Consider the following 72,089-nt stretch of genomic DNA (forward strand, 5'->3'; position numbering starts at 1 on the left):
CACATCTTTTTCAAATCAGGAGGAGACAGTGCTATAGTGGATCCCGCTGGTGTACCGCACTTATAAATAAACCCACCAGGAGACACAAAAAAAAAAAGAAAAAGAAGAAAAAACAGATTTAGTGTTTTGATGTAAAGACATATTTTACAACATATTCACAAATGTGGTTTGCTGTCCATTGAGGCATGTTTGTTGTCACTATAAATTACAGGCAATAGCGTGGCAGTCTATTGTAGCAGTTATAGTGACACTTCAGGCCAGGATCCAGAGAAGGACATGCCCTTGATGCGCTGAAGAGCCATGAGGAAAAAAGGGGCTGATAAAAAAGAGGGTGGGTACGGGGGCATGGACAGAGGTTAATGTGGGATGAGCGATTCAGCCGGGGCAGCATAAGAGCTGCACAGTATGTCAGTGACTGAAGGAGGGAAAACATGATATTTAGAGCGGCTAATCCTGAATTGAAGGATATCATTAATTTGTATGAATATTGGCAGGAAATCTCAGAGAATTATGTTGCAGGCATACAGTCATCAGTCTGGCATCGTAATACAAAGCACTCAAGAGCTATGAAAGCCTCAGCATCAGTTTGTTATATTCATAAGACATTTTATCTCGCCTTTCTTCCTGATGTGAAATATCATTCGCACGTTTAGTGTCGAGAGCTATAAAAGGGAGGATGAAGAAGGATTTTGTCACTTTTCTCAGGTTGGTAGTCATAAGCCTGGATCAGCCCTCATAAATATTAGTGTCTATCGCACATACTGTTTTCAGTTGTTGCAAATATACTGGCAAACTTTAGCACATCCTAAATCCAAATCCCCCCACTCTGGGTCTGTAAACACCACTCTGACTGTACCCCAGCAGCATGTAATCTAAAACAATGGAGATTACCACGACATGTGCACATAAGCACACTGGACACAGATAAATGACAGTTTATGTTCAAGATGTAACGCATCAATTATTACTGAAGCCCATTTCTTCACTGGCGGACTGTGTGAAGGTTTATCGAAAGAAAAATGTTGGGAGGACGTAAAGAGAGGATAAAGGTCTTGCTACATTGCTTGGCTGAAGTCCTCGAGGCGAGCATGAATACACTCAGAGTCAATAATTTATGCACTCGAACACACATTCAAGCACATACACACACACACACAAAGTGAGAAAGAGAGGAACGGAGCATTGCTGAACGGAGAAACACAAGAATGAAAAGGCTTCAGGGACAGAAACATAGTTTGAGATATGTTGCCAGATGTGAGCTTCTATTCTGATCTCCAGTATGGAAGAAAGAGAGGCAGCAGAGATATCAAGGGGGTTTGACTCAGTGGTATTTCTCTTGTGTTTGTCTGCCCGATGTAAGCAGATAGTAAAGGTTTTCCCTTTGGTGGATGCTTACAGTCATTTGCTGTCTTCACACTGCCTGACACATCTCTTCGAGCTTACATAATGTAGATGTGCCCTAATTTCCATCTCCCAAGCAAAATTGGGGTTCTTCAAGCAGCTGAGCAACATTACACCATTAATCTGACAAACAGATGAGTCAAAAAGATGATTCACAGCGGTTAGTTGTTTTATTAAAATCGACACGTTTCAGACACAGATCCTGTGTTTGTCACTCGCGCCTAAGAGATGTGATTCCACGCGAGTCATCTTTGGTCTTTCAAATGCAGTGTGTACAATTTAAAGACGTGCACTGTACAGTAATCACATAAATGTCTAAAAAGCTGAGTTACAAATTATAGTTCACTCACTGTGCCGGCGTAGTATCTCTCGCTCTAGAATTGTTTTTTTTTCTGTGTCAGGTAATTGGATGTTTCCATGGTTACTGGGCTTCCAGAAAGCAATGTCTGCTAAGAATATAGTTTCTCTGCGAGTGTCTGCGAGCATGTGTATGCAGATGTGTACGTATTGCAGCTTTACAGTGAGGTCTTATGTCCTTATTCCAGCTTTACACACATCAGCTGACACGAACAAATACACCGTCTTGTTGCCATGAGAGGCTCGAGATCAAACGTTTTGGATTCGAAGTGTACAAGAAACTCCAACTTAATATTTTGTCTTTTTGCCCTCAGCCTGTTCTGCTGTTTGAACACTTTGGGCATCGTTTCATTTATACATGAGAGAATTGGTCATTTAAGTTCATTAGTCAAAATGTCTTTGGGTGATACTGAGTAAAACTAAGGCATCATAAAGTACTAACTATGCCATCTTAATGTTGGTTATGCAACAGAGCCCTTTTCGTTATTTCCCATTTGCTTAATTGAAACCATGACAATGGCTTGATCCAAACATTTGAGATGGATATTGTAATTTTAGTAATGTTCTGAAGAAAGCCAATGGGGTTTTGTGCAACAATTTAAAATCTGTCCTCTCTGTGCACTATGACATTTATTGGACACACCATGCTTTAGAGAGTGAAAGGAACACAGAAGCAAGTATATACCAAATGAATGCATATCTTTTATTCATTAGCTAACAACTAAAGAAACAGCACATTGTAGATATATTTACCCCACATATTCCTAGTCGTACTGTGTTTTTGCTTTTCAGAGCCGCTGCGAGTTCGCATGGAAATGCTGATGAAGTGTTCTATTTACAAATCAGAGGTTGACATATATAGAAAATCACCGTTTCATCTGAAAACCAGAACAAAAGAAAAATAAAAGCAAACATAAAAACTGGGATAAGAATGAGACGCTAACCGGACCTCTTCTTTGCAAATGAAACATTCGCACATATTACACAGGACAGTCACAATTCAATTTAACATTTATACTTGTAGGCTCACATGTGACAAACATCCGCATTTGGTCATCGATTACAAAAAGCAGAAAGAGAAAAAAACATATCATAAATTGTTATATACAGTAAATGTTGTGTTCCATCACACATTGCAGGATTCTTATAAACTGAAAGTGTTTTTTTTCCTCCAAATGCAGACAATTGTTTGTGCTATCTTCTCCCCGGTTGCATTAGTTTGGCTGTACAAACACATTTAAAAAATAATGAGCAACTTGAGAACTGAAAAAAAAAAAAGTTAACTCAACGATGGCTATGACTGTTCACAATAAAGAAAAAAAAAACATTTTTGATTGTGTGCATCCGTCTGTGCATGTTTGCAGGTTTACAGTGTTTTTCACCACTAACTTCACAGCAATATATCGATTAAGAAAATCCTACCCGTAACAAAGTACAAACCTGTGCAGGTTCACATCATGCTTCACTGTGTAGATTTTGTTTGTTCTGTTGAACTTCCAAAGAACAGAAAATAACCATGAAATGCCTCTGAACATGTGAAAGGCAACAAACTAAGACTGTATACTTGATAAACAGCATGACTAATGCTGCAGTGTAATACATGGTGACGTTTAGACAGGGTCCACATACACCATGTCCTCTAATGAGCTGACTTAAGATGACAGGTTCAGTGCATAAAACTGCATATAATGTGAATTTACTCTGTGTGTTAAACTCTTAAGGGGAAAGTCAGATTTAAGGGCTTACACTATTGACCCAAAAATTGGTTAGACTGCATTAAGACTGGATGATGTGCTTATTTTGCTATACAGCACAGGACCTTTTTTTATGCACAAAGACGACCATTCAGAAACGGCATTCGTTTTGTTGTGCCTTTCAGCCTTAATGGCTAAAAGCTCTTGCAGACTTTTGCACATTTGTTACACTACCCATCAATACCTCCTTAAAAGGAGAGCAACAGAGGCTGCTAATTGCAGTCAAATTGCCAGATTTCATACGACCCCGCACCAAAGAGATGAAACAAACAATGCCAAGTAATGAGACAGTGCTTCTCGTTAGAATGCAAAACACACAAATCCACTCAGTATTCCTCTAAAAACACATTAATTAAAAATATATGAAGTTTTAGAAAAACTTAATTATCCAAAATGTGGTACAAAAGTACCTCTGAATATTCATGCCTGTTAAATTTCAAATAACCATTTATGGGATGTGATGATATTAAATATCATAAGTGTTGGTGACCGAGGGGATGAGCTGCATTTTAAACGGATTGTCCAAGTATACTTGATATCTATGCATAGTGCAAGATTTCTTAACATGAGTTTGACCTTTATGTATGCAGTTGTTAAAACCTACTCCTATGGCTATATGCACATGTTACCATTTTGTGCATTTTAGAAAGTGACATCAATGTTGACCTATAGAAGTCAATAGTGCATTTTTTTGTAAAAGAAAAAAAAAAGAAAGAAAAGAAATATTCGTTTCTATAAAAATAGTCATAATATATGTTTTTAAATTGGCCTCGGGCCAACAGATCCGATAGTTGCTTTTCAAACAGAAGTATGAAGAGAAACATTATAGACTCTTACTGTATTGCAAATCTACTCAAATGTATTGCAACTGAAAGACATTTTTTGTCAGTGTATTCACACATATGATTAGGAAAACTAAAAAGGTTGTAAGGGTACAATAAAGCACAGGGCTGTGCTTTGGTGTAGCCCCCCGAATGTAAAACTTTGCATATACGATGAGCTGATTTTTATGGGAAATGCTTTGGTTCTCAAATTATATTCAAATGAATATCTCATTGCAATTCATCTATTTCCAACAAGTGTATTATATGTTCATGTAAATTGCCGGTGACATATGTTACAAACCTGCAGTTAAAGCTCATTTTCTTCCAGTTGCAATACATCTGAATACAGTTGTGATTATAATATTTTAGTTACAACATTTCTGAGTACAGTTACAATACATTAATATTTAACTCAATACAAGTGCAACATGTGACCATAATCCACAAGTGCAGTTGGTTTGGAGACAGGGAGGCTCTGAGGAAACACCACCAACTTTCACAGATTACCCTACAGTACATGTACTACAGTATGTCAGCTCAGTATATTTTTAGGGTACATTAGTTATCCTCTCCCAAATCTGCAAGCTTCTGCAACAAGATGACAGAGATTCACTGGCCTCATATTCTGTGCTTTGCGATATTGCATTTGAATTTGTTTGATGATTGTATGCATTTGATATAATCATCCGAGAGCAGTGCACACTGGAGGTGAAACCACTTCTAAATGTGTCTGACACACTTTTCACTGGAGCACAATTTCCTAAGAAATGCGTAGGCTGTACGACTTTTGTCAACGCTTACAGGCTGATGAAATTCATGTTTATAGATAAATTTGATTTAGTCTAATATATTTTGTTTGAGTTTTGTCTTGAATACATTTAAAAAGACAGAACTGGGAGCCATATACGGTCACAAAAAAAAACTTGTTCATTTTGGGATAAAAACATATCATCCGCACGGTTCATTACCACTCATAAAATGCATCTAATTTTGAGAGCAAAAGCTCAGTCTCACATTATTGTCAATATGAAACACCTCCAGAATGTATTTCATGATGGGATGAGTCATAAGAGCCCTGAATCTCTGGTTGCTTCTTCATATTTACAAATTCAAAACAAAAATGTTAAACACCACAGAGATGACGGGTTAAGTGATATTTTAAAATGAGTAATGTTCCTCTTTCATGTTCGATCCTGTAAAGCATGATTCCCAGAAATGCATACTGTAGCTCACAATGCTCTGCACTAATAAAGGTGATAGTTAAGCATGTTTTTTTTAAACTCATTCCTGATTAAGACGGATACATTGCATTAATCCATCTGTCCAGGGGCCAAGTCTCTTTAAAACTGTGTAAATGTTGTTCGTTTTTCAAGAACCTCAAGGTAATCAGGGTCAACATGAAGCTTTGCTTTCAGTTCCCAGTACTCGCTCCTGTTGGGCTCCACATAGACAGTACTTGGTGCTGTGCAATAGAGTATTGTCTGTTGTATTCTCTCTGGCTGCACATATTGATGCCTTGCATCATAGTCTGAGGTATACTGACTGGATGAATGCGCCGTATGCTTGCATGGTAACGTATTGCTGTAGTGTGCATGCTTGTCGGGCTCAAGCACATCTCTGTAGTAGCACAGATCGTCTCGGTGAGGGGTGGTGGGCTTGTTAAGAGGCTCTGGAGTTGTGGCACTGTATTCCGAGCTTATTACATTACTGGCTGCTTCTTCATCCGAGTTACCCAGAAAAGCACCGCTCAACTCATCAAAGTCTCTAAATCCATCCACTGATTTGCTGTCTGTCGGGGTGTGAGCTGTAGTTCTGCATGTGGGTTCTGTAGGAGGTGGGATGTACTCATATACATGCCCAGCAGATGTTCTGACTTTGGGAATGGATCCCTTTTTGTAAAGACCATATTCCATGTTGAGCGAGCTAATGCAAGCATTCATGGAGTTATTTTGCTTGTTTTGACTCTTTTGGCGTCTCTTTTTCATTGCCACGAACAATCCTGCAGCCACAAACACAGACACAATGAATATAAGGAGAAGGGCAAGAATCATCACAGATAAAGGAATGGCGCTGTATTCTGTGTCAGAGTCCAGGGATGTTTCTATGGTGATGGTGCTGCCAGGAAAAGATTCTTCAGAGGGTGGGATCATGGAGGCTAGTATATCAGAGTTATTAGGGCAGAAATTAGATGTCTTAATGTATCTCATATCTTCCCCAGCTAGCCTTTTAGGCGAGCCACAGATGACATTGTTTACAACTGTGCCTGTGCTAAGCTGCTCCAGCCACATCTTCAGCTCCAGTATGCTACAAGAGCAATCCCAGGGATTCTCGAACAAATCAACTTGCACCAGTGCTGTAAGCTGATCCAGCACCCCGCTGACCGGCAGATATCGCAGATGGTTGTTGCGAAGATTCAGTCTGGCTAAATTCAGGCCTTTAAATGTTCCCACTGGTAACGTTTTTAAGAGGTTATTGTTCAGGAAAAGAAGCTGAAGTTTGGGTACATGCTGAAAGGTGTCGAAGGCAACCTCTTTAATGACATTGTATTCTAAATATAAGAACTGTAGGGTCTCCAATCCATAAAACATATTAGCTGTAAGATGGTCAATCAGATTTCCATTAAGGTATAGTCTTCTTAGATGTGTCAAATCGCCAAAGGCTCTGTCATGTATGCGAGCTATTCGATTGTTACCAAGATGAAGCAAATCTAAACCAGTCGCCTCGATAAAATCTGATCGACGCACCACAGGAATATAATTCCCTGTTAGATACATCTTTTTGGGATTATAAGGTTTGGGATTTAAGTCAGAGATATGCTCAATCTTTCGCTCCTGACAGTTCACGTTCAGGCCAAGGTCTGAAATCTGAAGATTGCAGGTGCAGGCGGTTGGGCAATCTAAAGGCACAGGGGATTTGGTTTGATATGAAACAATTTGGCCATAATTTTGTGGTTTATTGGACGGGGTGCGAGAAGTAGGTCTTGATTTCAATTTGCCTGACTGGCGAGGTCCCTTAGTGGGTCTAGATGAGGATCGTGCAATTCCAGATGAGGTGAAGGAGGATGTCACTGGAGCTGGCGTGGTCCTATAGTATGCATCGGTGCTCAGATGTGGCAGGGGTGGCATCTCATATTCAGCGATGGCTCTCCTCGGGCATAACTCTTGTTTGGAAACCTCATCAAGATCTCTCCCGTGAAGTCGAAAAGGGAACTCGCAAACAACATCGCCGACTAAAGCTGTGTATGAAATGCTCTCCAGCCAGGTTTTAAGGGCAATCAACTCACAGGAACAGTTCCACGGATTCTCCTCCAGCTGTAACTCCACGACGTTATTCATGTGCTCCAGCAGACCTGAGTAGGGGAGCACTTTGAGCTGATTCCCCCTTAAGTCCAAATGAGTCAGTGGTACATACTGGAAAATGTTCACAGGCAAAGAAGATATTAAGTTGTCATTTAGAATCAGGACCTCCAGATGTCGAAGTCTGCTGAAGGCATTTGGCGCCACATGAGTGATATAATTGTAATCAATTTGTAGATACTCCAAACTTTCAAGGCCAAAGAAAAACTCTTCCTTCAAGGCATCAATTTTGTTATTGTTGAGATGTAATCGTTTTAATCCCTGAAGTCCATTAAAAGCTCCCGATTCAACCTCGGATATGTCATTATTTCCCAGGTGTAAGATTGTAAGTCCGTTGTACTCAACAAAATCATTGGCAGATAGCTTTTTCAAAAGGTTCCCTGTGAGCAGCAGATGATACTGGGAGAAGTACACTGGGTTTATGTCTGAGACACTTTCAATTCCTCTGCTTTCACAGCTCACTGTAAGTATCCCCTCTCTCTCCTCGCAGGCACACAGTCTTTGACATATTTCTCCATAAGTGCCAAACATCTCAGCAGTGCATACTGATGTTGCACTTAGGAAAACATACAAAATCCAAAAATGCATTTTCCTGCGAATGACGGCCGAGCTCACAGTCCTCAATGTCATCTAGAAAACAAAACACACACACAACAGGGTGATGTGAAAACAGACTTGCAAAGACATGAAAGCAACTTTCACACACAACAAGCTGTAGCCTGCATGAGCCAAAGCTTCATTTGCTGTGAACCCAGAGGTAACTTCTGGCTGCTGATTTTAAAATGGCTTGAACAGAAAGCAACTCCTTCAAGCTATGAAAATAACACAACACACACACAACAACAACAAAAAAAAGAAAGCAAGGTCAAAGCAAAGCATGAGCACAAAACAATGGACTAAATCCGCTGTAAGGGGAGTAAGCCATATCGCATTCGCTTGTTAAGACAATGAAAAATGCAATCAAATAGTGGTTTTGAATTGAAAGCCATGCAAATCACAAGAGGAATCCCTCCATCACAGTGCACGCCTTGTCAGACAGAAGACATTTCTTGTCTAACTCCATGCTTAGAAATACATACCTCACGCACATTGATGAAGATGTGGGCTCGTCATGTGTTTCAGCGCATCTTTTTTTTTTTTTTTTATTATTATTTTTAATCCGTCAGAAATGAAACAGAGGGATCTATTTAACGGGAGCGCGTTCGTCGTCTTTAATGCACCGGAGAGGATGAAAGAAACGCTGATCAACCATAACTGCCAAATGCTCTCTCTCTCTCTCTCTTTTTTTTTTTTTACCAAGCTGTGCCGGAGGAGACACAGCTATGCCTGGTAACAAAGTTGCTTACTCTCTCTCTCTCTCTCTCTCTCTCTCTCTCTCTCTCTCTCTCACGCACGCACGCACGCACGCACGCAGGCGCATGCACGCACACTCGGTGGTCGGGAGCATGTCAAGTCATTTCATGCACAAAGAATCAGCTCACTGGAGCATCATACTGAGATACATCCACCCCCTCTACCAAAATAAAAAAAAATTAAAAAAAGAAAATGTTGACCTACCTACGCAAAAGATGTCCCCCCAAAAATATATCAATAATTCACCGCCTGTTAAACCGCTTATCGTGTTATACATCCTGAGAAGAAAAAAAACTAGACAAACCTTCACCAGGATGTCATCAGCTTGTGTTGTCCCCAGCCTGTAGGGTTGGGATAGCTCGAGGTGCGCCTATAACACTGGTGACAGTGATTGGTGACAGTCTTTCCAGCATCACATTGGTGTGCAGTGTTTACATGCCAGCTGTTATTTTTGGACATCTCACCTGAAGGAAGCTGAAGTCACAGTGCATAAGGTTCCTGACTTATCCGGCTGGCTGAGCAGACTTTCTGTTCATGTCACTTCTGCCAGTCAGAGGTCAGAGGTTGTTGAATTTGCGAGACTTTTGTCCAGTCTAAGAAACCAACTGATCTCATATCAGCTCCTCAAAAGCAGCACTAAAGTGCTTACATGTACACTGTGCAGAACAGCCTTAATAATCACCCACTGCATAATGCATGAACACACTAGGACTTTGTCATGGTTGGATGTGTATTGATCAACCTGTGACCGGCAGAAGACTTTAAAAAAATGTTTTAAAAAGAACTGAAATGTGGTGCTTTATCAAAATGAAATAGTAAACTCTGAGTCACACTCCTGAGTATGACTCATCTGCCTCGCTGAGTGTGTTTTCACCTGGTCTTGATGAAAACCAAACAGATCTGGCACGACTTCTCGCCGTGATAGAAAAAATTAAAGTGAATTATTCAGTCCTCCCGTTTTAATTTATCAGACACGGCCTCTTAGCTGGTGGCACGGGCTTGCATACCAAATGTGTGTTTAGAGTTTAGTGACAGGGCAAAAGGTAAAAGAAAAAGGACCCGTCGTGCTCCTCTCAACCAGATGTGGCGGCACTCATGTGGAAACATGTCAAGTATCGTATATCTCTGTATGCTCATGGAGCTATATCCATCATCCCCTCCACTTGGCTCTTGCTCACATGGGAGGAAAGCAGGCACATCGGGGACACTGCCTGTGGCTCATATGAAGAGTATGAAGGCTGCATGCACTTCATTTGTGCTTCTGTTTCCTCAGCCTACAGAGAGTTGCACTGCATACTGGGCTAGACCCTCAGCATTAGTGAACCCCCATCATTCCACCACTATTCCTGCATAAATTAGCATTTATGTTTGTTGCAATATGATAATCAAATTATGCAGTTGGCTTATATGTCTTATTTCACTAAAATAGCCGTCACCACAAATATCTGAATCAGAGGGTTATTATTATTTTTTGAATATTAATGAAATATTCTTTCCTTAACTTTTTTCTGCCTTTGCATTTTTCATGTTCTCGCATATGTTCGAATCTCCCTGCTGTATGATAATTCCTGTTTATCTGCGGTTACAGTGTGCAGGAGGGAACATGAGGCACGCACAGGCGATGCATGATAAGAGCCTCATTTAATATCTCCCTCCAAGTCTTCCATGACACTGAACATAATCTTCTCCAACTGGGAGCAGAAGACGACACTCTCTCCAGCACACACAGACACACACACACACATTCACGCGGAAAAAAAAAAAAAAAAAAAAAAAGGGGAATCAGCATAACAAATGACTGGAAGAAAATGATGATGACTAACAATTATGTGCTCCAAGGTCAGAAATACACAAATGGAGTTGGAGCTGTGCCACAGTGGATGATGGGTAGTGCCTCCGATATACATGTTCCTTACAGATGGCGCATCGCACTTTGTCAACTGTGTCCAGCTGGAGCATACAAGAACACTCTGCATCCTAGTGAACTGTTCTGCTATTGTCTGGCAGGAACATTACTGTCTCTCGCAGGCCTTTGTAGCATTAGAAATGATTTCAAACAGCCAGCAACTAGACGGCGCAGAGCTTTTTAAGGTTATTATGTCATTATGCGGGGTTACTTTTGTAGTATTATTTTAAGCATCTGGCCTTAAGTGATCTACTTATGAGTTAAGGTAATATTGAAAAAAGGGAGAAAATCAACATCACCTGCACCTGAACCTTGCTGGGCAATTAAAACCGTATTTGCAAACCTGTCTAGAAGTATCTGGGTTATCAAGGGGAGGGCATTGCAGACAGCCTGACATATTGCATCATGCATCTTTGAAAAATGTGTCCACCAGGGAGGTGCAGTGTTTTTCCAACAAATCCTGGATCCTAGAACTAAAGGCTTTTTACTGAATGACAAAAAAAAGAAGGGGGGCAAAGAAGACCTGGGTACAGAAGAAGCAGAAGAGGAAGATCAGGAAGGGCAAAAGCTGTTACAAGAGGAAGAAGACAGAGCACAGACCGCAGCCGAAAAATATGAGCGAGTTTGTAGGAGCATGAAAAACATCTTTGGCTACAAGAAATCTAACAGCAGGCAGTCAGAGAACATCCCTCCCAGGGTATCTCCAGTCTCCCTTGAGGAGATGAGGGAGAAAAAGATGATGGCCATATTATGAGCCATCATGGATGACACCTCTCACCCCCCACATGGATCCCTAAGTGCCCAGGGCAGCTTTCTCTCTATGGCACGTAGCTCCAGGGCACAGCTGCAATATGTTTTTCATCTCTGCTGCTATAAGATCTACACTTCGTCTTCGCTGTTCTCAGTAGACCATAATAATCCTCAGAAAATCAGCTGTAATCACATTTTTTTAACTATTAATACATGTCCACTGTTATTATGCTCAAACGTACATGCTGCTTTGCCGTTCTTTCAAATTAGGTTTATTACATATTGTTTATCTAATGTAGTCTGTTATCCATGAACATTTTCCCCCATGAGATGAGTCAGGCAGTGTTGCTGATGTATATTAGCTGATACAAATAAACTTGACGACAATGGATTTCATGCTATATATGCCTATATGACCTATAATATATCTCATTGTCCCCCCACCCACCCCCCTAGACTGCTGTAGCACTGCCGTGTCACTTTAACTTACCCTTCAGGGATCTATAAAGTTTTTCTTATTTTATTGTAGCCATAATTCCACATACTCAAGACCATAACGTTTTTATATCAAGAGCCCGCTGATAGATACTCATCTAACTGTGGATGCCCATTAACGCCTGAGAAGAAGCTTTGTCTTGTGCTGACTGTTGATGATGTGAGTGGCGACGGCGTCATTGAAAGTCCTTCATCCTTCCCAGTCAGTGAAATTAAAGCGATATTAACCTGTAGCTCTCCTCACATTTTGCCTGAGACCTCCTGGAAGTGTTTCAAGTGAACGCTGGTGGTCCCATGAACCCCAGTTTGGACACCACTGCTGTAAACATGGAACATAATCAGAGCCTTTGTTTTGTTTTTGTTTTTTTACTAGCTGCTATGGCACCACCTGTTGGTGAAAATTAAGTAATACAAAAGCAGAAAGTGGAGATAAAAGACAAGTGAGGATTGTATCTGAGTGTAATTGGTGGTTAATCAGATGTATCCATATGTATGAGCACATGAGATCCGGTAGACAATTCATCTCATTACCCTCTCTGCCTGGAAAGAAACACAGTTTCTCCTCACGAAAGTCATGAATACTCCTACAAAAATCAAATGACTGATTTGTTTATATTATAGTTGATCTGTATGACAAAGACAAGGCTGTTTGCAATTAAAAGTCAGCCTTGCCGGTGCTGTGTCTCTGAATAATTGGCTGGAAAGATAAGAATCAGAATCAGAATTTCATCACAGTTGCACTTGGAAGAAACAGGCAAAAGAAAAACCTGATTTCTTTTAACTTGATTCACTTTTATGACCCTAACCATTGAGGTGTGGTATAAAGAATAAAGACTAAGCCTGCTGAAGAGGTAAGAATACATCTCAAGTTCCAGGGTTAAAATTAAATTATGACTAACAATAGGAGAGAAACTGCTGGCGTCCTTGAGTGTGATGATGATGACGGCGATGAAGATAAGGTCAAACTGAAAGAAAATGAAAGTGTCTCACCGCGGTTAAATGTGACCTCTTGCTGAATGACAAAGAGATGGAGCTGTCGTACTGATGAGTGCTTCACTCCAACAGCTGCAAGTGTGTAATGACTCAGAGGGGGAAAATATAGTTAAATATGAAATACATTTTCACAGAAAACACATTGATGCATTTGTTCAAGTGTTATACTGAAGTATAATTTGGAAGAGCTTGAGAGTTTCCATTTTATGCTACTTTATATTTCCGTTGTTTTGAGGCAGATATTGGACTTTTTACAGCTTTAGTTACATTTTTTAGATTTATATTATTAATACCAAATACAAATCATCTAATAAATGTTAATATATTATTTTAGGTTTAGCTACCCAGCTGTATATAAAGTAATAGAGGTACCCTTACCACCAGCTGCAACATTAAAGTGATAAACACATTTATGCATCAGTAACTATAATCCATTAATATATCATTTTGAAATGGGCCATTCCACATGAGTACTTTTGGTACATTAAAATGCTTCGAGGCTAATCATTTCATACATTTACAGTAAGGTTTTGAATGCAGGACTGTGTTTTTACACTGTGGTGTTACTGTTTTCACTCTTCTTTCATCACTAATCAAATGTCTGTTGTTGTTTCTTTTTCATATTTCTTTATTTTCTTACTTTTATATTTAATTCTCATTATTTTTTCCTTACTCTTGTTATTAGAATTATATAAGTATATGATATCACTGGGCAATTTCCTTTTAGTTAACCCGAACCCAGCCCAAGTGATCCAGAAAATGATATGTAATTTTACCTCAAACCTCAAGGGGTCACTGCTGCCTCAGGAAAGAATGTTGTTTACTCCCTCCCATGCTCCTTCTTTTGTTGTTCCTCTCTAGGTGAAGGATAAGGGACATTTAATGAGTCACAGCTGGAATAAACACGAAACTAATTTGGACTGAATATGTCAAACCAGAACTCACTGATTCACTAATTCAGTGCTTTTGGACCAACTCCAAAAACTGTCAAACGACTAAATGTTTAATGCAAATCTTGATGCTCTGATATGAAGCTTAGGGTGGTTTTTTTTATTTATTTGAAGCTCGTGGTGTTTATTGTTCAAAAGGAGCCCATTTTAGATTCTGGCCAGAGTGCATTTCCCCTCAAGTCTGTCATAAACTAGCAGCACATCTCGGGTAAATATTCTCTTTTAATTTGATAATGAATTCTGTCCAATTTATTTCATTTCATTTTTTGAAGTGGCAAAAAAGTTAATTTGGCTGGACTAGGAAAATAACATGACACACATTAATTAGCGTTTAAGCAGGCCTGTTTTAGAAACACTATGCATAAAGTAATGTCACCTCACTTTGCTGAAAAATACCCAAAACCAGAAAATACTACACGCTCTTGTTGTGGAAATCAAAAGGCTGTCTGAGTGTAGCCATTTACTGTCTTCACAACTCCTGCTTGGGGCTGATGGGAGCAAGATAAAGTCTTGACATGATCACTAAGGTCAATTGCCGTGTGCTGCCTGTATGTAGCCAGATACCAGGAGGGCTTCCTACTCTCTTAATTAAATACTACATTCACCTTATCTCAGTTCCTCATGCTGACAAGACTCTCCTGCAAACTAAAGATGTCTTCTTTTTTTTTTTTTTGGCTGACAGATCAAATGCTAATGAACAAAAAAAAATAAACAAAAACAAACAAGCAAAATGCATCATGCAAGTCTAGAATGAACAACTGTGCCCCAGCTCTCTGAGGACTGCAAAAACCACACTGCTAATCTGATGCACAAAAATCTCTGCGGGCTTTATCTCTGACTCCGATGACTCAAGAGCCGAGGTAATTACCTTGGTCAGAGAGGTCGTTGTGGAACATAATGGAAAAGTAACTGTGTGGGGAGTTGAACTTAGTTACGTTTAACCAAGCCAGACCGAGGACATTAAATGAAACGGCAAGAAAAGAAAGAATATGTCAGCTGGGGTGTCGTGTTAAATCAGAAAAGAGAGTGAACAGACTCATAGCCACGTCATGTTGTTGTTCAATTACTGCGACCTACATGTGTCACAATCAAAAAAATTTGACAGTTTTTTGTCATTTTGTCTTTGGAGTAATTGTTTTTAAATTAAATTCTGGCTGACACGGTGCTACTTTGATTGTCGAGTGTTTGTGACTTTGCCTACTTTTCCCCACAGAAACAGGTTGTTACAGAATTCCCTACAGAGAGGAGACAAACAGTTGGATTGTAAAAGTGTGGCAGCAGGGTAGCAAGGCTTTATTTAGCTATGTGCCTTTAATTCTCAGGGGGATTGGGTGCAACGTTGATCGTTCACAACCACATTGTTGAAAAAAAAAAAAAAATGAAGGCCTCTGTGATGTTGCCACGGTAACAAACATTGTGCCTTTAATGACAGCCTCTGCACACATCTTTTCGGGTGATCATTTGCAGCCATCATATTCAACTTACACTGCACTGATTCTGTATTAAATAAGTTATGGGGCCTGCACGTGTTCCACTCATGGTTTTCTAATGGGAGGCATATTGTCACGCGTTTGTTTACATATGATAATTAGCTCACAGTGTGTACATTCACATGCATGCTGTGTCATGTTGACTGTGTGTCACTGTACGCTTAAGAGTTTGTGCATGTTTGCATGCAAGTCCCAACATGTGTTGCTGTTGCTCGGTGTGTTATGTCCCTGTTCCGCACCAGCGATGATCATTCAGCTGACCATCACCTCTCTCCCGGCTCCCGTGTGGATTTTGTTATAAAGCAGTGAAGAGCACAGGCTGAGACAACATAAACAGCTTGAGTATTTCTATCACGTTTATCAAGACCATCCACCATACAAACAGTTGTGGAGTCGCTTTTATTTTCAGCTCATATTTGTATAGCCTTAGGCAGTAACCCAGAGTAATACCTAGTGGCAGGCAGGACTCAGATAGTTGTACATCACTGATGTATTAATGTCTCTACTCAATTAAGGTGAGAGTGCATGTTTGTGAAATGTTATTCCACCTAATAGCGCGGGTTTCTTGCTGCCATTCATAATCAATATTTCATCTGGATATGCATAGAAATAGGATCATATGCCGGTATTCATTTTGCCTGAATTTTCTGTATAAGATGACAGACTGTACTGCATACTTAATTGCAAATTCAAAGGACGAGGGGATAATTACTTGTGTGTGCTTTCACATGTGTGAATGTGTGAGAATCTGCAGCCGGCAATACAACTAAATGTCTCCCTAAAATAGAGACAAATTTTCATTTGTACACATTATCACCCTATTAAGTCATTTAGAAATTGGTAGCGAGCACTCTCTTGAAAGCGTATTCTGTTCGTCTGAGCTCTATACACTTTAGAATTTATGATTACCTCGAGGCATCTGTGTGTGTTTGTGCAGTCTCTTAAAAAAAAGAGTAAGCAATAGTGGCGTTATGAGGATTCAATAAGCCCCCACCGAGTTCAGAGATAATCTTTGGAAGTTGAATTTTGGCCTCAGTACACCTTTGCTCAAAGAAAAAGGTTTGTGTACCGTTTAAGCTCCTGGAAACAACACACTCGTCGCTTTTTTCTTCCCTAAAACAATGTTCTTCGGGGGTTTATTTTGACCCGTTGGAATTTCAAAGAGAGAATATTCCAGCTGTGGGCTACCTCGTAGGACCGCAGATACTTAAAAGGGCCATGTACTCACATGTTTGGGGCCTTGAATTTTGCGAAGACTTCAAAGAATAATGGGATAATTATTGCACTTACCACCAGAAGGAAAGAGGAAGGGAGAGGGGGAGACACACACTGAGACAGACAGACAGAGAGGGAGAGAGGGAGTAATGAGTGTTCCAAATAGACAATAAATCTAATAGCGTGCAAATTGAATGGAAATGTGCTTTCACAGGAACATCAAATCTGTGATTATTATTATCAACTTTGACGCTGGGATCTTGCCTTGTTTTTGTTTTTTTTCGTACCTGTGTTTTTTAATGAGAGTTTCATACTGTTAGAGTTTGAAATTGCTCTTAATGTTGTTTTTTTTCCCCCTTCCACGGAGAGCTCAGCCCAGGTAGCACAAAAAAAAATCAGCTGGTGCGAGCGTGGCTGATAGCAGCATGCTCACACTGATTAAATTGCAATCGATTTCTACCAAATGTCAGGAAACGCCGGGGCCTAGTGCCATTTAATGTGCGTCAGATGAGACCTGAAGGTAAGGGTCTGTGTTATCACTCATATGTCACAGAATGTGGAGAATGACAGGGTGGTGCCAGGAGTTTAATTGGCGTTAACACTTGTGGTGTGGAGCGCGGGGCTGAGCCTCTCAGGCAATGCCCAGTCAATGCGAGTCAAGAGAAGCACTCAACAGGCTTTTGAAGGGAAGCAGTTATATTTACTTACTGAGATGGATTTGGGCAGGGCTTTCTATAAAGCCTTACAATGGTCTGGAGAGTGATAGGAGGCGTGAAGTTCAAAAGAAATAAAAACAGAAAACAATAATGTGAGTACACAGAAATCAGGATCAGCCAACACTCGGGCTCTCCCGAGGAAAAAGGAATCCTTAGCTGATAAAAGATGATTTTTTTTAACTAATAAAGCAGTCTATGATCAATATGCCTTGTAAATTGCTTTTGTTGGATAAGGCACCACTAGAGCTGAATAAATATCATCATGCAAAATAACCCCTCTGGATCTATTGGTTATCTAAGACCTATTCATATGTGGCTATTATCGCAGCAGCAGAGATGCACAAGTTCGTATGAAATAAATCATGCAAATGCAAACAAGAACAAAAAGCAGCAAGACAGAGCAATTGCCTTAAAACATTTCAGATGACAAAAACCATAAATATTAATTAGCACACTAATTGACCAGAAAAGGAGGCCCCAGTCTCCTGGTCAACCTGCTCATTTAAAGGTTTCAAAGACATGAGAATATTATTCTTTTGGATTACCTAAATGGCTTTTGCAAGGAAAAAGCCATTAATCAAAGGCACCCTCTGGTCAGGAAATAGCCCCATAGAAAATACCTACAACCCTTCTCATTTCAGCGCAGAGATTCCTGGCGAAGCTATAAAGCACAGTGTCATGAATGACTGGCCTCACTCCAAGCCCATTAATGATGTGATGATTGAACTCTCATTCACAGAATAACCCCAAACACTCAAGATGTCTCATCGGGTTTGTCAGCAAAGGTTGTTCGGACAAACCAAGGTCACATACTGGAGACGTCTTGTTAACTTTTTGACTTTTGGGGGTAACAGCGGCTTCGTCGTTGAAGCATCAATTTATGGCAAATGATAGATAGCGGTTGCACACACACACCTTACAGACGTGAGCCTTTAATCATCACTTTCATGTGAAATACTTTCTAGAGCGCATAAAGGTGTCCAGGAAACAAAACCTGACAGATACTATGTGTGAGCACATCAACTGAGGTGAAATACAGAATAACATTGGCGTATATAAGGTCTACACCTCCAGGAGACAAATGAATCTATCACCTCTTGAGGATTTGTTGTCATGATATTCATTGTCATATGATAAGTTAGTCTCTCTGTCTCTGCTGGCGTTGCTGTGTGTTTCCTTCATGTAAAACTCTGGAATTTGTCCTCCTTTGAATTGACTGGGGGGGGGTCTCCAAAATTCCCACATGAAGCATGACGGATAAATAAAAATGGAATTCACTTAGAAGTTGCCTCAGACATCAGATAATGTATTCGCCTTTTGCTTCCTTGTTGCTCATCCTCTCCACGAGGGCTGGGGGAAATGCAAACATGTGAGACGCAATGCACAGCCAGAAGGCTATCTGATGGAAATGATGCATAACATAAATGTGCATTGTATGTGAATTATAGCCCGTTACCTCTTGTTGTTTGTGACATTAGAATTCTTTAGGCAAGAGTGATGAGCGAGGTGGTGTGGGAGGATGAGAGGGTGAACCGGACGTGGGGGGGAGGGTGTTTTGTGTAGGCTATTATTTTGCATTTTGCACTCTGAGAGTTGTATAAACGTTCTTGTGCTGGATTGTGTGACTGCATTGAAAAGCCGATAAGTTAAAATTTGCAGCTTTTTTTTTTTTTTTTGCATGACATAATTTGTCATGAGATGCAACATTATTATATTATAATAATGTTCTTCCTCTGAAATGGCCAATTACCCTCTGCACTATGGCGCTTATTCCTATCGGATTTCGGCCTGGGGAGTGTGAGGACAACCACAAGTTTGAGGGATCAGTGTGCTATCAAAGCCTCATGGGAGTGTTAGTTGTTGAATGCTGACAAAATAATTGCTGTTTTATTTCAGTGTTGGAAAGATGAGGTGATAAAGTCTGAGTAGGGAGTACGTGACTAGATCTAGCCAAGAATATTGGACAGAAACAAAACAAAGGAAAAAAAAAAAAACTCCACAGTTATCATATTGCATGCAGCTTCTCGGAAAGGGCTATAAAAGAAACTCTATGTTAGAAAATGTATTGTGGAGTTGAGGCCAGTAGAACAAAGGCAGGCGCTTGGAAAAGGGTTGAGACATCTGCACTCTATGCATAACTGCCTTAAGATAAAGTTCTTAAAGTGGCTGTCAGATGCTGCACTGAAGTCAGCAGTGAATCTACCATGTGCGGTTCTTCACTGTTCCCTTTTATTTCCTTCAGCCTGAGAAAAACAGCACTGTCCTTAAAGGAAGGAGATATTGCTCTCCACACATGTCCTTCCTCTCGCACTATTTTAAAGATGACATTCAATTCAGGTGTCAGTTCCAACCATTCTCACTTCATTATATGTCAACGTTTCTTTTTGGATTATTTCTTTATTTCCTGTTTCTTCACGACTTTCTCTGCTGCACATTTTCTTGACTATGACGTGTTTCCATCAAGGTCGAGGAGAATCTGTTCTGAGAAAGAGAACGGGGAACAAAAAGAAACATTGTACTGTAGAGTGGAAAGATCCAGCTCTAATCTGCTTTCTCAAGATGACGGAGGAAAAGGATCACATATGACGGAAAAGTCTTTGTAATATTGGGGGGGGGGGGGGGTGAAAAAAGATGACGAGAGCCCACGCAATCACTCCACCCTCTGGTGCAAGAACTAAATCCCCAAAGGAAACTCCTCATAAACATTCAATTTGTTCAAGGCTGCCCAAAATGGTTTCAGTTTCTCATTTATTGTACCTTTGGTGCATATCCAGTGGAGCGCTGTGGTAGCATGTCGACCACTCCAATAACCTGAAAACAGGTTTGCTACCTCTGCCATGGCAGTCACACTTTCCGCCCCGGTGACAGGCCATCCAATTAAACTTAATCTAAATAAATAATACATTCAATTAACTGTATATTAATTTTATTTGATTTGGGTGTAATCGGTGAAATGGTTCGTTTGTTTAGATCAGCAGAAAGGTTCATAGAGCTGCTGGATTGTGGGATTTAAACGTCATGCTGGATGGATACGTTTCATATCCCTCACTAAAGGGAGAAAAAATAAGGGATCAAGGGAATGTAAATGCTCCCTCACCTCATCTAAGCCAGAATGAAACTCCACTTTGGCTGCCATTTTCATCCAAACATGTGGAGTTTTCAGGGAAGGGGACAGTGAAAGGAACACATTTGCCTTCGCAAATTGCATGAAATCCTGCCCGGGATTTGGCGATAAGGGTTCAGGGCTCGTAGAGACAGACGCATTCAGTCAGTGAAGCTTTGGGTAGATGCCATTAATATATTTTTAGCATCAGTTAAATAAGTGACCTTCAGGATGTAGCCATCTTACCAAAGTTATAATATTCCAAACTTTTTTTTTGTTTGTTTTGTTTGTTTGTTTGTTTGTTTCTGGGTTACATGGTGTGTCCTTGTTGCAGACAGGCTGCAATGGGAATTGAAATAAGAGTGGATTGGACAGAAAGTATTGCATCACTGTCTAATGCGAGGAGTCCACAGTCGGTGCCAGTTAAAGCATGCATGTGCGAGGCGGGGACACAGTTCATTTTAGTCTTGCTGCCTCTGTTTTTGGGCTTTGTTCTGGGCTTTAGGTAAACAGTAAACAGACCTCATATGATCAGACCTTGGATGTCTGACAATGCAATTATTTTGCAAGCAAACTCAATTGAGAAATGTTACATTTAACTGTGACAATTTCTGGAAGGAGAGCGGGTCCAGATGGACAAGAAGCAGCAACTGTCAACGCCGAATCTCACTGTAGTCGCAGCTCTGGGGTCAATATTGCAAACAGTGTTTCGACTCCAACACAAACAGTTTTGATCCTCGTGCTCCCGCTGATCCAAACATTTACTTATCCAAATCTACTTGCAGTTATTGCCTTAAAAAAAACAAAGTGTGGATGGTGTTAAAAAAAAAAGAAATGTGCCAAATGATTGATGACCTAGCATTTGACATGGTTGTCTGTCAGCTAGTTTGTGTGATTGTTCTTTTATTGGTTCCATCTGGGCACAAATTTGAGATTCAGGTCATTATGTAGACCTTTTAACCTCTAATCAGCATAGATGTAGCACCAAGCAAGCACTGAGCTTTCTGACTTTAATTATGGACTATTATCACTGTGGGATGAACACAGAGGTCACGGAATCTTCTGCAAATCGACCCTTACATTTCGTCTTTTGTTCTCGGCTCAGACGGATGTTCTTCATGAGGTTTTTGGCAGCATAAAGGAAAACGGAGAAGCACGGAGAAAGAGCCAGGCATCTTAAAGGATGGGATAGAAATGAGCTGAAACCCCCTTGACACAAGAGTATGATGTCCATTAATAAATACTTTCAAGGGTGTGTAGGCTTTTGCAGAAAACTAATTTCTTCTTATGGTTCTCAGAAGGTATAGTGACGATGAACAGGATTGAGAAGAAAGATATAATACCATTGCATGCAATTAGATTCAGACACATGCAAGAGCTGAAAATGGATGATTTCCCAGGGGGTTGTACTAATCCACTCAAGTGCCATGGCACCTTGTCATGCACTTCTTTAAACAAATCATATTTTTATCCCGGTGTAAGGCCACACTCTTTACATGCATTTTTTTTCTGGCTGCCAAAATTATTAGAATTGGCATCACTTCTTAAAATATTCTAGACTGTTCTGGGTGGAAATGTAACCTTAACCGGGCATCCATAATGAACACTTCTATGAATGCACAGAGCTTGTGGAACAACAACACCATAGGACATCCATGTCAAGTCGGTGGGATTCAGAAATTGCATTGTGCTCGACGACTGCGTTTTGCAAGACTCCATCATCAAGCAGCTGCTGGTGGAAATGAAAAGACTGGCAGCATGAATCAATACTTCAAGTGTGTATTGTGCGTCACGACTGAATAGGTTACACATAATTATGGACACCGCAATGATCCACTGCGATAACAATGACGCTTGCCATGTGCTAATCTCTGCTGATGAACCTCGTCTGACTGTCATTGCTTCCCCAGTTACTGAGAATTAAACTGGTCAATGTGTAACTGGCCTATAATATCTCATATAGACATATGCACTCGTTATGACTTTAAGAATTTTGGCATGCTGTGATATTTACCCGACTTGCACAGCATTATGGTTAACCTACTTTTGCTCTTTCGAAGAGGGAGGGGGGGTAGCTGGCAGCTGCTTTTCATATTTTTATGCCAACGGACTGATCTGTCTGTGAGTGAAACACCATGATAGTTGGATAAGGATATTCTCTTAAATGCTTTATTTATGATAACAGCGTTTCCCATTTGAGGGGAGTATGAAAATTGCATGAAAACAGTTTAACCTATGCACCCTAACCAGACTAACAGTCAGATTATGTATTAGTGCACCAAAAAGCTGACTGTGTGTGAGACAATCTACCAGCTACCAGTTGCTGCAAGCGTTGAACTTAAAAGTCTTATGCTGTTGGACTGTTTTTGCTGAATTGTAACCAACAGATGACCCAGAAAACTTGATTTTAGTCACAGTGTGACATGTTGAATGTTTTATTGATTGAGCTGTGTCGTGTAATAATAAAAAATGTGGCTTACTCGTCCCTATAAACATTCTTTCCTCGAGCATTATAATGCCCCCCAAAACTGTGGCACATCAGTAGAATAGAAAATCCATATGTACTAACAATAAACAAATCAGAATAGCCAATTACTGCAAACGCTGCACTACAAGCAGAAGGCTGTTTGTTTTGGGGCAGACTGTTGAGGATAGTGGAAGAAAAGGCAACTCAGGAATAATTAGAATTCCAGTGTTAATTTAGGGGTTGAAAACTTAATAAGAAAATAATCATTAAAATGATAAATGTGTTTGTTCATTTACCCATAACAGTGCAGGCACATCTATAATCTGCCCATATTTTACATAAAATATGAAACATGTCTGTGACAGGTAATCCATTCAAGTTCTCTTTCATCTATATTACATGTTTTGTATCTATATTTATATTGGTACATATTTAAAAATGGTGCGTTTACTGATTGCAACTAAGTGTGTTCACTTATTCTGGCATATCAGAGCTTTGCAACTCCATGCACTGATAATCATAAAGGTGTAAATGAGCATAACAGGTGCAATAAAAGAGGAGAGTGAGGGAGATGTCAGTCTAGCACCCTGAACACACCCACACAGTCCTCAGGCGAGGATTAATCAGCCAAAGTAAGTGAAAACACCTGCGTGGACCATGAGTCTATAACGGCTTGAATGTCAGTGGAAAATGCTTTAAACTGCTTCTCATCCACGTTTGCTTGTTTGTTCTGTTTGTTTGCTGTCGTGCTTCGAGTGCACTAAAGAGAGAGGCTTTGTACAGTCACAACTGTAGTGCAACACAATGATTAGTGACCCTGGAATAAAAAATCATCGTGACCCTGTAGATCTGTAAGATGTTTCGTTTGCAATTGATAACGAACTGAAGTAGGTTGAAAGCAGGCTGCATGTAAGTACGCATTCAAAATACTTAAGCATTTAATGTGCTAATGTATGCAAACTAATGCAAACTTTAAAAAGGACCAACTAACTCACACTAAAGCCAAAAGCAGCCAAGGTGGCTGCATTGTTATCTGCAGAGCCAAGTCACAGTAAATCCTAATGAGAACTCCTCTTGGTAACAGCCATAAGAGCTATACAAGATGTAAAGCTGGACATTCAATGCGTCACGCAGAAGCTGTGCTGTTGCCTTCACTGAGTTAAATAGCTAAATAGTACTGAAGCCCATACTCTGTGTGAAAAGCCCAAGGTTGTTGCCTGTATACTCTATGACACTTAATTGATGCCATTCAACATCTACCATTTTTGTCAGACATGTTTCTCACTATACCAAACTGTATTGATTCAATAAACTGTCTATTGATTCTAAAAAGGCTGGAAATGTTTCTATTCTATCTGTCTCTCCTCCTTCCTCTTCCTTTCCGTCTTATTTGTGACGGCAGACAAAGCACTTAAAGGGTGAAGCTTTTTAGACTCAAGACCTTTGAGCGTATGACAGAGCGCGTTAGCTTTTTCCACTTTATGCAGATATTGGCCCACTTTGTCACTAAAAAGGCGTGTAGAGGACTATTTTTGCCCAATTCAAAGTGAGGAAAGTGTGTCATGACCCAGTAACACATACCGAAAACCTGTGTGAAGTCCTGCCGGATCGTTCCCTCATGCTATATCCTTTTTTTGGCGTTAAACATTAATCATGATTGACAGATTGGTGTGTATTTGAACTCCTCCCAGAGGAGAATGCCATAAGTAACACCTTTTTTTTTTTTTTTTTTTTTTTTTAACAAGCACTCAAAATGAAATGGCTGTGTAGTCAGGATTTTTCTTTGTCAAACGGGGTCAATGAAAGGGGTGTTAATTCCCGTGGGTCTGAATGAAACTAAACACAGTCAACAGTGTCATACTCCACTAAGAACACGAGCAAAACAATGTTTTAAGGACAGTATTTTTGCAAAAGCCTCCCAGACTGCCCTGTCAAGTCTGTCTACGGTCACAAAGGGAAAATAAATTGTGAAAGTGCAGTTTGCTTCAACACTGTGCTACTTTGAATCTAAATTAAGGAAATCATTACTGAATAGTGAAAGTTGGCATTTACATTTATTTCCATGTCACTGTGCTCGGTGGAAACTCAACAACACATTAATCAATTTGGTTAACCGCTTTTTCTCTGTGTGTTTTCAGGAGCTTTTCACAATCATCTCCTTTGACCGGCGTATTTTTGCTTTAGTCATTATAACAGCTCTATTTTCGAAGAAGATTTGTGCTTTTGGCTTCCACCAGCGCTACAAGCTATATTGGATTATCGCTGAATAACACAATGCTCAATGTTTCTCTAGATTTTTTCCCAAGGTAACGTCAACAAGGTCTGGTAAAATCCTGCCTGGTTTTATGTGTATACTTTTCTCTTCCGAATTTAGAATTTCTTTTTAATAAAAAAACTGCTCATAAACCAAAGTATAAGATATCAGGGGAGGAAATGTGAAACAGCCCTGTGATGAACTGGCGACATGTCCAGGATGTACCCCGCCTCTCACCCAGTGTCCACTTGGATTGGCTCCTGCCCCCCTACGACACTGGTAAGGACAAGAGGTTACAGAAAATGAAAAAAAGGTTTTCAGGTTTTTGTAATATATACTTCTCTGTCATCAAAAATATCAATTTAATACTTTTGCAGGCTGTTTATCTGCTTTCTCGTCAAGAGTTAGACACAGGAGCTAATTTTGAGGCTCCAGCCAATTAGAGTAGATTACCTTAGAAACATGGTTTTTACACTTCTGGTGTTGTACAAATTAATATTAATTAATATATGTGTAAAGTAGCTTTAAGGATGCTGGAGGGTGGGTTTTAATACCTCCCGACAGAGGCTTGCTTGTTGCATGTTTCACATCGAGCAACACTAACCAGTTATTGGCCGTAGTGGTGTAATCCAACAAGAAACAGACCTATTAGTCGTCTATTGTCTCGTGTCATGTGGAGACTTTTTCTTTTTGGTGAGAAAAGGAATATGACAATATTCTGCACCAATCAGTGTTCCTAGTGCACTTTAAATCCTTTCATTAAAAATGAATGCACGTGGTAATGAATACCAAATGAAATAATTAATTGTGTGTATTATACAAAGTGACTCCTAAAGTAGCACCTCTTTAACGATAAACGCAGAGGCGTCACATTTACATTAGCTAATTGGCTACAGTTTTAGCTATTCATGTGCTAGTTTGTTTCCTACGTTTTAAAAACAAATATGCAAATAAACCTAGAAGCAGCATTTTAATATGTTTGCCCCGAAGGCATGCAAGCTGTGTTCAACGACATCTCTCAGTTTAAACGGAAAAAAAAAAAAAAAAACTACACTCTCAATATTGTTCATGTGTTTGCTGTTGTTTCCCTACCAACAGTTCTCAGCCAAGTGGAACCATCTCCCATAGCATTTGGTGGAGGTGGTGGAAGACAAGCTCTTAATCGGCGGCGTTATTGAATTATTGAATTAAAAGCTTAAGTACTCAGGGTGAGCATGTCAATTTTTCACAACTGAATGGTACACTGCTCATTCCATTTTCATCTGAATAGATCATTTGTGTATGTAAAATGTAGAAGAATGGAGGTATTACACAGATCAGTTTCATTGTCTGTAATTCCCTTTCACTGTGACTGTAATCATTCTGAGAGACAAGTCATATTCATCCAGCACTGCACGCTGGTCCTTAATCTGCATTCAGCTCTCCTCAACAACATAGCACTTTTTTGTCAAGCAGCTGTAGTGTAGTGGCTACAGTGTTAATTAAAAGAAAAAGGGTGTGCTTCAAAGCAAATTTTGCATAATTACGGAAGAAGTGGAAGTTTAACCTGATTTACAGTCTTGTGATGTAAAACAATGATATAGTAGGAAATTGGAGGAGTAAGTGTCGCCGCAAATGGCTCAGCCCCTCTTCTACTTGACATTCTGCTCACCTGTCTTCATCCCGCATGTTCTGAAACCCTGGGACTGATACAGATAAAATGATGTGATGTTTCTGTCTGTATTTTCAATGGGATGAGTTGCTGTGACCCACGCAATCTCCCTCTCAAAGAGTATTTCAACTTATGCAGATGAGCTCATCAGAGCTGCCTGCTGAGATGAGACATCTAGGTCTGGAATTGTGTCAATACCAGCACCAAAACAAATGCAAATCAAAATCCAAATTAATGTGTTTTCCCTGAGGAGAAACTGAGTCGTACTTATAGTCAGCGCTCAGTAGATGACAGGATTCTGTTATCCCGAGCTCATGAAAAACAAGGCATTCTCAAACCGCTCACCGAGCCCGGGTACAAAAGTCAGCGTCTCCAGATAGGGAAACTAAACTAAACTAAGTAAAAAGCAAAACAGGATCTCGTGTGATTGTTTTACAGATGAAACCGGAAAACATTTCCTACATTTCCAGGATTCTTAAGTTGATTCATGTGTCTCGGTAAACATACATCCATTCATTCCATATAGACTTTTTTTTATAGGATGTATTGGAAACACTCCCGAGGTTTCCAAATAGTATTACTCAGGTCACGGCAACATTTTTGTGTGCCTGTCTTCCACATGAATCAATAAGCAGCAGCCAGAATGAAAACAGTTTCTTGGAAAAGAAGTGAATAGATGGATTGATATAATAAGTGGACTATGAGCTTTTGTGTCCTGTGCATTTGACTGAATAGGAAATGGTGAACAAAATATACACAGAGCATTTCAAATGTTCCCTAACCTTGAAATCGTTTGGCTGAAGATGTTGTGTTTTTATTTATTCTATAATTGTCATTTTGGATCTACTTGTAATTGAATGCACCATTTTTTTCAACCCGTTGCTGCTGCATTGACCTCTTTTCCCCCCAGAGGGATCATTAAAGTTTAATTTTGTCTAATCAAAGTGTTTACTGCAACAAAAAAACAACAAAAAAAAACCTTTTGCTTGTAACTGACAGTTGCAGCTGAATGTTAACTTTTTTCATTTTTTTTGTCGGATTCGTGTCATGTCATTTGTCAGACACGTCCATATAATCACAAGTTGACTGACAGCTGCTCTGATGACTTTGAATTTGAGAGAGTACAAAAGCCCGAGCTGGGTTTCCATTTCCACCTCATGATGCGTCGTCTGATACAAGCATTGAGCAGAGGAAGTCATCTTCTTTTGGTCGCACTAATACACAGTGCCCGTTTTTATTTCGGAGTCTTTTAAATATAAATAACCGTGTAAAATGAGGATTTTCTTTTGAAGTTTGCCTAACTAAGGATCTGATAACATGATATAGCTACTGGCACGTTTGCAGGGTCGCTTGAGCTTTTAGTCGTTAACATGTATAAAGCACCTTGTCGACATTAATGCACTTCTCTCACATGAAAACACGACAGCTTCAGAAGTCGTCACCAAGTCAAGAAAATAATTGCCTTCCGTGCACACAGTGTATACAAATTTAATAAAATACACAACAAGTACAGTAGCCCACATTCACGTGTAAGCTCAGCTTATTTTCACATAAACTGCAGAGGACAACAATAAAATTACAAATACATTCTTAAAAAACTGTTTTTTTTATAGGAACCTTAAATGGTTTTATGAAAAGGGACATTCCCTGTTGCACCACCATTATAACAGTTCATAAGACACTTCACTTTTGTATTTAACGTCACTGATATGTATTTCAGTTGCCTGTGATATTCAAAGAGATGTTCCTTATACACTAAATGGAGACAGAAAGCTTCACTGTACAAAAGCAGACAGGACTCAATAGCTTAACAGTAGCAATTTGTTCAACAGCCTCACGAAATTGGAGCTTGAAATGTGTAAAATACAGACATCTAAACTGACAGGTACAGTACACCGTGAAAACACTTGAAGTCAGATAAGCACTGATTTTTCCCCCCAAAACCTTCACAGCAGTCAAGGACACATATTTCACTTAAACACAACAAGTCACAAACTCAAAAGAAAAAAACATACAAAGCAGATGGTTTTTGGTTATACAATGCGTGTCTGGATACCTCTGTGGGTCAAAATAAATCGCCTCTTGGTCATTAATCTGTGATATCATCATCACACCCCTGGCAGGTGAGAGTGAGCGGGATCATCTTGACCTGTCAGTTACCGGAGTCCCGTGGGTCGAGAGCACAATCTGACCTCCCGCACTCCTGGCTGATGACAGAGCTGTGAATGAGACTGCTTGACAGGGACTTAGGCCTGAGCTCGCAGGTTAGGTAGGAGGGCTCCTCCAATTCAGTGTGCAGTGGGGAGCACTGACCATCTGGAGGTCCATAGGCACTGATGTCTGAGCCACCCTCCCTCTCCTCTGTGGACTCTTGGTTGGCCAAGTCCAGGGGCATACTACTCTTGGTGGGACTACTGGACGCAGATGGACTCTCCTGCAGCGGTGGGCTTAGTGCACGCTGCGATTTTAAGTAAGGTTTGACATTGGCCACAAGGATTGTACTATCCCGCTGTTCCTTTCCAAACGTGCTGAGGGTTTTTCTGCCGCTGCAGCTGATGGTGCCATAAATCTCTGTCTCTACCATGGCATCCATTCCCACAGGGATGAAAAGGTTGGTGCGATTATCGGCGCTGTCTGCTTGGCTTCCTACCCGTAACTTTGGCATCCAGCATCTGTCAGAATGTCCCAGTGCACGACATTCATCGGTGCAGTGGACTGATTTGTCTTGCTCTGCAAAAAAAACAGTTAAACATTTGTTATTGGACCCTGCATGGGTTAGAGTAAACAACCTGGAAGAAAATGCAGATGACATTTTGAAGGATGAGCAACAGTAATAAAACACAACGAACACAAATCCTAGTCCTATTCCTAAAATCCTTTTACTAACTATAGCATGAAGTAAGTTATTTTTGTATGTTCTGTTGCAGAATCTACACTGCAATCTTAGCAACGCTGTTTCGATTTACAGGCTTTTTCTGTTCTAAAAATCACTCTCAAAATGCAACCGTAAAATAACTTCACACAAACAACGACGACGACGACAGCAACTAAAAAGTTACTTCTGCTGGTCAGCAAATGATGACTAAACCTACCCATGAAACCTTTTCCCTTTTGCTATTGTCAACAACTTGTGTAGGTGTTCCCTGGAAAAAAGAAAAAAAAATCATCTGCTGCAGAAGAAGCGATGTGCTTCTCATTTACATTTCCAACTGCAAGCAGTAGTTTGAGTGGAATTAACAGAAAAACAAGTGTTAAAAATTTGCATGAGCAATTTGCATGAGCATGAGTGATATTCACCAGCCATGACCAGAAAGTGGTGAAATTCACTGCAGTTAGAGAAAAATGTCAGACATAATATTGCTCGTGCAGTTTATAGACGAGGGAAATATAAGGGTTAACATCGTATGTTCAACGATTTGGGTGAGAACTTGATCAATACACGGCATTTAAAATCAAGGTGAAACTGGATTTTTGGAAATAGCATTTGTAGCACAAACACTCATTAGTTTGACCTTTAGTAATTTTTCTAATTATTTTGAGGGGCTCTGGTGCGTTCTCAGCAGCTCATTTGCATTATTTTCCCATTTTTCATTTCACTTCTCATTAGTAGATGTATACTGTGACCTGTCCTTGCTACAATTGGACCTTGTTTATCTTAAAAAGTTGTCAAGAGTTTCATCTTCCAGCAGGCGGACGCAGCTACTTGTGGAATCGTTTAAAAAAAAAAAAAAGTCAAATCACTTGATATGCTTTGGTGGAAAACTGAGCTCCAGTATAAACAATAAATATAACCTCAGTGCCACTCGATCAGCACTACAGTGGGAGAATTTCAAATTGACGGGTGGGCATTTATGTCACTTGATGCATAGAAAACACACAGCCATTTATAACATATTCTTGATTGAAGTGGCTTTCTGATTATTCCATGACTGCAGCAGCTTCAGCTGCACCGGTTGAACACAAAGCGAGACGCCACAGGACTGTACGACATGTGTGAGTGACTGCGTATTAGTGTCAGTAATAAAAAAAAATGAAGCTCTATCTTTACACCGTAACTCTTCTCACACATCTTGTTCTGGTATACATGAAAAATGCACAGTGAGAGTGACACATTGAAAGATCCAATTTCCATGGTGTTATAATGTAGAAGTTTGCTCTTTTCTCTCTCTCTCTGTGGCCATACGCTGTCAAAATCAATTTCACAATGATGCATCAAAGTATTTTGCATATAGGCCTGATGCGAAATGTCAAACATGCCTTTGCCATTGGTGGTAAATGACAGTTTCTCTTCATTTATGACAAATGAAAAGAAAACCAATTTAATTTATGAAAGTGTAAATTTAATTTTCCTATTTTTCTGATGACTAATTTATTCTAATGGATGTGTTTTCCTCGCTGTGATGCAGTGAGGTTGTAAAGACGTCCTTAACGCTAGGGAACGAATTAAAATAATGGTCGCTGAATCGATCAGAATTTGGTGATTTATTTAGCCTCCGTACATTGTGTATCCTGTCAAAAATATCCAACTACTACTGGCGGATTAATGCTTCATATCTGTCTCTCTCATAAATCTGTCTCCTCCTTCCATGGAAACTGAAATTTCCCAAAGAATAACCACAATATTTCGCCCAATCACAACATGAATTGATACTACACTTAACGCTACACAGCTTTGGTCTATAAATAAGGCTTCTCCATCTTGCCCATGCCATTATGTGATATCAAAGACAATGAGTAGAAAGTGACTAACTGTGAATGAGCCACTTGATCTAATTTTCAAACCTGGCCCTTATGAGGATGAGAATAATCAGCCCGGAACAAGGGGAAGCTCCACATGATGGGGCTCTTCCTAGAAGAGGTGGGGGGATTCTGTTATTCAAAGACAACGGTGCATTTCTTTGCACACCAGACAGTTTGCTGGAGGACGTACAACCCCCCCTCCCAAAAAAAAACCCAGGGTGGCGTTCAAAACCAAAAGAAAGATACCGTCTCTGCACCACAACCCCCAAGAGATGTGAAAACCAGCACCATGTGCCACACTGCAAGCTCATTTGCAAAGTACAGGCCACCACTATCAACTACTGCTGCTCAACTCCTATGAACACCCACACAAACATGGACCCACACACACACACACTAGGCAGCTATAGGACAGAATGGAACTGTTAATTATTCTATGACTGGATGGAGATTTAACATGTTAAATGGGGCTGTTGACGTTACACCATAATCGTTAAAGAGGAAAGGCATCTGTACACGTTGCAGTCATTTCTTCGGGATATTATCTGCTTTTATGTGCGTGGTAAATTGTTTCAGAATAACGGGCATCATAAGATCTAACAGTAGGTGTAGCTGCCATGTTCTGTCTTTATATGAGTTGTCCGAGAAAGACTCGAGACATTGCATATATGGATTTCTTTTTTCCAGATTGCAAACTTCATTACAAATTTCTGTGTGGGAAAAAAAATTATTCTTTTTTTCTTTGTATGCTGCTTTTTTGTTCAGCAGCTGTACCCAACTGGGGTTGGATGTGCACACTATCCGCCTTCTTCGGTTTACATAAAGAATGTTCACATGGAAACAAATGCGGTTTCTCTTTTAATAAAAACCAAAACAGGGAAACTGTCAACAACAATACACTGAGCAATCAGCTCTGAAATAGTCAGAGCTGGTTATTAATAGTGAATTAAAAGTCGTTTTCAAGGATCTGGAATGTATTACTTTTTGTATTTACAGATATTTGTTTACACATCAAGTGGATATTTACGATTATTTGACTTTTATTGAATCATTTTGTTGTTTGTGTTTATTGTTTTAAAGACCTTGACCAAGTCTCTACAGAAAAAGATATTTCAGATTCAAAGTTTGAAATAAATGTGAAAATATCTTGTATCAGTTAAATTGGTTAAAGGGTTTCAAATAAAATGGCACGAAAACACAATAATGATCATTACTGTATTTTTTAAAAAGATGTTATACAAGGAGACTAATTGCTAGTTAACCAACTAGAGAAGCGTGGTAATTATAGTTTAAGTCTGAGGTAATGCAATAGCAGAAAGGTTCAAGTTTGTGGTGTAACAGACCATAACTGTGTCAATTTACACAGAACTACAAGGCTGTACAAGCTGTTCTTATTCTTCCCAGAACAAATTACATTTCTAGGCTGCATGCATATAGAGATGTTGCATATTATGTGAATTTACACTGTTACATTCAAAGCATAAACCATTCTGGTGCTATATCTTAGATAGAATCAAGAGAAAATATGCATTTGAGTTCAAAATGCATTTTACATCAAAAAGGAACACTAAATGATGGCTTTGATTTGGCAAAACCGCAACACAGATCCTGCATATTATAACTGCTTCGCTTTGAAGCATCTACACTCCAGATTACAGTTCTGTGCCCTCTGCATCTGTGTTTCTCCATCTTCCTTCCAGCGCCATAGAGAAAAGTATTTCTTTTTTTTTTTTTAGGCATAGATATACGAGGCCAGAACAATAAGCATAAGCAAGGGGATGTGGGGGGAGCAGAGAGATGCTGAATTCATTTCCATGGTACCTTTCACCACTGCAGAATAGCTAGCAGATGATGCTGATGCGAAGGGATGTATGCGCTTAGAAGGTGGAGCAAAAACACAGATCTTTTTTGTCATTGTGCTGTTTGTCTCACTTTTAGAACCGGAACAAATTCAAGGATCATGCGAGCATGTTTACAAACCATTAAACTGTTTACAAGATGTAACAATTTATGATCTTTTTCCTCACACCTTTATGATCATATGATACAGTTTTATCAAGACACAATGTCCAAAAACAGCTATTAACTACATGTAGCAATCTCGGGAAAAAAATGTATCATCATAGTACTGTTAGTAGTAGTGTTATAATTTACATTATTTAAAAACAAAAAAGCAGAGGGGAGATGATAAGGAAGCGAGGGTTCTTTCATCTATTGTGTCTGTCATTGGCTTCCCATTTCCATTTTCCATTCCATCACCGAATAAAAAAAAAATGTTCAATAATAGCTCTAAAATTACAGAGTTACACAATGGCCCTATATAGTCTGCATACTGCATTTACATAGTCACATAATCATGACAAAGTGACAAAGTAGCTGCGATCTTATGGCCAATTGCAAATGGAACAATAACATGTTCTCAAAAAAACAAAGAAACCGCCTGCCCATTATAAATAGAATCAGAGAAAGCCTAGCAACATACCCACTGTGCATCTGGTGTCTGTGAGAGTGAATAAATATTCAGAGTGCATGATAGTGGGAGCTGCACAGGTGCATATATTACCTGTATCAAAGCAGCCAGGAGACTAGAGAGATGGTAAAGGTAAAGACATAAAAGCAATACTACTTAACCCACAGGCTTTTGTGTTGGTGCATTTGTATCTGAAATTCGGAGGTGTCTCCATTTTGGATAATAGCGCTATCTTGTCAAAATCTGCACAACAGTGACTTTGTTGTTCAATAAATGTACCTGTATGTATGTGTGTGAGCAAGAGACAGAAGGAGTGCAGGGGGTTGGAGGGTGACGCTTTACTGTGAATGTATAGCGCATAATGTAGATTTCCCAGTAGTCAGTAGACAGTGACACCATTTAGTGTTTACCTGACCAACCCAGAGAGAGAAAACCATTTAATCTAGCCATTAGCTTTGCCTTTTTAGCTCTATGTCTCACATGCAAACAGGGGAGGCATTAGCAGAGAACCTATTAATATTAAAAGCAACGCCCCACTTCTTTGCGTTTCTCTTATCTTACATATGCAGGTCTTTAAAATAACTGACATTCCTGTCACGCAGGCGTCAGAGCCGCACATGTAAATATTCGGTCTCGCATGTACAAAAACATCTCTTTCAATATGTGTCCATTTGATTGGCCTTAGAACTTGGACTGAATCAGATTCAGAAATGTGCTGCGAAAAAAAATTGTGATTGAATTTACACCTCCCACAGAGTCAAGTTTGGTCTGCCATAATTCCTCATGGCGCACACTGACACACACACACACACACAAACACACTCGTACATGCACACAAAAGTGAGACAGACAGATAGAGAGAGAGAGAGAGCAAGAGAGGGACGGAGAGAGGAAGATTCACACATCTCTCTGGCATCCGCAGGAGTGTTTCCATCTCTGGCCTCCTGAGCATGCCACAAACAAACAGTTCATAGCAATGTAAATGGTGTGGAAAGTACTGCATAGGGACCTGATGACCAGAGCTATTCGCTTCTAAGGCTCACACAAGGAAATGAGAAACATCACCACTTCACTCAAGTCCCCCATTATCGTTTATCTTACCAGTGAGAGTAGCTTTCATATTTTCTGTTTATATCCACAATAGCTAAATATATCTGTCCATATCAGGTCAGGTGAGTTGCAACAGATTGACAATCATCTACGACTACACCACTGGCAGTGCGGATCATTTCAGATTTGTGAAATCAAATTTAACATTTCTATTTTCGGTGGTAAAGCAAAGCTCCTCGGCAAAAACGGCGTAACCACTGCAAACCCGATAATAACTGAGAAAATCTTCTCAAGCAAACGGTGGAAAGACTCTGTCATGTTGCGGCAGAAATACCTGTCATTTTGCACTGCAAGTGTCTATCATGCCTTCTTGTCTCTGTCATGTTATTCAAGACATGCGTGCAGCGGATCTGTTCAAATAATGACGTGATCAAACGAGGCACAGGCGGAGGTACACTTTGCCATGCATATCAGTTTGTTTGATGGCAAAAATCAGACAGAAGATGTCTGAACATTCTACCTTAAGCCAACGGACTCTTTTATCCTTTAAAACTATCATCCGCCTTCCACTCTGGTGCCTTCACACCATTTTTTGAAACACAGCTCACGCTGTCTGCAATATAAAGTGCTACAAAGTAACACTACCGCATCTGATAACAGTGTGGATTTACTTCTTCTGTGTAAAATGTGCTTCATCTGTACTAAGGGGGCCACTGGACTTAAAACACCAGCAACACTTCAGGCATGTTCTCGGTGCATAAAGTATAAACAATGCGTGGTAGAAGAGTCAGTTAGGCATCTTCAGGATGTCAGGAAGAGAGTGCATCCACTCACCCTGTTCAAAAGGCTGTCCATTAACTGCTGTTGCTTTCATCTTGAGGGCCTCCCTAGCAGACGTGTCGCAGTGTGAGCCTCTATTAGTATCCTGGTCACTATCAGCCTGGTCACTATCACCATGGCCACTGTCTCGGAGGCTTGCTCGTTCTGCATCCTTAAATGTTGAGCTGCAGCAGAATGGAAGGAAGGGGAGAAAAAAGAAAAAAAAAACACAACTTGCCATTACTTCTTCTCTTATTTGATAACCATAGTCAGCTGGCTTGATACAAGAATGAAGAAGCTAAATGCAATGGCCAGGAAGCTTTTGGATAGACTTCTTACCTTTGAACAAATGGCTGCCTGCTGCCAGCATAATTGGGTTCTGAGGGGAAATTTTCCGTCTGGAAATAAAAGCAAAATACAATTTCATATTGACCGTGGTAAAAGTTTCATGCACCCATAAATTAGCATGAGATTCAGACAGGGAAATGAATATTCCAAATGAATGGTCTTGTCTGTCTTTGAGATTCTAATTTCTTTATCATAGCACCTGAAAGATGTCAATAAAAGCCACAGAGCATCTGCCAATATCGACAGCATGATAAGAACAAATCTCCATTGTGACCATATGTGACTCCTTGGCAAGGCAAAGGAGTAAAGCATTAGCCACTGTCATCAGCATCCTTTTTCCCCCTATCTTGAGAATAATGTGTTTGTGTTGATCACACCCACATACCCTTGTGACTGGTGACAGTGCCAGGCCTTGTCATCTGTGTTATCATCTCCGAATGAGACTGTCTGTGAGACTGTCCTAGATATTTACATCATTTACAACACATAATTCTGCTGCGTTAAACATCACGACAAGCCCATGCTGTCAAATAAGCATGTTAGCTGGCTCGTGTACGCAACCCCATCATCCCTACAAGGCAAAGCTGGACCCTATTAATGGCCTTATCGTGCCAACTTTGGATGTGGATGGGTGGATCTGGCCCATATTTGTGGGGAGCGAAAAATGTGATTGTAAGGTTATGCTGTGTGCATCTCGCTGTCTGGTGCACATTGGTTCAGTAATGTGATCGGACAAGCTGCTCAAACACCTGTCCAATCCCACATTTCAGGCAGGGTTTTGTTTTCACTCTTCAGCAGTGGATCTGGCAGGGTCACAGCAGCCTTGTTCAAGACTCACACTGTTTGCATGTCTAACTGAGAGGACTTTCTGATTATGCAGACCACCTGTACCATTTTGCAAGAGGAGACTTACAACGGAGCGCTTTCAAAAATGATTCTGATTCCTCAAATGCAGTTGGAAAATGCTTCTCTTTAGTGACATGCCATTTAACGCACATTAATACATGACAACACTAAGTTGCTAGATCATGCGGGGAATGTTTCACAGTGTCACAACAGGAAAAGAAAAAGCGATAATAATGATGTCTCCTCACAGTGACAGAGTTTCTCTTTTTCATTTGATTACTTTTCTTTTGTCAGATTTGTATGACAAAGCAGCGTGTGCAGATAAGCCAGAATAAAGGGCAGATAAAGAATGCAGTGCAGCATCCTTCTTACCTGTATCACTGACATCCTATTCGATGGAGTGTCTGTGCTAAGCCCGGCAAAGCTGGAGTGGCAACCTGCCCTTGGGACTGTCAGGCTGTTTGGGGTGGTTTTCAGGTACATGACCTCTGACCTGGGCAGTGTGAGTGGCAGTGGGCTCTGGTAGTCAAAACATATTGGTGAAGTGATGAGCGAAGGGCTGCTCACCACATTCATCCGACTCGCAGAATCTCTTTCCTCCATCTCACTCTGCACCAGCATGATGTCACTCTTGTTGATCCTTTTCTTTTTGCCTTTCCCCACTGGAGGATTGGAGTACTCAGCCATGCGGCAGTTATAATTCCCAGTCTCCTTATCTTGATGCTTGGACTTGACAGCGATGGCGGTCATGACTACTAAGAGCATGACAGAGATAATGCAGAGGGTAACTATGAGGGGCAGGGATACATCCCAGTGCTGCTGTTCCCCGCTCGCACTGGAACCCCCTCCTGCTGCCGTCTCTGTGTTCGCCTTAATGATCAGCTTAGCAACGGCAGATAAGGGGGGCTTGCCATGGTCAGTTACCTTCACCACCAGCTCAACCACTGGAGCAACCTCTTCCCAAAGAGCATGGGCAGTTCTGATCTCTCCTCCAACCGGATCCATCTCAAACAGGTGGTCGTCATTTCCCTCTGTGATCTCATAGGTCAAATGGCCACTTTCTCCATGGTCATGATCTACAGCTTTCACTGTAGCCACAATGTACCCGATACCTACGTTTCTAGGCACTGGGATTTCTGCTGTATCATTCAGCAGAAGGGGTAAGATGATAACTGGGAGATTGTCGTTGACGTCAAGGACATTTACCCTCACTGTAGAAGTGCTCTCCATGTGAGGTGATCCTCCATCTTTAGCTTGAACTTTGAACTCAAATGATTTCGTTTGCTCATAGTTGAAAGACCGCGAGGCATATATGGCTCCATTGGTGGGATTAACAGACACGTAGGTGTACACTGAAACATCTCCAATATGTGACGGCAGAATGGAGTACGACACTGTTCCATTTCGACCTACATCTGGATCGTGGGCCAGAACGGAGCCCAGATACTCCCCTGGGATGTTGTTTTCAGGCACCTGTAGCACATACACTGTCTTTGTAAAGCGTGGTGCATTGTCATTCTCATCCAAGATTTTCACAGTAAACGACTTAGTGTAGTTCAAAGAAGGGATCCCATTGTCTCTCGCCACTATTGTTACATTGTATTCATCTTTCATTTCCCTGTCCAGAGGTCTGTCTGTGAGCAGTGTGTAAAAATTATCATTGTTTTCCTGCAGTCTGAAGGGTACATTTCCCAGCACCCTGCACTGAAGTTGACCATTTCGGCCCGAATCTTTATCTGTCACTCTCACCAGTGCTATGACAGATTCTGGAGGTGCGGCTTCACTTATGGCTCCCTGCCGAACAGAAACAAAACTTATTACTGGCGAGTTGTCATTTTTGTCCAGTACTTTGACTGTAATCTTACAATGGCCAGGTATCGGATTGGGCCCAAGATCCTTAGCCTGCACGTCAAACTCTATTATTGGATTCTCTTCATAGTCAATTTCTCCCTGGACCTTGATGACTCCGGTATTGGGGTCAATGGAAAACAGATCTTGGATTCTCTCAGATGCATATCCAGTGAAGGAATAGACCACCTGCCCGTTGCTTCCCTCGTCTTCGTCTGTGGCGTTTAAATTTATGAGTATTTTTCCAGGAGGCGAATTCTCTGAAATCTCAATCACATAGGAAGATTTTTCAAAAATTGGGCTATTGTCATTCGAATCAGTCACTCTGACGTTGATTTGCATGGAGCCTGATCTCGGATACTCCCCTCCATCAATTGCTGTGAGGAGAAGGGTGTGATGACTCTGATCCTCCCTATCCAAAGGTCTCTGAACCACCAGCTCTGGATATATAGTCCCATCACCCCTCACTTTTAAATCCAAAGAAAAGGTATTGTAATCATCTCTTGTGACCTGGTAGGTTTTGATCCCATTTTCTCCAGAATCTGAGTCATGTGCAATAGTCAGAGGGAAGCGTGTCCCCGCAGCTGCGTTTTCTGAAATATCAATATTAACATGATCTGAAGGAAAACTGGGTGAGTTGTCATTTATGTCCTGGATATCAATCTTGATCATGCATATTTCCTTGTCGTTGGCAAACACCTCCATAGAGAGCTGGCACTTTGGGTTGCGCCTGCATAACGTTTCCCTGTCAATCCTTTGTTTGGTGAAGATAAGTCCACTCTCTGGGTCAACATCCACCAGATGTGGTGCAGAATTCTCCAGTACTCTGAAGTTAGATTTTTTCCCTCTCTCCATGGTCCCATATCCGGCATCTTTTGCTATATTACCTATAACAGTGCCAGGTCCTTGCTCCTCCGGGACGGAATAATTGAGATTTTTCAATGTCAGGGCTTTAACCCACAGCAGAAAGAAAATGGGTACAGAGAGACGCATCCCTTCAACTGGATATGCGGTAGTAGCAGACAGAAAAAAAAATCCTCGTTGACTTTCAACCTGTTGATTACGGCAAACCTAGAGGACTAAACCGAAACCAGGCATGTGGTGGACGCCGAGCCCACACTAATTGAGTATTAAATCGATTTGTGAATCGTTGTAGCCTTTTGCTCGGTATTTTAACCTCTTTCACATGCCGTTCGCCTATGATGAACTCTTTCTGTAAACAAAGATGACCGCCCGACGACACCTATTGCATGAATTAAAGATCAAATTCAACATAGTGCACGAGAAATGCTTTGTATTTTTAATTTTTTTTGTTCCTCACATGAGGGGACTTGAATGAATAATCGATGAATATAAACTATTAATATTCCCTACTGCATCCAAGGTTAAAGCGTTTTGAATCTCTGTGGTGAAGGTTAGACCGTAAGCTTACAAAAGCGCATTGCCCTCATGCGACATCTACACCTAGGCTACAGCAAAATACTGACATGCCCGTTCAAAATGCAGCATTGTCCGATGTTACCAATTCACAATGCATTTACTTTTTCTCCTGTGCGGCACACTGTTGCATATGGGTTCTGCCCGTGTAGCACAGAGAGCCTGCCCATGCCCACAAAGTAGAATAAAAGCAGGATATAAGAGCTGTTAATCCCGTCCAACCTTTTTGTCTTCCCGTCATTCAAGAGCATCTATAGCGCGGCTGCGACTTTTTGCCCGATGATTGTCCTATAATCAGTCCAGTAATCCCATAATCCAGTCCAATTGGACCCAGTGCTCTTACATCCTTCATTCGGACAATGCTCATCTGCACTGCCACCCCGTGAACGTTGCCAACAACCCAACAAAAAAAAAAAAGGAGGCTGAAAAACGTGGTGCTGGAAGATTTCAGATAATCAAAATTAATCGCTTTTTTCCTGCGCTCAGTTCTCTCCGCGTCAACTGTTGAAACCTGCTCCCTTCGCAGTGAGATCTGACCGGAATCCTCTCGACGCCTTTATGACACACTCCACTGTCTCTCCTGGTGCATTTAACATAGTTTCTGATCGTCTTCCAGCAAATGAGTGAATTGTGACAGATCTTGCCTTGGGGGGGTTTTCTCCAATAGGTCTGGCAAGATCGCATGAAGAAGGGCTGTTCTAGTGCTACGTGATTCATTTACTGATGTGCGCGCACAGAGCAGCAGCAGCAGCAGCATCAGAGGACGTGCTGGTGGATGTTGGTCCTGATACATGTGGATGTGAACTAGGGATTATGAATAGATCGATGAAACGTGTGGCTGGGGGTGTAGTAGGTTGCAGGAACCACTCGACAAGTGGTCAGTCCATGGGAGAAGTGCACCATGTGGGCATTGCAGTGTGAACAAAATGTAAAATTAAAAGGTGATACATCTTCTTTTGAAAGATTAACTAGGTCTTCTTCCCCTCAGAGAGAGTGGTATGTTCTCACTATCAATTGAGCTCCTTGGATATTCAGAACTAAAGATTCTTATCAATAATTGAAAACAATACCACCTGTCTCCTGTATTGTACCCTGTTATCGTTTTTGAGCCAGAAGAAGATAAAATAAAAAACAGACTGTGGGTGTTTTTGGGATAATCTCTCTAAAGGACATAAGAGAATTACCTATGCTTCTGCAGAAAAAGAAAAAAAGAAAAAAGAGGCTTATTCCACAGCTCAAATATCACAGCTGTTGGTATAACCTGCCTTCTGCAGCTATCACACTTGCCTCCAATAGTCTATCCACATCAATCTCGTATCTCATATTGAAAAGATGGACTGACATTTAGTTCACTCAGCATTTCAACAATATGACATTTGCATTTTTATTCTCACTTGACCACATCTCGGTGAGGCACAGGGCTCCTCGGTGATCCTAGGTACCCTGTGAGAGTAATTCTAAGAGGAAGCTGAGTCAACAATAGGGCAAGAACCGCGTGGCCTGGTTACTCATTTAATTCCATGTTGCCCAGGATCTAAATCAACCTTGAGTCGTCCGTGAGTTCATTTTCATTGTCTGAAACATGGCTGCTTTCCTCCTCTGGGGAGCATCAACTTTGCCTGGCCAGGGTGCAGCCTGCATAAATTGGCCATTTCTGCAGGTAAGAGATAAGGACAACAAAGAGAAACTAATTATCATTCACTCTATGTTAAAACCTCAGGAAAGGACTGCTATTGACAATTGTGTCTGTATTGTCACAGTCATACCATTTAATATGATCTGAACTCTGAATGAGAGGGTGGTTCATATCCATAATAAATAGGCCACCTCCTAATGTGTCTTGTTTTTGTCGAAGCTGACGACTTTGTCATGGATAACTTTCTCTAATGAGACCACCACACCTGCCCCAGAATGAACCGCAATCTCTCCTGCTTTTGTTGGCAGTAAAAAAAAAAAACACTCACAGGTTTTCATTGGTTGTTTCATGACGAATTGATTTTTACTTGAAAGCACATTATGCAGTTGGTGTAAAATCGTACCTGTTGTAATTCACACAGAGGTTGAAATGACAAAAGAGTAGCTTCGCTCATTTCGGCGTGCACGCAATATCTTGGCATCTCTTTCATGTGACTCACTTACCACCCCGCGCAAGCATGATTAGAGGTGAGATTAAGTTGTTTATCATTCCGTTTTTGCGCCCGTTGATGGTTGCACCACACCTCATGCAGCACACTGGAATACTGATGGTGGTGAGTGGGAATGATCATCAAGTCACAGAGTTTTGCCGCAGAGTAGATGCATGAGAGAACAAGTTCTGTTTAGGATAAATGTCTCCATGAGACACTGTGCAAACATGTTAATTTCACACATAAAGCAATGCGTGGAGGGCGGTTTTTTCGAGAAGTTTAACAGGATTTTAAGAACGTTAATGAGACACAGAGAAAAAATGAAGATGTGTAAAGAACTGCAGGATTATTAAAGTACACAGAAATAAATGTTGGCTAATTAAATACTAATCCTACTGCACCACCACTATACTGCATATGATAAATAAATATTGCTGCACAATTTCCCATAGCACACTAACATGTGTTGTCTGCTACTTCTCTGCTTTGTGATAATGATCCATATGCCTGCATAATCCATGTACTCCTGAGCAGAGTACCCAATTTAAAGGGTCAGTTCACACATAAGGTGTGTGTCAAAAAATCCGTCGCCGGAAAGTCCAATAAAATGGAAAAAAAATATATAATTTAAATCTCACTCGCAGCACGTTTCTCAGAAACAATTTCACAGTAATCCGCAGAGCATACAGTATGAGTATATCCAGAGTGACCAGGACATTGTTTCGAGTCAGACGTTTGCTGTTGCATGTAATTTTCCGACGCTTTCTGACCAACCTTAAACAAAATTAAATTCTTCTGCGCTCTATCAAGTCACTGGCACAATGGGACACCTTGAAAGTGCAGCAGATAAAACTGACATGCATGGCTCGGTATAACTAGGGGCAAGTTGGGAAATGTGTATGCTCATTGAACTTGGACTGTTTAAAAAGTTATTCCATCTAGTATGGCAAATAGACTTGTTCCTTTGTTTGTTTTCAGTAAATCCTGCTGTAATAAGCCACGGGCATATCAAATGTGTATTAATCCATGACTGAAAATAGCCTCTAACAAATGAAAACAAAGCCTGTCATTGGAGTCATGTTTGCTAGAAACCACAGTGCCAAGCTGTTTTAGGAACTGATTTAGCTCTTTCTTTGTACACTTATGCAGCAAAATCCAGAGTGACATGTTCTTGAGGCTGTGTCCTTCCTTGAATTTGTCTTCCAGTCTAAAAAAGCGTTAATGACCCTGAGATTATTATTGAACCACAGCGGTACTTTCAATATTTTGTCCCTCTGCAGTTAGATTGAATAGGTATGAGGTGTGATTTTTCAGTCCATAGTATGTTCAGTTGATGTTTTCTGATCCAGTTCTAGCGGTGCTGACCCTAGACTAGCCTTCAATTTCTATTTTGAAGTTTTAAGAATAGCTTTGCTAAACCAATGCGCCTGTTAATTCCAGCTTGTTACAGACATCGCTGTGCCCTTGTCATTGAGAAAGAACCTGTTCCTATTTAAATCTGCACAGATTTTGATGCTATGGTTCCAATTTATTTCACCAATTTAAGTGTGATCTTTGTCTCTTTCTGCTCTTTCAGTTTTCATTCCGGTTGAAGTATTGTACAGCATTTTGCATAAAACATTACGTTACAAACTTTACTTACAATACCGGTTTGTAAATAGGACTTTCTTCAATCTAAAACCACAAAAGACCATTCAGAAATCTAGATATAATCAAGCTTTTCTAGCAGGTACTCTGTAGTGTTTCTAGCTTCTTTAAACAGTATAGCCGTCTATCTATAGTGGCCATTATTCCAGCCTTTCTGTAGGTTGACACTTATCATGTGGGTCTCATCCACCTTTACAGGCAGAGCTACTGGCCTGACTGCAGTTGCAACAAAAGGAGCCTCACACATCTCACAAGCCTCGTTATCACGATACACGTCGAATAAATTATTTTTGTTACAGACCAGCTGTGGATTTGCATGTGAATGCAAATCCTCAAGGGTCAACGTGCCAATTCTACAACATTTCAATTCTGAATCAAAACTCAGGAGTCGAGCTTTGCTCTCCAGAGTGTACGGGTTAAAGAGTTGATGTTTTTGCATTAGATTTGTAGAGAAACTCTCTGAGGCTCCAGGAGCTAAGTCAACCCTCTGCCAAATTATAAAAAAACTGAAAGTCTGACTTGAAAGCAGTTTGCATCCAGTGGAGTTTCGGGTTGGAGGACGGTAAGATGGGTTTAATAAATTCTGAACCTAATCTGCATTTGTGGGGGAAGGAGCTAAGAGTGTGACTGTCTGTTGAGACTGTGCCTTTTAAAGGGTTTATGCAAATATGCAAGAAAATAAATAAATAAACTAAACTCACAAATTACCTGCTCATCAGTCAGTCTGGAAAACAAGCGTGTAATACATTGCTCTGATCCAAACACAAAACACATTAGGATTGTAAAAACTAACGGGTACTTTCTGGAACAGAATTCACATTCAGTTCACATCAAACATTTGCGACTGGACTCATGAATATAATTTTGAAACAAGAAAACAAGCAGCATAACCTGTGATGCAGTAACAATCTTTTGAGTTTCCGCACTGACAATAAATGAAAGGCAGACTCTGAACATACGCTGATATTTGCCAGAAGGCGAGTTCCTTTTGAGCAAGCCAAAATGTCAGTAGGTCAGACGTGTTAAAATTTTAGGCTCTAAGGCTCCAGATCAAACTATTTAACATAAATAGTTTGATCTGGAGCCTCTGCCTCTGGTCACATTAGGGACCGAAGACACATGTACGTGCAGCCAATCTATACCATTTACCATGTAATCACGTAGCCTTTCTTAAGGAATGTGGATTTGTATTACAAATGAGTCAGGTAATTGTAAATAGCCTGCAAGCCTGAACTGCAAAGATTACAGTATTGCAGTTGTCAGGAAGAATAACCCTCACAGAAATACATTGATTATTCAGCTCAGTATAAATGACCTCATGCCCTAACTTGTTAAACTTCAATAATCTACAACCTACAATGTAGCTTCAGAGGCTCCAAAAACAATTTGCTGCTCAAATTAAGAAAAAATTAAGCTTAAAAGCACACAATTACCGAAAGAGTCTTTCATACGGATGTCATAAACGTTCTCTATGTAACATTCTGTTAATGATGACAATAATAACAATGACATCCTGGGTATCTGCAAGGATGATGAATGAAATGACATCCATGAGACTGAATATTGAAACAAACAATGAATAATGAAAAAAATAAATTACAATCATATTTTAGAATAATGTTCTGTAATGTTTCTCTGTTTTATTTGGACCGTTGGCTCCATGATATTAACTAGCTAGCTGTCTGCAAATCAGCCAACAGTATGAAGCCACCAATGCCAGACCCATGCTGTGCAGCCAAGCCACAGCCAGCCAGCCAATAATACCCAGCCTCGCTTTGGTTACAGTTAGGTAGCTGGCCCTTGCCTTGCTCTGCTTTTGACTAGTAGAAAATGATCGATGGTTATATTTACCATGTTCTGTCATTTATTCCTGGCTAAAATCAACACCAATTGTCCTAAAACATATGTTGGTATCATGTTGGCTGAAGCAATTTGGCAAGTTATAAATAACACATCTACTCATGATTTGCTGGCGATAACAAGCTCAACACCAAACTCGCAAGTTAAGGATAACCAGCCAGCTGCAACCTAGTGACGCTGCATGTATCCAGCTGCCTCTCAACGCCAGCTGGAAAAGTAACCAAACCAGCCAATTTACCAGACAGATCAACCCTGGGAGTCTGGATGAGTCAGTATTTTGCTATGTCATCTAGCTAAGATCTCTGCTGGTACACCCTAAAGATAGGATTTCCCCTGGAACGAAGCTAGTCGTGTACAACATGCCATGTGACAGCTTGGTGAAACTGCGCGTCGATAAAATGGCAAAGGTCCCGGACACGAGACTGAGTAAACAATCTATGAACTGCCGTCTGTGAAGACTGAAACGGGTTGCAGCATCGACTGGGAAGAAATCAAAGGTCATCAACAGGGAGTTTGCGGACAGCAAAGAGAGATCTCACACTATAGAGATCATCCTTGAACTGCGATGGGTTTTGATGAGCTTCATACTCACGGCCACGTGATGTCAATTTAGTTGATTTCATGACAGAACTAAAAAAAAACTCAATTTGCTGATGAAGACAGATGAAAGGTTGAAACCTCTAGAAAGTTGCTAGTAAGTAGACCAAGAGTTATTATTATGTCAAATGTCCAATGTAGCGTTTGAGGAGGGCTACGCGATTCCAAAAATCAACCAGAAAAGGTAACTAATAATAAATGTGCTCTGAAGTGTAGCACTTAGACTTTGAAGTATGCAACAGAGCATGGACCTTTTAGATTTGGTCCAATTTGGTCATTTTGTCGAGGTTTTAAAAGAATAGTTTGAGATTTTGGGAAAAAAAAACTTTTATTCACTTTTGTGGTAGGAAGTAGAAATTAAAAGTGGTGGAACCGTGAAGTGATTAGCTTAGCATAAGCACTCGAAAATGGCAAATATTTACCACTTTAACCACTTTTCTAGTTATGATGTATCAATTTGTTTATCTGTCCATCTATCTGTAGTGGCCATTATTCCAGCCTTTCCGTAGGTTGACACTTGGACTTCTGTGCACCATCCTCACTGGCTGCCTGGTACCTTCAATGTGATGACAAAACTTTTTACATTACGCTTTGCATTTATGTTAAACTAATTAAACACACTGTTTTAATTAGTGAGGTTTAGAGGTGAGGGTGTTGGTCTATGTTAGCTGTCTGCCTGTTTCAAGTCTTTCTGCTCAGCTAAGTTAATTTCCTTTGGCTTCAGCTCCACACTTTAAGTATAGGCAGTGATATCAATATTCTCGTCTAACACTCAGAAAGAAAGCAATCTCAAACTGTTTCTTTAACAGTCATAGATCGTATGAAGCCTGTGTATCTATGAAGCCATGGGAATCCCCAAGTTCAGGATAAACTTAACATATAAATGTTTAAATCTATGTTTAACTGTTTTCTCAGACTCTGAAGGGTTTGATTTGTGCCACAAAAGATCCATATATTGTCAAGATAAATATAACATGTGTGCCACTTTTATTTCTGGGGCCTCCTGTCTAAATTTCACTGAGCTGAATCTAGCGCGCAGTCTCATGAAGGTTGTGCCAGATGCCTAGTCTCACTCTTAGCTCAAGTGTCCCACATACAGTGGGAGAGAATTGCTGGTTACACTGCTCTTAGGACTGGCAGAGAAGCAGCAGGTTAGAAAAAAAAATACCTCCCAGGAGAAATGATTCAAGGTATTGGAGAGCCGGAGAGGCGAATAAAGAGAATGCAATTTCAAAGGGGAAATAATGGAGGTCATGGTGTTTGATGTTCCTATGCTGGCCACGAAAATGACTTGGTTGATGATGGAATCAATCACACCTTCGTGGCACTGAATGTTAATGAAGATATGTTTGGTTGTTTTTTTTGCATTTTTAATAACAGTGTTAACATCAAACCTAGCCATCCATTGCTCCAGACAGAATGAAGTGCAGTTATCTGCAGCCGTTACCGGGTGATATCAGCTGACTGAAGCAATAATATTTGAAATGTGACGGGCGTGTTTTTATTTATATTATTTCTTTATTTCTTTCTTTTTTTTTGGTTCTTCTCTTGTGTTTTTGTTGTGATGAGTGAGCACAAGGTCAAAATGGAGTTTATCCTCTGATATCACCTGCCAGTCCAGACAAGCGAAATGCTCACTCAAGGTGACATTACTTTGGTGTCTGTACTCCGCATGCCACCACGTCTTTCATTTCCTGTGAGCTCAAATTTACAACTTATCCTTTGACAGGAGGAGTAAACATTTCTAATATGACCCAGGCGGTGATCTTCCTGGGTAAACAAAAGAAAACCTGCCACGGCGTCTACGATCCCTGACAATCCCAGAGAAAAGAATAAACAAAGCACCTCTTTGTTTTGATGATATAGATGAGTCAAAAGCTCTTGAAAAATATAAAGAATCAAAATAACTTCATTATAAGATATATGATGTTGACAGTGAATGATTTCTGTATTCTTCATGGGATTACCGGGAGGCGAGAGCCACGCTATGAACAGCGCTTACATGAGTAGATGGAAACAATGATAGTAGTTAGTTATAATAGTGTGATTTGGGAGAGCTCATGACATTTCCTTATTCTTTCTGCAGTGGCATCTCAGGCGGGGGAAGTTATTTAGTATGCAGTGGATCAATCACCGTCCTCAAAAAGTCATTTAAATTAACTTCTCGGGCAGATATCTATCCAGCAAAGTGGTCCGACTGAGGCAAGGGACTATCAGAAAATTAAAAAGGACATAACATTTTTTCTGTGCGAAATAGAAATGGAACAAAACTGAGCAAAGCATCAGCTACGCAAATATTCCAAGATGGTCCCTAACTGATTGCTTTTTTCTTTTTTTATCTTTGGTTGTTTTTCGTTTTCACAAATTCAAACAGTGATGAGCAGACTTCCTCACACGCAGGGCTCCTCTTTCTCTCTGTTTCTTGTTTGTGACAACACATCCAGTCTTTCCATCGACAGTCGGACCAGCTGCCTGGTGATTGTGTCCTATGGCATGCCACTGATACGGTAGTCAACAACACCATGACAGCTAAATTCATTTTTCAGTGAAACACTGTCCAACTTATTAATTCTTAATAAGAACCGAGGGTAAAACCTTCTGCACAGAGTCTGGCTCAGTCTCTCCTTTCAAATTAAGAGGGGTCCAAGTGAATGTTTGATTCTCACTAAATAAAAATAAGTCAATGGCCATGCAGTGCATGCCTAATTGCAGATGAAGCATCAAATTAAAATGTCAGGGACTAGTTGGAGAAGCGGTAGCTGCAGAGCTACTGTTTAAATTTATGTTTGAGATTATGCCATTTTCAAGGAAGGTGTAATTTGTGCAGCAGCATTACCAGAGCAACACCATGTTATTAGTTTTGACAATTCTCAGTCATGTAAATGTCAGGAAGGAAGGAAGACAGCATGCCACCTAGTGGGATGTGAATAAGCAATATATCTCACCACCAATTAGTATTAGACTGTACAGTAAAGTGACGGGAAACTAATTCATAAATACTGTAGCAACATGAAAGAGGAGGGAAGTCATCCACAGAAGAAAAATAAACTGTCAGTCCCATACAGATAGGGAAACATCAACGGAGCCTTTCCAATTACTTCAAGGTTAACTGTGAACCACTAATAACTTCAGGGAACCGGAGAAACAAAACATTGTTAGCTAATTACATAAGCAAGTCATTTAGACTGATTGATGCAACATATTATTCTGTGCTCCCTTTCTCCTCTCTCTCTCCCTCTCCCTAATTTTCTTCTTCCATATAGCAGAGAGCGGCATAAAAGCTGTGTTTCCTTTGGCAGCTGTCTCCATGACGGCCCACACTGACACAATGAGACACTCTACCGGCTCAGCAGTAAACCACAATCAACTGGTGAACAACTGGCAGAGATTTATCATCATCAGCTCAGGACCAAAGCTCTACGTGTGAGCTGACACTCTCTGCAGATAGAGAACTGCAGGCACTGCCATTACTGTTTTAAGACAGAGGTCAACCAGCTTGCTACAGAGGTGGGAAAGCAGCGCTCACTCCACCTGTAGGTTTTATACGGCGATAAGCTAAATTAATACTCCCATGGCCGTTGATGAGATGAAACATTCAGTTGATTTGGTTTATATAGACGCCATATAACAAAGAGGCTTAAAGGGAGATCGCTCATGTTTATCATTATTTTTTGTTGCCTCCTCTGTCACCGAGGTAACATTCAGAATCCTCTGTTCACTCATGCATGCTGTTATTTCATAAAGACGCATAATAACAGCTCATCCTGTCTACAAGCCCAATCAGGACTTTGAGCATTTGTTATACAGTATTGTAAATATGCTCGAGAGGAATGTGAACTAGTTATCTCTCCGATGTTTCTAGGAGGATGAATACGATTTACAGTGAAGGCGTCGACACAAATGTTAATTTGTTTCCATACTGTGTGTGGGTTTGTTTCATCGTGCTGTTTAGAATAGAGATCAAAGAGCAGAATATGGGATTCATGCCGCTGAATGGCTCGTAGATGTGCTTCAGCTGAGAATGAGCACTCGATGCACTGATTGTCGAATCCCCTCAGACGCTATTCATCCTTTGTTTGTTCACCAATCTTGAATGCAGCGTGTCCTTAACCTTCCAGATGATGCCACCCTAGACTGAAAAAATTAAATGACCTGTAGCCCTTAAACAGGACAATGCTGCTGAACCTGTTGGCGACAGCACAAAGGCATGACGTGAAAAAACATGTTACAACGACGCTTTGTAGTGCAATAGCAAGAGAGAGCAAAGAAAGATTTCCGAGGCCTAATGAACAAATGATTCTACGTACTATAGAGTTTGTGATATCACATTTTATCCAGGTATCTGTGTATAAAGCTATGCCGGTAATGTTTTAAGGTTGAATAGCAAGATGTTTCCCCCTAGTGGTGCATAAGAACTCAAATAGACCAGACAGACATTGGTAATGTTCTTTAGTGCTGCTATAGGTTACATACAGTACTGATAATATTTTCCTCACATACGTAATATCGGCACAGAAACCAACGTAACGAATGACGTTTGATTTAAGGTACAGTTGTGCAACTTGTTTACTCCCAACAAAACCAGTTTTGTTTTATATCACCCCGGAGAAATAAATCCAAATAATTAATGAACGTGTGCCATTTTACTTGTTTGTGCTTGTTTTGAGCATTTATAAATGTAAGAAAAACCTACAATAATAATGTAAGAACAGTAATGATCATTAGGGAAGCTGAAATGTTGTTTTTTGGACTATCACTTTGTCATTATCTGTGTGATACATAAGAGATGTAGCAGCACATCATATTAAAGCAATAAATACGTCAAATCAATCAAGCCAAGTTACTAAATACAAACACAGCAGCAAAGAGAAGAAACAGAAACAGAGCTCAGATTGCAGCCAGATTGTAATTGAAGAGCTATAACATCTTCGGTCTCTAGCACTTTCCATATCTAAGAATAACTAATATCACACCATAATGTAATATTAATAATTACTGTGTTTTGAAAACTAGACTGTCCAATGTGTTAATGTGTTAAAGATAGTGCAGTAGCTAACTTTGAAAAATCATACGTTTTTAAAATAGGTTGTCTTCTGGTGAAAGTAAATGCTTCTATGACAAAATCAGAAATGTATTTGGTCAACCACATTCTAAGCAGCCACTATTTCTTAATATCTAATATAAAAAATATAAAAAATAAGTCTTAATTTCTTTAAGTATAGGTCTACTTTAACCTAATTTTTGTCAATATAACAAATGTACCTACATATCTTTAGAGACATTCTTTATTTATGTTGGCAGCTACAGTACCGCTCAGATAAAGAACAACAACTCAGAATCAAAATAATACCTTGCATTAGTTCAGATCCACGTGTAAAGACGCAGGAATAGCAGCACTCTGTGACCACAGTCTGATGCTCTGACATGTCTAATAGAGTGGACAGTTTGGTGGTTGTGATTCAAACCATGGACTCCCGTTTGAACAGCTTTGCATTATCGCAGGCGCAGGCATATGACATAATTTGGCATAGTGCGAAAAGCGGTTTCCTGATACGAGACAGAATTGTCAACTCGTTACACATCAGTCAACTCGGCCTAGTGGGCGGACTGATTCAAAAGAAGGTCTGGCAGGCGAAAGAAAAACTGTGTTCTCAGCTCAGATTAGAATATAAAATCTCAAATATTTGCTGAGTCATTTGAGTGACCGAGAAAATCGAGGGAAGCGTGCCCTTGTTAGGTGAATGTAAGGTCAGAAACAATTCGACATTTAGGGAATTAGATTTATTCTCTTGCCAAGAATTGGATGATAAGATCAAAACCAATCTTGTGTTTGTCCTTCGATGAAGAGCAGCTGGTTAGCTGAATTTAGCAAACGGAAAATGGAGACAGGAAAAAAACAGCTAGCGCGCTGCTAATTAAAGGGAACACAAATCATCTGCCAGCACATCTAAAGCTCACTAATTACCTTAAATATTGTTTGTTTCATATAACTGAAATAACTGATAATAAACAATACTGATATCTCCTTTTAGTCTTTATACTAAGCTAAGATAACCAGCCACTCTAGCTTAATTCTGAATGAGCAGACATAAAAAGATGTATCAGTCTTCTCTATTAGCGACAATGTAAGTGAGCATATTTTTCAAAATATAAAACCATTCCTTTGAATTACTTCTAACATCTACTGGCTCGGAAAACCCATTAAAGCGAGGTCTTCGTCTGTCAGTGATCAAACAGAACCCACAATGTAAAATGTGTTTCTAAGCTTTCTTTCACAGCGCATGAATACGTTGAGGTGACAAGAGACTAAAGTACAGAAAATGAAAAAAGCCCTCATCTCATAATTTCCTAGAAACTTTTGTCTAATGTTTTAACCATTCCAAATGATCAAACATCGATGTGGGAGTGAACACAGTTTGATATAATTTATTGTAAATAAAGCAGACAACAACGTCTTAATGGGAGACGAAACAAAGACGAAACGTCTCCTTCCAGACAAACTGTCAAGTGGAAAACAAATGGTGTTATTTTTTCCACACACCAGCCCCACAATTCAAAGAATCCAAAAGTCAATATCCACACTTGGCAGTTGAGACAAAGATAAAGATGAGGTGCGAATAGTACAAAAAAACCAAAACATTGTACTGTGGGACGGGCCCAAAGCGCCAAACGACATCGATTCAGAAAGCCTCCATCTTTACACACCGGGTACACTGGGGACTTGAGTCTTAAAGATGAGATGCTAAAAGGCCATAACGGCGTAATCACAGTCGTACAGCTAACCACTTGTCAAAAATAAACCCAACGCCCAAACAGGTGCAGAGGCTAGAAAAGACGTGTGCAGATCTGACACATTTGTCAGCGGACTACTGATGAGCTGGAAACCTGCTCTAAAACACTCATTTTGTATTACCTGGGGAGATTTCAAATGTGCTGCGAGAGCTGCTGCAGGACGTTAATGTGAAGTCCATTTGGATGTGAATGAACATGCTGTCTGCCAGCAATGTCTTTTCAAACAGACGCACATTTTGTACCAAACTGTGCAGATGAATATACCTTGTGGCACAAATTGTCAGGTCAATGCACAACTATTTGACCTACAAAGAGCATATCAAGCAATAATGAAGGGAATCATATTGTATTGATTGATAAATGCATTTTTCCTCTCTGTGCAATTGGCTATCTGTCAGACCAGTGCACATCACTGGGGGCACAAATATGACCTTCTTTCTTATTGCTTGCCGTTTGTACCGCGTGGCCTTGAATCCTCGGCGGATTCTCTGTTTCAGATAAAGTTATTAACTTTGCGATTTCAAAACTGTGGTGACTTTGCCGACCAGGAGTATTGAATAAAAAAAAAAAAAAAGGATGATCAGCTTAAATAAGGTATGTAGTTTTTGAACATTGTCCTCTATTAATGAGGCGTTTTGTGGTAACGTGTGAGAACTCTCTAGTGCTTTTCAGTGATGAAAAAGGCATCTAATCCACTCTATTCCAGCTTTTATCACAGCTATCAACCGCCCCAAAAAAAGCAGGTATTTATGCTTATGCAAATGAGCGCTGCTCTTAGTCCCCTTTCCTGCAGATGAACAGAAAGGAGAAAAAAAAAATGGCTCAGTCTACCATCAGCTTCCACTGATAGCTCTTCCTTGGCAGGAGTTTTGGAAACTATTTATTTTCTCTTCAAGACTGGCCCTTAGATGGCTATTATGTAGTTTGTAACAACCCTTTACTCTTGTCTCATTTGCTTTCATACATCACTGGCTCATTTAAAGTGACCTTAAAAATAATGAGGACAGAATCCTGTGACAGATTCGTGCATGAGCGGATGATGAAAGTCAGCAGGTATTTAACATTGTTTAAAATGTACATTTTCAGTTCAGCTTGAGAGCAGATTCTAAAGCGGTGATTAAAAAAGCCATATTAAAGCAGGCCTGTACATTTAAAAGTGTTGATGAAAACCAATGCACTTCCTCATGGGCATCACCCCTTGATTGAGAGATGTATTTAATTCATTTTATCTTGCATAATTCAGTTACAGATCTAGGGTTTCTTTTTGCATCTGTGCCCTGGATTTACTTGCATAAGATGATGTTGCTGCTCTACTTTGGGAGATATAAGTAAGAAAATAATGTAAATTATATATCATTTGTATACCGTAGGTACCTATATAAGCTCAACAGCTAATAACCAGCATCTAGGGCAGTGTTTGTTATGTTTTTTTAACTCGTCAATGTCTCATCAATAAATCATTCGGGACCCGAGACAGTTTGTTCTTGCCCTACATATTCATGGTTAAATTAAACATAATGACAGTGACCAGTTTTATAAATGTAACAGAAAGGATGGGGAAGCAAGTGAATGCCAGAGTATTGAAAGGAAGAGATGCATGAGGTTATTTAGTGTATATCTTTCAGCTAAATTTATATTAAAGAGCTAAAAATTTGCCCCTCGTTGAAGCAATGAGTCAGTAATTCGTCAAGCAAGCTAATATGTGCTGTACTGTGTTGTTTACAGTGTGATGTAAATTATTTAGAGGAGCTGAAGCAGGTGTGACAGTACACAGCGTGATTTTTGTAAAAATAATGGTTTTTACTTCATTTTCCACTTGAGCATCAGCTCTGCTCTCAAATCTGCATGCAAGAAACTCAATGCAGCAACCAGGAGTCTTCAAAGGCAAGTCTCCCAGGTAGAGGAGCAGCTTGAGATTTTACATCTGATCATCACTGACTGGAGTTCTGATCATGTAGATTCAAACTGGGGGGGATGTGTTGTACACGTTTACAAATTCAGACTGGAGTTTCAATCAGCATGAGATTAATAATTTATCTTCAAAACACAATTATTCCTCAATTAAATTCATGCATTTTCTGATCTCGCTGTGTTGGTGCTGTTGACATATTTCAGGAATTTGTTGACTAAATGTCATTTTTCATTATTTCAAACATACTTTTTATTGGAAAAAGAAAACACCATAGTGCATCATTGAATACAGTATATTGGATAACTTAATAAAGACAACGTATTTCATAATAATACAAAATATATACACACCAGTTAACTAGTAATACCCTGTTTTACAAAATTTTACATCTTCCAGGTACATCTTTATGACCTCATTGGCACAGCTTTTAAAAGATAGTTGCAACCTCTAATGGCGTAGTCACAGTTACAGTATTTGGACTCTGCTTGTGGATTTCAGGCCCTCCAACACCAGCGCCGCGCTGTTGTTGAGGGAAATAAGAAGGAAGGGTCCCGGTCCTGGAGAAAGTCTGCATGCTGCTCCTTGATTTAGGGCGATTTGTGCCATAACCAGAATCCATCCAAGAGTGGTGAAAGCCATGAGGATTGTTGAATACTGGTGCGGAGGAGAAGCCTATTGTGTATGCATTGTCTCTGGGGGGTCTGAAGCTCTGTGGTGGTACTGCACAGTAGGTGCCTTGAAAATCCCCAGACAGGCTGTTAGCAGCGCTGGATGAACCTAAAATACAAGTGAAATAGATAAAAAATAAATAAGGATGAGAAATTGCTGATGACATTACTACCATTTATCATTTTTGTCATTCCGGTGAATGTCTGTGTTTAATTCGTGCGATGTCAAATCCGAGTGGAAAACTCACTTTTTAGCCTCGGCTGGAAGGTACTGAAGTTCTTCTTGCCTCCGTCGCCGCTGATATCAGAGTCACTGTCGTTAAAGTCACTGTCCCCTTTACCGCTGTCCTTCACGCTCAGCTGGTCGGTGTTGCCAATGCCGCTGCAAATACAATCAACAGATACAGTATGAGCCACCACTGCACCACATTAGCCTGATTATTGATGTCTTTTTTTTTCACATACAGGACCTTTAGTCCAGCCATCTAACCTCATTCCACAGGAATGCCACAAACAAACAGAAATGTATGCATGGTGCATGTTAATTATTACCCTCTTTGTTCAGCAAAATTTGACTGTGAACAAAGCACAGAGAGAAAAAAAATAACATTTAGTTGTCTTACCTCACTTGCAAGCAGTATTTGTCGCCTTGCCACACAGATGTTGTTTGGAAATGCTTGGAGGGTAGAAACATCTAAGAGAACAAACAAAATGACAGCAGAGAGCTTAGCTTCCATTTCTGGCATAAAGATCAAGGCAGCACTCAGGAGCATCATATGCATATGAAAATAAAAAGATGAAAACAAAAATACTCTAGTTGACTCACCTTTGTCTCTGAGTCACCGCTCCTCTCCTCATACAGGCAGGAATCATCCAGAGACGAGGAGGTTCTCTCGTGAAAGAAGCCTCCCTGGCCGGTGTATATATTTGGTCCTGTCGAGCCGAGCATGGGCACGGGCCTGGTGTCAAACAGGCTGTGACACGCTTGCCTCTTGGAGCCATGATCTCTCCCACCACAGCTGAGTTTGCATGTGACAACAACAACCACTATTGCAATCAGCAAAAACGCACAACCCCCACTGAGCATAATAATGACAATTAGTGAGCCGTCCAAGCTGGAGCCGTCTTCATCACTTGACCGCAACACAATGACGACTTGGTCTTGAGAGGGCTCTGTGTCTGAGATGACAAACCTAATAGTGGCACTGCTAGTGAGTGGGGACCTGCCATTGTCACTCACAGAGATTTTCATTTCCAGCACGTCTCCAATTTCAGCTGTCAGCCATTGTTTTAAAGCAATCTCTCCTGTGTCTTTGTTCATTGTGAAAAGCTTTGGGTCACCTTGCACAATTTGGTATGAGAGCTCGCCGTTCACTCCCTCGTCCTCATCTTCAGCTGAGACGCGAAGGGCAAGATAGCCGGCGGGTGCATTGAAAGGCAGAGGAATATCAGCGGAGTCATTCAAAAGGACGGGGAAGGTGAAGTATGGAAAATTGTCATTCTGATCCACGACTCTAATCCTGATTGTGGATGTGCTCGAAAGAGAGGGTGAACCTCTGTCTTCAGCTTGGATGACCAGCTCTATCTGCTGAAGGGTCTCGTAGTCAAAAGACCTTAAAGAATACAAAGAGCCTGAGAGTGGATCCACAGAAACATAAGTGGACACTGGAGCTCCACCTGGCACCTCTGAATCTATGATTTTGTAAGAGACTTTGGCATTCTTTCCCACATCTGGATCTCGGGCTACAAGAGTGGTCACATATGAACCTGGTATGTTATTTTCCAGGACTGAAACTTCATAAACTGACTTACTGAAGAGAGGGGGGTTGTCATTTTCATCTGTGACACGGATGGTGTAGTGTCTGACTGTTTTGAAAGGTGGGCTCCCCAGATCCTCTGCAACCACGGTCAGGTTGTACTCTGGGATCTTCTCTCGGTCTAAAACAGCGCTGGTTATGATCATGAAGGAGTCTCCATACGCCTGCTGGAGGGTGAAATGCTCGTGCCCGAGCAGGCTGATGCGCACGTACCCGTTGGAGCCAGAGTCTCTGTCCGAGGTGCTGATCAGAGCCACGAAACTCTCCGCGGCTGCAGCCTCGGTGATGTAGGCGACTCCATCACTGCTGGAAGTCATCGGTTTGATGCTGATCTCGGGCGCATTGTCATTCACGTCCACGACGTCGATCCAAACTTTGCAGCTGGACGGGACGGAGTTCGCGCCCGAATCCGAGGCTCTGATGTTCAGCTCGTATGACCTCCTTTTCTCAAAATCAACCGGCGCCTTCAAGGTCACGTCCCCGGAGTAAGGATCGATGAGGAACAGGCGACCAACTTCTGGGGATAACCCGTCAGCAAAGGCGTACATCACCTCTCCGTTGACACCGTCGTCCGGGTCGAAGGCGTGCACTTTGACAACTCGGTGACCCGCCGGAGAGTCTTCATTCAACTCAACTTTCAGCGAGCTGTGCTCAAACGTCGGGCTGTTGTCATTAAAGTCCAGCACTTTGATATTTACAATCATCGATCCGGACTTTGCGTGCACTCCTCCATCACTTGCAGTTACTTCGAGTGTGTAGGAGTCCTCCACCTCTCTGTCGAGCTCCTTCACCAGCACCAGTTCAGCAAACTTCACTCCATCCTCCCGATCGCGCACCACGATGGCAAAGTGACTGCTGGTGGAGATGTTGTAGCTCTGGATGTAGTTTTCACCCACGTCCTGGTCCAGAGCAACCTGCAGTGCGAACCTCGAACCCAGCGGGACATTCTCAACTATCTCCAGGTTCGTCTCGTTGCTCGGAAATTGGGGAGAGTGGTCGTTGATGTCTTTTACCTCGATCTCCACGTGGATGAGTTGAAACTTTTCTTTGGAGAAGGCCACGATGTCGAAGGTGATGAAGCAACGCGGAGACCTGGGGCAGAGCTGCTCTCGATCAATTACCTCTGCAACACTCAGGAGTCCATCAATCTCCCTCATTTGAATCACAGTGGCGTTGTTTTCTTGCATGAAGCGGAAGGATGTGTCAGGGTCATCGGCTGGATCAATCTTTAAATCCTGGGACAAATTGCCTATCTCTGTCCCGGGTGCATCCTCTTCATAGGTCAAATACCTTGTAGTTGTACACTGAACAGTGTAAAATGAAGTCAGCAGCGTGCACAGTCCAACAATCTTCCAGAATCCCATCTTGAGGGGGTTAGAAAAAGCTGCTCGAAAAAGTCATAAATGATGCAAACGACCCACCACTTGAACTATGCCAGGTCGAATCACAACTGTGTTCAACTCTGACTTTGCTGTGGGACTATAAGCCCCGGTCTATGCAAATAGCCTGGCCCATCAACCAATGGCCTTCCAGTGGACCACCAACAGGGAGACGTTTGTCTCTGCAGCAAACTGCTGTTCACATTTGTGTGGGTCCAAATGGTTTATTAGATAAACTGATTGAGGAGCTTTAATCAGTCTGATAACCGCGTTACTTTAATAAATCTGCACATGGCAATTAATTAGCTGGACTAAAATCACAAGGAGGACTGTCTTTGATAGAAGTTTAAGTCAACCTGTTGAAAACCTGAAGGATTGATTGGGTGTTATTAGTCAGTCAGTTGTAGGAAATTATGCATAAGGCTGGTGTGTGGCAAAAGATGAAAATGCAAGAGGAAAAAAAATCCGCATGTCAATTAAATTATAATTGCTCATAATTGCTGCAAAAATAAACAAGGGCTCCTCAGCACATCAGAAAAACTGTCATGAGCACATGTGTAGCTCAGACAAAGTGTTTGCTTTGCTGTGTGTTTATAAAAATGTGCAGCAGAAGAAGCATAGTGGAACAAGTTGATGGGTTATTCTCTTCAAGTTGAATAATCAATATGCAAAATGCTCTGCGTTCAACATTATTATAATAACCGTATTATATTATTTGCTAAAGTATCAAAATAAAAGCACTTACTGTAACGCAGAGTTATGTGATTTGGTCGTTTCAGTTAATTCGTTAAACTCAAAGCGGCATTTTAATGTTGCAGTCAAGGTCGAGGGGGAGCTAGGGTTTAAATATTGCTGAGTCATTTAATCTATAACAGTACATCACAGTTTGAGTTTTTCTCCTACAACTGTCAGGTAGATGTAGCTGTGAGTAATAAGTAAGTGTAGTATTTCTTGCTGAAATGTAGTGGAGTTGGAGTATGATATAGTAAAAAATGGAAGTACTCAAGCAAAGTACCTTAAAAATACTTTAGTACAGAAGTTAATTAATGTACTTTGTCTCTTTCCACTGCCGGGTAAAAGCAGTAGGAAATGCAAAACAGGAAACTTAAACCATGGAGGACAGCAGACCTGGATGAATTCATTGTTATTCATATACACCTATGTATTATGATCACGCAGCCTCATCAAACACTTTACCCTGACATTTTAGTCTTAATAAAACGCAAACTTTGAATCCATAAATATTCATTTTATTGCTCTCTTTTTCTCCGCCTCACAATCATACCTATTCATGTAAACATAGCTCATATATAATCTGCATAATAAAGAAAAGGCAGAAATATACCTCAGCCGTCTGCTCAAATAGCAGAGGAGGAATTTTAATATAATGCGGTAAAGAAAAACCCACAAAGCCAGACAAGTGTCATTTGATTAGCGTTGTGTTTTGGACACCCACAATGTTAATTACACATAGAATTTCACTGTAGCTCAGCGTTAGAGGGAAAACCTGGCTGCATAATCTGGACCATCTGTAATGTAATAAACATTTCAACGCACTTAATTTAACCCTTTCAGCAACCGTTTTTAAAACAAGGGCACTGGAAGTCAGGAGACAAAAGAAATGAGGCAAATAAACTATTTTGAATGATTCCTCCCTCCCACCTCAAATACACAAACACACACACACTCGCACACACACCAGCAACAGCTCCCACAGTGATAACAAAAGAGCATGAGTCAACCAGACCTTTGTCAACCATATGGGTGATTAGCTTCTGCTGATTAAAAGGCGTCTATGGTCCTTCAAAGAGCTCTTGACACCTCGCAAAAGTTTGGGTAAGCTCTGTCTGAGCCCCCAAGAGGGCACATACAGGAAGGTGTTAAAAATCACACAATTAACAGCCACACAGGCCAGAGATATTGTGTCAGTGAGACGTGATAAAAAGCTCTGTGCTGCCGTGTTTGAAGTGTTATACAGGCCCAATTCTGCTTCTATACTAAATATCCATCCAATTTTTTTTGCTGGGTCACGGTCACAGGAAGCTAAGCATCATAGTCCAGCTCCTTCTGAGACTTTCCAAAGCCAGATGAGATATATAATCTCGCCCCGTGTGTTCTGGATCTCCAACTGGTTGGACATGCCCAGAAAACCCTCCAAAGGAAGGCATCCAGGAGTCATGGTGTCCACCAGTGGGTTCTCGAGTTGGCACATTAACATGCACAGACAACCCTTCCAACTACATCTCTGAGCAGCCGCTTCCATAATGGGGGTTTTTAACATAGCCAATATGGATTCAGTGTCCCCAAACTCCCTCGGGGATGCATGAGCAATGGGAATTAGATCTCATAGATAGGAACCTTAGCCAGGCGTTCCCAGTTCACCCTAACTACAAGTTCTCCTCTCGTCACCGCAGCATATAAGACATAAAGCCGCAGATCTGCTGATACGACTGCAAAGTCAATCATCTGTCTTTGGCCTGTGGTGCTCCGGTTCTAAGTACACTTATGAATCACCCAGTGCTTGAAAAAATAAGTGTTTGATATGGCCAATCCATATATCACAGAAGTCGAATAACAAAGTACCAGTCAGATTTAGATCAGGCAGGCCATATTTAGTATACGTGATAAATTTGAAAATTGATTTTCTTTTTTTCAGATAATGTTGCTTGGCAAGAATACAGAGCAGCGTGAAAACAAAAAAAACAAACTGTTAAAACACTTTCCAGCAGAGTCGGCCAATTTATAATGTGTGTTATTGAAAGCTGCTGTATTTACATATTGAACCTGGAACGCGCCTCAGTCGGATTGCATTACAGTCGAAGCGGATGTTGAAAGTTTGTTCTCAAATCCACACGGCACTAAAGCTACAGGTGCTTTTCTCAAATGCTGAGACTAGCATCGTGCTGGAAATCATGAAATTAGTTGTTATTTTTGCTGCATTATGCCAAAGCAGGCCATACAAAACATAAATCATTAATCTTGGTGTTGTTACCTTTCAGCGCTCAACATTGAGTAAGAAATATTATGATGTTGAGTCTAATCATGAAATGTGAGCTTCATCTCTTATAATCTACTCCTTTTTTTCGTGGTTATTTTTATTTGCTCTCTATCTCTATTTTGATCCCTTCATTAAAAACAAGATGGAGCTGAACATATGAACAGTCAGAGGGGGATCAAACATAAGATACTTTTATGCCATTACCAGACACACAAAGCCTTTAGCACAATAGTCCCATGCTGGCTCGGTGTTGAAATCCAGGATTTTATGGCTATGAGGAGTCAGAAGGTGAGGCAGAATTATTAGACAAATTAGTTGTTTGCCACTAAGAGGATTACTCTTTAATCTTATCAAATGTCTCACGCACTTGCCACTTTGTGTTGCAACAATTTCGAGGTAACAACCGAGCAGCTGCAGATGAAAATATTCAAGTGTAAAATGTAAGCGCAGACATATTGATTAAAACAGAAGCTCTACAGGTGGCGATGACTTTCCTCATTTATGATTTTCTTCATGCATCCTACATTGTGTCCATCCCAGAGTATGAAACATCACCCACTCGAGTCTAAAGTATTTTTTCTGATCAATGCATCACTATAAGGTCACCCGAGGTCTGACCACAAACAAAGCCCGGCTAACACTGGAGTGATACTTGTTTGTCACTTAAGTCAGGTGATTAATGCAGATCACGGCTTGATTAAGACGTGTGCGGTGACAGTAAGAGCATTACAGCAGATTAATAGGTTTGGCCATCTGTTCTCTCACTGAGGTGATTTTAATTAATGGTAAGAATATTGTTAATCTTGCCTCTGCAGTCAACATCACAGTAATCACAATGATGGTCAAAAATCAGCAAGCCTTTGACATCATTTGGACGCCATTTGAAGATTTTGTTTTCTCCACCTCACACACCACCACCAGGTAGGTAGGAAGGCAGGAGAAGCATTTGGTGACACTGGGAGCAGTAATCCTGGCATATGCCACTGGGAACAAATGTCTCAAAGGCCCACCTTTTGGATAACAGCCACCATCTCACCCACTGCTAGAAATTGTCAGCCAGGTTTTTTTTCCATTTTCATAGTTTTTAGGTTCCCAGTTCTCAGTCAAGTACTAAAGAACTGCGAAACAGATGCCTTAAAATGCTAGTTTTTGAAAATATATATATAAATATGTGTATTGTTTTAATTTTCTAGGTTTTACAGTCTATTTTTTTTCAGGATCAATGAGGTTAGACTTTGCAAAAATGCACAGCGTTCTAGTGATCAACAGGTGAACTGAAAACACTGGAGTTTTGTTTTGTATTGCTTTATTCTGTCATGACACTATACAAATCATACGCCCACAAATATATACACGCAAAAAGACAGAGCGGCATAGATACGGGGTACATACAGGCATGTATGTAGACAAAAATACGATATAGAAAATGAGCAGCTAAAACACGACACAGGACAAAAACTCTAATTAGCTTTGTTTCCATGGCAGTTGGAAACACACATGACGTGCCATGTGCTAGCTTTTATAAATAAGTCTCAGGTCATGCCTTTGGAATTAATTAAAGTTTTTTTTACATTCTGATGAAAAACAAACAAAACTTACTTCTGCTAAGGTGAAAACACTTTAAATTTATACACACACACAGATTTTGTAGACCACACTACCGTACCTATTCTGAAACACCTGTAAACCATCTGGTATTATGCCACTCAATAATTGACATGCAGGCCCTGCTGCTAAATACCTAAATGAGTTCTTCTGATAACAAGACAACCTTGAAGAGAACTTGAAGAGAGGATAGACTTGCATTCGTGATGCAGCATGTTAAATCCAGACTTTTTTTTTTCTGCTAAGGCTGGAAACTCAACCAGCCATTTCCAGGGCTTGCCCCTTATCAGTTTCCTCATCTCACTTTAACCTTAGGTGCTCTAATAAACTGGGGGTATACATGTCACCGCTCTGGCCGTGAGGGTCATGCAGAAGGTTTAATCTCAGCCATTTGGGCTGTCTGAAAGGCAGATAAAACAAGATTATCCTGTGCTTGGTATTGGCCCTTGGTGTGACGAGAGGATGGAAGCATGTGAGCAGCAGCAGCTGTGGAGGTGCCAAATACTCAGACTGGCTAGTGGTCTCTGTTGCTTTTGGCACCTCCTGCGGCGTTACAGGCAAAGATAACCCCCCAACCACAGCTCATCCTCACAGCTCTCCAACTGATTGCAACTAGCCAAATGTTTAACATACTGTCCCTAATCACACTCAACATTCTGTCACAATATGTTCCTAAATGGCTTTCAGGGCCATATAAATCACATAGGTACTTTTAGCCTTGATGTTATTAGGTCTAATTGTCTCTTTCTTCCTGTTAGTTTCTCTTTTTTTTTGCCTCTGCAGCTCTGTAACTAATGCATTCAGATCATTCCAGGTGGGATGAAATCTCTTTTGCACAGCTACTGAATTTAGGACATGCAAAGCGGCTTTTTTAAAAAAAAGATATATTTGTAAAAACAAAGACCAATTAAACGCATAACATCAAGAAAATCATACAAATGCCTTACTATTTTATGATAAATTAATAAGTCTATTAGGGCCATGTATGAATAATACAGGGTGTGCCTGTAATAAGATCTCAGTGGATTCTACATGTTTTAAACAAATTCAGATCATTAATATGGATGCCGTGTAAACATGTTTCTAGGATTTTTTTTTCATGTTGGCCACAAAAGGCTGAGTCTATTAAGAAATTTGGAAAGACAGATTTTGTTGTTTAAATCTCCTAAAAGCCGAGGCAGATCAAAAGAGGCATTAGTATTCAGAGACAAATCATGTTTGGCTGAGGTTCCTCTACCCCCACTCAACTCCAACCATTCCCCACTGTGTAACTAATGCTCGCTGCCTGAAAACGATTGGAACAACATTTGCTAGCTGCACTTCATTATGCATAAGCATTTTTGAATAAGCTTTGACCATATGTACAAACAGGTATGCTTACTGCTGCACACAAGAGTATCTGTCTTTTTTAATTTTAGGCACTGAGTGAAAAAATACTAAAAACCTGTCTCGCCGCTGTCAACAAAATACCTGCTAAAGAATCATAATGACAAACAAAGCAAAACAGGTTTTTGGAATTGAGGCCAGTCATTTAAAAAAAAAAAAAAAAAAAAAAAAAAGGGAGTCAACCCTAAAGGTTTGGATTAAAACCAGGGATGAGAGTGCCATCTACAGGTTGAAGCTTTGCCATGGTAACATCCAGATGACTTGCAAAGCACAAAACACATCCCGAGAGCGCATGTGCCATTTCACTAAATACTTCTCAAACAGACGCAGATCAATAACTCTCTTATTTATAAATGATAAATCAATATTTGAACCGCCTCTCTGAGGGGAACGCGTTGTCCTCAGAGTTCCACAGAGGGATCTAAGAGGCTAATTAGTCAGAGACAACCTTAAAAATAGCACACCGACCAATTTCATTCTACTCCTAATCACCTCTCTACCTCTCAGTGTGAAGTGTAGCATCGGTGTGCGCTTTATACTTTATGTTGATAAAGGATCCACTATGGGTATCAGTGCAATTATGATGAGTCCTTCACATTTCATGCTTCATATTGAATTTCACCGCCTTAAGCTACATAGATGAGGCCCTCCAAAGATCAGCAATCCTGCATGTTAACCTCTGCTGATATTCTGCACATGATGATTGCAGGCACATATTGGACTTGACATAACCATATCCAACTCTCACTATGATTTTCATTTTCCACGTCACAGCTGAACTGGTCATTGTAGATACTACAGTATTGAATGTCTCCTTGTTTCAGCAGGGAGATACACACTCGAGAATCCATATTCGCATGGCTTGTTGGCTGTTACTATATCAGGTGAGGTAAATAAGAATTTGCTTGGTAGTCCGGGCTGTGAATAAATTTGATTCTCTCTTGGACGGTTATATTATTCAAAGCAGGGAAGATTAAGTATAGCCTCCTTGCTGGTGTGTGTGTGTGTACGTGTGTGCACATGTACAAATTTGAGTGCATGAGTATATTTATATGTGCCTCCGTGTGTGTGTGTGTGTGTGGATGTGTATGTCAATGCTAATTTGTGCCTTTTCAAGGACCAGGTCCCTCTCCTCCTCCTCCTTGAATATATTTCACATCTCCATATTGCCATCCTAGAATGTGGCCTCCTTGAAGCAATTTCCTCTCAGCCATTATCTGATGGGTGAGAACTGTTTCTCATTGGCAGGTGCAGATGACACTTGGGCTGGGCAGGATCTGGCTGTTAAACGTAGGACTGGCTCCTTACCAAGCTCCAGTCTGCCTGGTCCTGACAGCCCCCACAGGGCTGGCCACTGGGGGCGGACTGTTGGGCCAACTGGCCACTGAGGGGTGTAATCACTCCCTCTGACATATTTGGCACAAGCTATCTATTTGCTCCACAACAGAAAAGGCCCCGTGTGAGTATCTTGCTTAATCCTGTTAGGCCAGGAGATGGCAACATTGAGGTGGGTGATACACATTTGAAACACTTCAAGCCTGTAATGGCTCATATCATATGAGAAGCTAAGGAAAGCAAGTAAGGATTAAAGAGTAATGGCAATTTATGAAAAACGTTCCACTTGATGGTCCTCAATTATGCTGTATTATATGTTATTTTGTTCACAAGAAGAAAATAACAGGGACTACAGTATAATATAAAATGTGATACAATAACACCTCAAAATATGACCCAAATATTACACTTTACAAGTGCCATAAATACAGTATAAAGCCTGTTGCAAGGCTCTTACATTTAATCTCATTATATTTCACAGTGGGTGGACACATACTGTATATACTGTATATTAAAGGTAGATATTCATAGACAAAGGCTTCTTAGAGACGGTTTCAGCTGCAGAGCTACAGAGAAACCCTCCCTCTACTGTATTTTCCTGCCTTTACTCATAAGAGTTTACAATTAGGAATGCAAAATTGCAACAAAGGCACTGAAGAGGATGCCTATGGTGCATGGTGTGTGCGTATATGTGTGCACAAGTGCATGAGTGGAGCAGAGAGATAGATTAATGTTGAGGGGCATCAGCTTAGAGGATGTTTTGTTTCCCCACTGTGTGCCGAGTGCAGAGGGGAGTTAAGGGATTCCAATCTGGTCGTCGAGTCCTGCGGTGCAAGGAATGTTTGGAGTGTGCCTGGTGATAGCGGACTCCATTACGAGGCTGAGTCTCAGGGTAGCCTGCCATTGTGCCGGCAAGCGAGGAGGTTAATCAGATCCCAGCTCCATTATGAATGCTTGCTATTTCTAAAGGGCTCTATGAATAGAATACTGTAAGCTCTCGTAAAAATGAATCTGGGCTCTGTGCTTTTACAGAACGAGGCCTGATAAAGAATATTGTTGGTGTACATTTGAAGAGATTTCACATTCTCCAGAGCAAAACCAAATGAGTGTTTTATGGGGGCCTAGTTATTAATTATCTGAGATTAAGAAATTCTCTTTCCAGCTCCGCGTGTTTCCCATGTCTGCTTTGTTTGCTGTTGAGGGCAGATTATCTTAATTGATTTTTTAAAGTATTAAAATTAATTTCATATTGTGAGTCAACGACGTCTGCTCGCACAAATTGTTATCAGTCTCTCCTCATTAAACCAGCACACTTTCCTAAACATACTTTTTAGGCTTTCTTTTGTTTCAGCTAATGACTATACTTTTATGTTATCGTGCACATTTGTCACGTTTATGTCTTGAAGCAACTCAACTTACACCTTCCAAACTTTCTTACTTTTAACCCTTCGCACATAAACACACATATACAGACGGAGGTTTGGCGGCGTCATTGGACATGATCATACTGGAACGCACTGTTTGGTTTTCTCGGCCTGTTGCGAGGTCAGACTCAACAAAACATCAGTAACGGGAGCCACCTGCTTGACAACACCTCTGACGTGCCTCCACTCACTCAAACACTCAGCTGTAAATCTTTTAGATTAGGAGGCTGGTGAATGGTGGTGCTTGTCTGATGCTCCTGCAGATTTATGACACCTGATGTCCTGTATGCTAAGCATCTCAGAGTCTGAACCATTGATTATCACCTTGGACGGCGGCACAAAGAAATTATATGTCTGACTTTCTAATGTTTTGTTGTGTTTGCCACTTTGCCTACTCTTGTCTCGTTGTCTCGTTTATCTGGTGAAGCTAAGATACAATTTAAAAAGTACAAAAGGAATAAAGGGTGCATTAGGAAGGCTACAATTACATAATGAGACTGAAAATATTTACCATGAATCACAATCCAACTCGCAATGTAACATATCTGAGTGGAGAAGTGAACGAAGACCGCAATAAGACACGCCTTTTGGGAATAATGCAAACAGGAGATTCAGCAGTCTGCCATCAAGACAACATACACTAACTGTGATTTAGAGGGCAATAAACGCGCGCCTAATAGGACAGTTCACATTTCACACAATTTGTAGAAAATCAAATTTCTTTCTGAAGGCACAGAGGCTGAAATTCAACTAAGCTTTACAGAACAACAGAGCACTTATATGGGAGGAAATGTGTTAACAGGCTAGACAGTCCTATTCTCAGCAAAGAGGTATTTAAGTACTGAAGATGAAGTGAGATGGAAAATCTCATTTCCATAACAGAACAGGAAAAACAGTCAGGCAGAAGGTGTTTTCTTTTTTCCCCCTCTCTCTCTCTCTCTCTCTCTCTGTTGAATTGTCAGAGCAATCACGGTCGAGCCACAGCCAGGGCAGCAGACTAAGGACAGGGGGGGGTTTGGGGGAATAGGGTGGGAGGAGGGATGAGGGAGTAGGGGGGTCGTGGGGAGGGGAGGGGAGGGAGGTAGAGTCCTCTTTCCCAAAAACACGTACAAATGAACTTGAACAATCTCGTGCTTGCACACACACACACACACACATAGCAGAAGACACACATAGATGTAGGGGTCCACAAACAGTGCTTAGTCTCAGAGGAGCAGGCAGTGAGCACATTATGCAAACAGAGGCTTTGTGTGTATGGCGCTGAACGTGCCTGTGTGTTGGAGAGAGAAATTAGACTGATTAAAAAATCAGGAAAAAAAAAAAAAAATCACAAACTGTTAGATGGATCTCCTAGGGGCTAATTAGTATGTTGAATCTTGAGCCAAAAACACATTGTTTATTAACAAATCTGGAAACGTAGGTATGTTCCCCATTTGTTTCCTGAAACCTGTTTTAAATGTTCGACATGTTTACATTTGGAATGCAAAAAAAAAACGAAAAAAAACATTGCTGCATAGAAGCAATATGGCAGTAATAAGAAATGTGCAGTGCATTTCAGCGGCCCCATTTTTCCTCTCTCTGTCTCTCTCTCTCTCTCTCCACACAGTCAATTTCTCTGCCATACCGAAGCTGAATTTGTGATGCAAGGCTCCTGTGTTCCTTTGGGGTATGAGTTATAGGAGTTACTACAACATGGAGTGAAGAAGCGTGTATGGACAAAGAGTAGAGGTCAGTCAGTCTGCGGGAATGAGATCAACTTTCATGTTGAAACCCAGGTAACGGTGGAGTGCATTTCGGTGCTTCGGGAGCAGGAAATGAACTATTGTTAGCGTTTCCATTGTGAGTTATGTAATGGAACTACTAGAGGAGCCTGCAGGAGAAAAAATTGAAATGACCCTCCTCCAAACACAATAACTATTTAATTCAAGCCAAAGAATACACTATCCCAGAATGTTTTGTCCTTGACCATAAGCTGAGCCCTGAAGATATTAGTTCAAGGGAGAGAACAATAATCAGCACATGGGCCGATTCTGTTCACCTCATAAAAAGGAAAGCCGAACAGTTCCCTGCTCTTCAATCTATCATTTATAAACTTTAGATTTTTAATGCACCTGCTATCAGCACAGTCAGCCAGCCCATATGAATATATTCAACAACACACAGAGACAGCGAACAGGGGGAGATCTGTTTTATGTTTTGAGTACAGGCAGAATTCTAGTTTAATATTTAAACCATCTTTTCTACAGTCTGGAGCTTTCAGCATACTCCTCACTGTGACTTGTCAATTCCTTCTTGTACTCCTCATGTTAACAGAGCAATGGTGCCCAGTAGGTTGCATGGCCATGACATGACACCGACATAGAGGTGAGAGAGGCTATTGATTTCCATAATACATTCGAGTTCTGTCTCAGTTATTCGGTGCTTTAGACTAGAAGTAGAACTCCTGCATGATAGAGTTTATGTTTGTTTATTTCCATTTTGCTGCAAAAGATAGAGTTTGGATTTTACCCCAGTGACCCACGCTGTAGCTCGGGAGATGAGTCTACAGCAGCATGCATGAAAAGAAAAGAAATATATATATACTATATATTTTAGAACACCATTAATTCTCTGGTGCTGTTGTGGAAGACTTGCAATTCAAGAGAAAATGTTTGCAGGGAGTTATTTCATTGGATGCCTCAATCTTTGCTGGGAGCTGGTGTCTCTGTTTAAAGCTGTATGGCCAGCAGGGCATGCACACCGAGCTGCAGAAACAGCCACGAGCAATCCAGCAGGTCAACGAAGCACACCTGTGCCTAATTAACCTTTGTGCATCTACTTATGCGCGCGTGTGAGTCGGAGTAGAAAGAAAGCCGAGGACTAAACGAGGGACTGTGTCAGCACAGAAGGCTGCTACTACAAAATGTAAGACTTAACCCCACATGAGGAACGTTTAGTCAAAAACAATTGAGTCAGCCGACATCGAGGTGATTTAAACATCAGTAGCATGGGCCTAATACCCTCTAATCTAATGCATTCATTTCTAAATGAATACAGCAGTCAAATGGTTGAACTGGAGCGCTGTTACAAGCAGTTTTATTGATTAGATGAAAAGGATAAATCTGCAGGTTCTGCAAGAAAAAGGGGCAAAAAGGAGAAAACAGACCCTGACAGGAGGTTTACCGTCTATCAAAACACTCCTTCGCTCCTATGTGACCTAAATTTACCTCTTCTCAGTAAATGCCATGTGCCACACCTAAATGGAAACTGTCCCCAGTGCACCTTACAGTCTGCCACCATGGAAACCCAACAGCAGAGCCAGTCTTAAAATATTAAAAACCCACGGTGCTAAGAAAAATGAAAAAACAATCTAGCTGATAATAATCTGTGCTTGACTGGAAATAAAAGACAGTGACAGTTGGACAGGAGTACAGCATAAAAGTAAATTATTTCACATGCCCTCTGGCTTGTACATACTGTCTGTTTCACAGATATTCACCCAGCCTAGACAGCTACAGGTCTGCGTGTCCTTGAGGCACAGCTCCGCTCTCCATAAATCACTATACAAGACACAAATCAGGCAACCCATGCTTTACATTTACAACATATTAACAAACATTTCATGACATACCTGCAGAAAACGCATCATGACTGGAGATACATTTTAAACAGTTTGCCTCACAGCCTGCCAACAAATGGTAATCATCTATCTGTGTTAAAGAAATTTCAGCAAGGTAACACAAAATAATTAAACAATTCCGAGAGATACCTTTGCAATCTGCTTGGTGCATTGTGTAAAAATTAGATTTCTAAAGCGGAGCTCAAATGTTTGAGTTCAATATTCAAACTTTGCATTTCAGCTTTATGTAACACCCGGCAAGTGTTTACATTCACAGAGTGAGCCTCCTTCACAAATTGATTGAAGTGCATGAACAGAGGTCTGCTTCTTTCTCGCCTCACCTTGTACAACT

General features: G+C 40.6%; 3 protein-coding genes across 5 annotated transcripts; all 3 read right to left on the reverse strand.

The window, feature by feature from the left end:
• Positions 1-2,779: 2,779 nt before the first annotated feature.
• Positions 2,780-9,052, reverse strand: slitrk5b (SLIT and NTRK-like family, member 5b). 2 transcript variants are annotated; one of them, XM_010743058.3, is made up of 2 exons: positions 8,781-9,052; positions 2,780-8,322 (listed from the first exon to the last, which is right to left on the reverse strand). In XM_010743058.3, the coding sequence occupies exon 2, from the start codon at positions 8,320-8,322 to the stop codon at positions 5,677-5,679; it is 2,646 nt and encodes an 881-aa protein (XP_010741360.3). In that variant the 5' UTR covers positions 8,781-9,052; the 3' UTR covers positions 2,780-5,676. The 2 variants fall into 2 exon arrangements, with proteins under 2 accessions (XP_010741360.3, XP_019129714.2); XM_019274169.2 differs by having other exon boundaries at positions 8,772-9,052.
• A 19,432-nt stretch (positions 9,053-28,484) lies between these two features.
• On the reverse strand, positions 28,485-41,326 carry LOC104928710 (protocadherin-17). Of its 2 annotated transcripts, none has more exons than XM_019274165.2 (4): positions 37,876-41,326; positions 36,454-36,512; positions 36,130-36,299; positions 28,485-29,765 (listed from the first exon to the last, which is right to left on the reverse strand). In XM_019274165.2, exons 1-4 carry the CDS (start codon positions 40,147-40,149, stop codon positions 29,188-29,190), a joined length of 3,081 nt encoding a protein of 1,026 aa, XP_019129710.1. In that variant the 5' UTR covers positions 40,150-41,326; the 3' UTR covers positions 28,485-29,187. The 2 variants fall into 2 exon arrangements, with proteins under 2 accessions (XP_019129710.1, XP_010741350.1); XM_010743048.3 differs by having other exon boundaries at positions 37,681-41,325.
• A 14,354-nt stretch (positions 41,327-55,680) lies between these two features.
• Positions 55,681-59,935, reverse strand: LOC104928720 (protocadherin 8). Its single transcript, XM_027290804.1, has 4 exons — positions 57,022-59,935; positions 56,819-56,889; positions 56,444-56,577; positions 55,681-56,304 (listed from the first exon to the last, which is right to left on the reverse strand). Exons 1-4 carry the CDS (start codon positions 59,374-59,376, stop codon positions 55,955-55,957), a joined length of 2,910 nt encoding a protein of 969 aa, XP_027146605.1. The 5' UTR covers positions 59,377-59,935; the 3' UTR covers positions 55,681-55,954.
• Positions 59,936-72,089: the final 12,154 nt, after the last annotated feature.

Source organism: Larimichthys crocea, chromosome XVIII (genome assembly GCF_000972845.2).
Source record: "Larimichthys crocea isolate SSNF chromosome XVIII, L_crocea_2.0, whole genome shotgun sequence".
Lineage (NCBI taxonomy): Eukaryota > Metazoa > Chordata > Actinopteri > Sciaenidae > Larimichthys > Larimichthys crocea.

Bases quoted from the DNA above. Each gene is read 5' to 3' on its own strand.
- slitrk5b (XM_010743058.3), bottom strand. From the start codon at position 8,322: ATGACATTGAGGACTGTGAGCTCGGCCGTCATTCGCAGGAAAATGCAT.
- LOC104928710 (XM_010743048.3), bottom strand. From the start codon at position 40,149: ATGCGTCTCTCTGTACCCATTTTCTTTCTGCTGTGGGTTAAAGCCCTG. The intron at 36,513-37,680 runs GTAAGAAGGATG...TTTTATTTCCAG, and splicing joins ATAGGATGTCAGTGATACAG to ACGGAAAATTTCCCCTCAGA. The intron at 29,766-36,129 runs GTGAGTGGATGC...TTTTTTTTGCAG, and splicing joins TGGACAGCCTTTTGAACAGG to AGCAAGACAAATCAGTCCAC.
- LOC104928720 (XM_027290804.1), bottom strand. From the start codon at position 59,376: ATGGGATTCTGGAAGATTGTTGGACTGTGCACGCTGCTGACTTCATTT. The intron at 56,890-57,021 runs GTGAGTCAACTA...TTGTTCTCTTAG, and splicing joins GCGGTGACTCAGAGACAAAG to ATGTTTCTACCCTCCAAGCA. The intron at 56,305-56,443 runs GTGAGTTTTCCA...CTTGTATTTTAG, and splicing joins CTTCCAGCCGAGGCTAAAAA to GTTCATCCAGCGCTGCTAAC.